The 72,089-nt window shown below is 37.1% G+C and overlaps 2 protein-coding genes across 2 annotated transcripts; one reads left to right on the forward strand and one right to left on the reverse strand.

Moving 5' to 3' along the window:
* The first annotated feature begins 6,844 nt into the window (after positions 1 to 6,844).
* LOC145765338 (uncharacterized) lies at positions 6,845 to 7,321 on the forward strand. Its single transcript, XM_082577145.1, has one exon. The coding sequence runs from the start codon at positions 6,845 to 6,847 to the stop codon at positions 7,319 to 7,321; it is 477 nt and encodes a 158-aa protein (XP_082433271.1).
* Positions 7,322 to 33,549: 26,228 nt separating this feature from the next.
* On the reverse strand, positions 33,550 to 58,615 carry LOC145765348 (uncharacterized). Its single transcript, XM_082577156.1, has 17 exons — positions 58,546 to 58,615; positions 57,844 to 58,122; positions 57,325 to 57,663; positions 56,346 to 56,630; positions 54,618 to 54,908; positions 53,816 to 54,109; positions 49,974 to 50,279; positions 45,097 to 45,260; positions 44,629 to 44,733; positions 43,920 to 44,091; positions 42,868 to 42,979; positions 42,056 to 42,200; positions 40,737 to 40,851; positions 38,308 to 38,418; positions 37,723 to 37,805; positions 35,908 to 36,088; positions 33,550 to 35,296 (listed from the first exon to the last, which is right to left on the reverse strand). Exons 1-16 carry the CDS (start codon positions 58,613 to 58,615, stop codon positions 35,951 to 35,953), a joined length of 3,009 nt encoding a protein of 1,002 aa, XP_082433282.1. The 3' UTR covers positions 33,550 to 35,296; positions 35,908 to 35,950.
* Positions 58,616 to 72,089: the final 13,474 nt, after the last annotated feature.

The following is a 72,089-nucleotide window of genomic DNA, read 5'->3' on the forward strand; positions in this document are numbered from 1 at the left end:
CCTATTTAAAAAAGAATACATTAGGTTAAAGTCACTCTACTATTTCACAAAGAATGCAGTATTGTAGTGGTGTTTATGACTTTAAATTCACAGATACACACTAGTTATACACAAAGATAAAAGGCTGTGGCTATAGTTACACTATGTAGTGTAATATATCCTCAATAGCGTTGCCACATAAGGAATTCTGCTCTAATTTGAGGAAAAGTTTATAGCTGTTGAAAACAAAAACTTGTAGGCTATTTTGGGAAAAAATTTTAGTCATGGGCAAAGATCAAAACCCTAACCTTATTCCTAACTCTAACCCTTACCTTACCCCTTCCTAACTTTCATCCTAACTCTGGCAACACCTGATTGTAACCATGGCAAAAGTGGGTAAAAATAGCCACTTTGAAGATAAAAATAGCAACACTATCCGCATGGCTGACATTCATATGTAGCATTGCATATGTGTGCATAGGCCTACAGCTTTACATTAACATACCGTACAATATCATTTCTGACCTTAAAATCAGCAGAGACTAGGAGACCAAACTTGGATGAATGCATTGCTATTGTTCATGACATTAAGAAATAGGCTACCAACTTTATTTCAGGATCAATAGGCAGCTTCTTATTTTTACTCCTTTAGTTTTCTTTGCTTGTTTAAGTGAAACTGCATTCACACACGATTCAGGATCACTTTCTCTTCGTTTCTACAGCAAGCGGTCAGTAGAAACCAAAGTTGAATATATTTCTATTTTCAAGTCCTATCAATGTAAATGCACCAACATCTATCACTACACTATGTATCGAGACCTTTACAAATACCCTGCATAACGACAAAATGGCTGTTTTGAGTCAATATTGACACTGTTCCTGAAATTCAAGAGTAAGATTGGATTGGCCTGGTTGGAGAAGACTGCTAAAAAATAAATAGTGAAAACAAACGAAAAGGAAAACTTCAACGAAACAAATATTTGTTAAAAAACTAAGCATATTTTTGAAAATCAACTCCTTTCTGCAGTGCTGGAAAAAGTAAGTTGCATTGCAATTAGGACACTTCCGATTCTGTCTATAGTTGAAAGAAACTGTATATACGTCAACAGAAGTAAAGATCCATGATTTTTGCTCAAAAAATCACACTTTCACTAATCTTTTTTTCGATTTTTGTTAGACTGTTATGACATTTGGCCCTGCTAGAAGGACAAAATTATTTTCCAACACTGCTTTCACGAAACTTACTTGCATTCCAATATAGCAAAATCATTCAACAAGTCCTAAAAACTCAAAAATACTGTAACTGTCTCAGGCTATATTAGAAAAGTTCCATGATTTCAGTACATGTAATTAGTATCATATCTAACACAAAAAACACTTGAGCATTTTTGTACTGAAAAAGTAACAGTAACGACTTCTTGCTAAGCAATTCTAACAATATTTCAATACTTTTTACTATTTTCTGAACTCTTAAAATATCACACTAAACAAGATTATAGGCTACCTATACAACTAAAATTGTACCAGTTCAACATGATTACACATTAACTATCACTGCTTGCTTGTGTCATAAATTGACAAGATGTCAGAAAAATGCATAGAATACCTTCTGTGTAATGACTGTAACCTAACCTGATCAATCAATTGCTTATTAAAACATACCGTACACACCTAAATATTCACATTAAAACATCCAGACTAACACTGAAATTAAAACACTGACACTGAACTTAAAACATTGAAATATTCATTGGGAGATCCGGGAGAGTTGAGCCAATTTTTGCTCTTGAGCCCATATTTCCGATTGTATGGTTGCTTGTCCAAATGTTGTGTGCTTATGTTGAAGTAGAACCAATTGGCTTCCAATCACTCTGATTAAATGTTGGTCAATATCAAACGTTTTTCAGAATTTAACTTTAAAAAAGTTTTGCCAAATGGCTCAACTCTCCTGCACCTACAGGAGAGTTGAGCATAGGGTTAAGGAGAGTTGAACCGGATAAGGAGAGTTGATCCATGTAATGTAGAAGTTCAAAGTTAGAGTAGCAATGTTCTGCAAAAGCCTTATAAACCTTGTGAGTCATAATTTGAGCTTTCGACAAACAATCAGTGCAGTTAAGAATGACTTTTTCTGTTAAACAGTAAGCTATCTGTAAGCCTAAAGTACTGTATATTTATGCACCACAGAATTTTATGAGTGCAGACTTTTTTAAAAGAAAACATCAAGCTTGTATGCAGTATGCCATAAAATAGCCTACACCCGGATTTCTACTCGTAGTAGCTCTGAAGAAGATCTCCAGCGTGCTGCTGAAGCAAATGAACGTGGCACCTTGATTCGATCAGCTGCAAACGAATTTGGGGTCAACAACAGGTCCAATTTAGAGCGATATATTAAGAAACGCAAAGAAAAACGTCATGACAATTTTGGATACAAGAAATGTAAAACAGCTAATATGATATTTACAATGGAAATCGAGCTAGTCAATCACGTGAAAGACTTGGCCTCTACCTATTATGGCTGGTCAAAAGACAAATGTCGCATGCTTGCCTACGAATTTGCTGTGAGAAGTAACGTTGTTATTCCCGATAGCTGGAAAGAGGACAAGAAAGCAGAACAAAGCTTCTGGTTGGGATTCAAAGATCGCCAAAAGTTGTCGATACATAGCCTACTCCTGAAGCGACATGATTAGCAAGGGCAACATCATTTAATAGATACACTGTTGGTACCTTCTTCGATAAACTTGCGACTGAATGGATTGCTATCATTTCCAGCCACAAGACATATAGACTACGGTAGCCTACTGTATTTAGGAGAAACAAGTTTTACTCAATGTGTCCGCCATTTGCATCGATAACAAGTCGGAGACGTTTCGAAAAGGACCTGCAAAAGTCACAAATAAATCTTTGAGGTATTTAGGTCCATTCTTTTTTTAGATTAGCCTTCAGCACTTCCAAACTTTGATGGTGTTTAGTCGAAACCTTGTTCTCCAGGTAAGACCAGATGCCAAAGTCCAGGAGGTTCAGGTCTGGGGATGAAGGAGGCCATTCTTCCTTGGAAATGAAGAACGGCACATTATAGCTGAAAGCCAGTTTTGCGTTCTCTTTGCTCCATGTGAAGGGACAGAATCTTGTTGGAATGACCAGTTAAGTTTTTTTTGAAGTGTTTCTTTTCCCAAGGCAACAATGAACCCTCAAGTATATCATTTCAGTAGTTTTCTTGGTTCAATTTCACTCCTTGGTCCACGAAAATCAATGGACTCCTTCCTGCTGATTCGTTGGCTGCGGCCCACACCATCACTGCTTTTGCCGCCCCTTGTCTCCGAGTGACTACCTGGAGTTCCATGTAACCATTTCTTGACCAAACACAATCATTTTGACTGTTAAAATGATGCTAGACATCAAATTTCTTCTCATCGCTGAACACAAGGTTTGGCAGCGTGCCTCCTTCAATGCGTGAGAGCAGAATTCTGGCTCTGGAGAGACGTTTCTCAATAGTATTGACATTTAGCAACTGTTTCTTCATGTATTTAAATGGGCTCATCTTCAAATCCTTCTTGAGAACTGTGAAGATGGTTCCATAGGCCACGTTCGCCTTCTTTGCCAGTTTTTGAATTGAATCTCTTGTAACGTTAATTATTGATGACCATTGTAATAGATAAGCCGTTAGGTTAGCTATTCAATCACAGTATAACAAATAATTCAGCAAAGATAGCTTGGGCTCTTTTGTAGAACTCACCACAATGCCTGAAACATTTGCATGATTGGCTAGACTGTTTTAACAAATAGGTTGAAGCAAAGGTCCAGTTGCTTTGATATTTTTGCTTCAATTATTAACTGTTGCAAGCAAGTAGGAGTAGTAGTAGATGCATGGTAGAGGGAGTAAATGTAAGAACCCTACCCTTCGGTAGGAACCGGTAAGGACCCTCGCTTGGTAAGAACCTTCGCCCTCGGTAAGAACCCTAGATAAGGTTGTTTGGTCTGAACGGATGTTATGATGTAAGAACGGATGTTATGACGTAATGATATGTAAGAACCACCGGTAAGAACGCTAGATCGAATGTTATGAACTTATGACGTAATGATGTAAGAACGCTAGATCGAATGTTATGACGTAATGATGTAAGAACCGCCGGTAAGAACGCTAGAACGAATGTTATGACGTAATGACATGTAAGAACTGCCGGTAAGAACGGCTAGATCGAATGTTATGACGTAATGATATGTAAGAACTGCCGGTAAGAACGGCTAGATCGAATGTTATGGCGTAATGATATGTAAGAACTCTATGAACAAACTTGGCATCGAACCCTCCGACCTAGGACGGGTTCAGTACGAACGAGTGATGCTAAAGGGTAATGTGTTAAATCTAAGTACGAGCCTTGACTAGTAACCACAAGCTTATCTAATATATAACTTGGTTTACTTATAAAAAGCAACAAATAAATATTTTTTCATTTGTGGTCTGTAAAGAGTGATTTTTTTAAAGCAATTTTCCACAGTTCAGTGTTCGATTCCCATGTCCGATGTTTTTTTTAATCAATTTTACTAATGATAATGTGCACTGTGTTCGATTCCCATGCCTGATGTTGCCTTTTTAATCAATTTCACTAATGATAATGTGGTCTATGTTTGATTCCCCGGTCTGATGTTGTTTTTTAAAGCAATAGAAATGTAAATTTTCATACATTAGATGTCTCGTTGGTCAGTTTGTATGCATAACTTACATAATCACAGTGGTTGCAATGACTACAAGATATAGAAAAGACTTTAAAACATAACCAGCATATTTTTAGTAATTCACAAATAATTCACAAAACAACTTTTTAACCTGAAATTAAAGTTAACAAAGTCATTCTTGATTTAAAATCATTTGTTTAAATTCTATAACTGTAGACACACAGCTGGGGACCACTGCAATAACCTAACTTCTGCCAAGCAAATGACCTAACACTTCGCACCTAACACCTAGTATACTAGTCAATGGGAAAGACATTTTGAAGTCATATCATTGTGGGTTCATTGATGTTGTTTAAATTTTATAACTGTAAAGGATGTAAAGTTCATAGATCGGTTAATATGCGGGGGTTTATTTATTAATGTGCGGGGTAATATGCGGGGCTAATTTTATAAAAAGTTTTGTTAACTTTTTGTCGGTTTGGGGGTGGCCATGCTTTTCGTAAAGGTGTTTGCTTGTAAGAATAGAGTTTTCACCATTGATTATGATAGGTAGGTCTATTGGCTCGATTCCAGATCTTTCTAAATACTGGGTTTTGTTCTTGCTGAATGTGTTATTTCGGTAAATCAATAAGGTTTCACTGTTTTTTGGCTTGTATAGGTTAGTTAATTTCGATATACTTTGATTCTTTTAATCAGTGGCTTGCTTTTTGTTTATTGTAAGGTAAATGGTCAAAGGGTACTTAGTTGCTTTTTAGGGGGGGGACTTAGAACGCTTTTTGGCGAAAAACGGTTCTCTAATGGGCTAAAAATATGGACCGAGATATAAAAACTCCAACAAGCCCAAATTTATGCCTCTGGAAGATCGTTTACCCCCTTGAACATACCCCTTGAAGATGACCACTTTGAGATTTTGGATATTTTCTTGCAGTGTTGCCATATAAAACAATACGATCAAGTCTTAACACATTTTATCTAGCAAAACTTGTTCCTTTGTATTTTTAAGCAGTTTTTGATAATTTACCAGTATGTAGAAAGATATTTTAGTTGTTTAGTGACACACTTTATTGAATTTAAGTTAAAAAATAGTATTTTTTTTTGTGAATGGCAACATGTGTTTTGTTTTGGAGACTATGTAATAAAAGCGTGTGCCTTTTGATTGTTTGTACACGTTAGTATGAGTGATAGTGCAAAGCAACTAGGCTACTTTATATTGGAAGATTGCCTGATCAATGAGTATAAAGCCTTTCCAATTGAGAAGAGAGTACTGATTTAGATACAATTCAAAGGTGTAGTAGGCCATATTAGGCTAATGCCTGACAGTTCTTAGCCTACAATCTTGTAGAAGACTGGGCTATAGCTTGTGGCGAAACCAACCTAGCCATTGGTGACTATCAGTACTATAGTTGCAATAAAATGATTATTTTGGTTCAGTTTCAAATCTACATAGTTTTATTATGGTGTAGAGAGGGATGGAGCAGGGGCCACAGCCCCTTAACCTTATTTGGATTTTTTGATTTATTTTGAGGATAAGTTTTAATCTGCTCTTTGAAACAACTTTTGTTTGGCCAACACCTTGATGGTGTGTTGTAATATTGCAGTCGAGTATACCATAACCAAAACAGACCCAGAGCAAGCATTGATTTTTATTGTTTTTCAGATGTACTGTACTATAAACCTATATCATATTGAAGATACAGAAATCTGAAAGTGTACTATTATACCCTTTGGGCAGTTAGCAGTCTATTTACACCTAATAATGTCTGCTTTTGAAACTCGGTCCGAAGCAAAAAAGAAATTAGGTGATGTTGTTTACACTGAAGCAGCTGGCTTTCCAGCAGGAACCCTTCCTGTAGAAAAGGCAGTCCTTGAAAATATGTTGTACTTGTTACAGCCTAAGAGAGCAGGTGCAAATGAGAGAAGTAAATTGGATGCTGCTGGTATGATAGCAATGATGTTGCAAAAACATTGGTTTTTCTGCAATTTGTATACAGTTTCCACTATTGCAATTAAAAATCGTGTTGTTAAGATTTATGATGAATTTATGTATCTTTTGAGATTAAGAAAATCTCGTCAAAACAATCGGCATCAGAAACGAGTGAATGACTTCAATGACAGGTCCAGTGGTGTTTTTGATATATTTTGTGAAAATAACGTACAAAGAAAAAAACTTGAAGCTCTCCATGGAGTAACGATGACCAGTATGGAATGGGACTTTCTGAAAGATCAACGCTCAGAACGAAAAATGTATTGTGAGGATTACATTGACAAACAGTGGTGTAATACAATGGAAAGGCGAAAGCAAGATCTTCATGCTCTTGAACGATTGAGGTGCTCCGAAAAAAGAATCACGGAAGAATATAATGAAGGTTTAACTGAATTAAATGAGATGCTTTCAGACTCTGAACAATCTAGTGCTGTTGAGGTCACTTCAGACGACATTCCAACTGATGATGAAGAGCCTAAGCCAAAGAGGAGGAAAGTAGCTATTAATCATGTGGTTGATGACACTATGGCAAAGCAATACCAGCGTGTTCGACTTACTTTGCGAAATGTTCGCAGTAAATTTTATGAAACCTTGGACAAACTAAAAAGTGTTTATTATATGTCTCAGCTCCAAGCAGAGGCAGCTATCGTGGAAACAGCAAACAAGATGTTTGGAAGAACTTGAAAGTTTCATGGTAGTGACCCGGATCAACTCAATTTGGACACTTTGCCGGACAGACATATTATAAGGAAAACCGGCAAAAGCATCGAAACAATGGCTCTTGATTCCATTGTTCAAGAAATTATGTTTTCTGAGAATAATGCAGCCATTACATATGCTAATGACGGATCAAAAAAACAAGGAGCTGGTTCTTTCATTGTACAGGAAATAATAATAAATGGAAAATACAGAGCACTGCCTACCTTGTCCATTGTTTCAGAAAGCAGAGCTAATTTGGCAGACTTGAAAATGAATACACTACGGATCCTCTCTGTGGCTAGTGATGTGGAGGCTAAAGATATATATAAAAAGATTGACTTTGCGTTGAGTGATCAAACTTCACATAGTTTTCAAGTGGACCACATGGTGGCTGAAAAGTTTCAAACAAAAAAACTACCAGATCATGTCTTCTGCAATGTTCATCCAAGTTTGATGTTCAATCGTGAAATAAGTAAGCACTGGGCAAGTTTGGAAAACGCAATTGGAAGAGAAAAAATTTATGCAAACTTTCTTGTTAATGCAACCTCATCAGCAAGAAGTGTCACCGAACAAGCTCTTAATTGCATAACAAGGCTAATTAATCATGATTTTGATCACAAACCATAGAATAAAGCCAGAGACTTTGACCTTCACATTGCCTCAAGAAAAAATCTATCAGTAAGCCTCAAAGATGAAAGATTTAATCGTTTAACTTTGTCCTGCGCTATTGTATTGAATCATATGGAAGACGTAGCTGATTTTTTGCGTAAATTTTGTCATGTTTCAAATCAGTTAGCATGCATTGTTAGGTCTTTCCTTGACATCGAATTTTTAGAGGTTATGTTTTGTATTGGAGCTCTTCTGGGTTTACATCTGGTTGAACCTTTTTTGTCACTCACTCTGTCCCAAACTACCACATACTCTAAACTAACACCTGCATTCCATCAACTTTATGAGGATCTGAACAACACAAATCCTGAAAAGCTATTCGATCTTGATAACCCTGCATTCCAATTCGTGTCATCCGATCATTTTCATGCCACAAAGTACAGCCCAGAAATATGTGCAAGCATTGCAGAAATGACATCCACATACAAAGCACAACTTAAAAGCATGTTACAAGTTCTTCTTCCAGCTATCGCTGAAGCATTCCAGAGGCAAAAAGGAAACATTTTTGGATTCAAAGATCATAACCCAAAGGCAAATATATCCTTAGCCCACATGGATGAGGAAAAACTGGAAAAAGTGCCTATCCACAACATTGACTCTGAGAGAAGTGTTGGCTTCATTAACTATGAACTATCTCGCAGAGGGGCCAGAGAACTACCAGCAGCCTCTTCATCACAAGTAAAAAATAAATCCCAAGATCTAATTGAAAGTATGCCTTCTGGATCTTTCAAAAGTTATACCAAAAAAACCATCCTTATTCCCGAATTGCAGCTAGAGTGGAGAAAACTTCAAGATAACTTGCGGAAAACGATATCAGAAAACAAAATGTCCGCTAATATTGCACTAGACCAAAGACGACACAAAGATCTTGCAGCTCTCAAATCCTTAGGTGGACCGTTTACTTCACCAACGGAACTCGAAATTTACGCAAATTCAATTCAAGCAGAAAGAACCAAGACAGACAGATTGTACAGGGAAATAGCCTACGTTACGCCAGGGACACATCGTTATCCATTCCCAAAACTAGCGATATTTTTAAGCTGAAAAAAGGACACAAGAAGCTTCCACTTCACACATACATAACAAACTTGAAACTATACCTTGAAAATATTGTATCAAAGACTGATGTGACAATGGAAGACTTCAGTGAAGCAATCACAACAATTGTGACTGAATCAAACAAGTACTGTTTACGTACCACAAACAGTAAAAATTTTAAAAAATTCCAAAACTTTCAACCCCTATGTTCAAGGGGGTAAACGTTATTTTTAAGCGTTAAAAGTAAGATGGTTGGTGTTTTTACATGTTTCTCCATATTTTCAGGGGGTTAGAGCAGAACTTTTGGTCTAAGTCCCCCCCCTCGGAGGGGGCCTAATCGAAATACGAAACTAACATAAAAAACAATATTTTATGCAAAATCGTTGAAATCAACTTTAACGCGTGAATTTAGACATTTTGTCGGGCTCCCCTTGAACTCACCCGGCCACGGTGCAATGCACCGGTTGTCCCCCCTCTTGTGGGCCCTGATCGTAAGTAATAGCGGTCAGCGATAAGGAAATTTGTGACAAAATCATAAAACTTGAGAAAAACAAAAAATAATTAAGCTAATCATGAAAAAATGAGACATTAAAAAATAAGACGTTGACTTAAAAGATTGCAAAAAACTTTCCCGTGTTTATATTGTTCGATCCTCGCCACACTTTTTGCATAATATTATTCTTTTATCCTGATCTATTTTATACTGATGCAACTGTTCCTAGATTCAAGGCTTGTGGATGTTGCTAATTGCCAATTTAACTATTTTGTTACCGTGCGTGAAGCAAATCGAAAAGATTGTTAAAAAGTGCACTGTGAATAACATCGTCATAGTCCACTTCAAAAAGAAATCGTGGAATAAATACTTACAGATTATGCAGATACAATTAGAACACATTTTATCGGTAATGCAGCCACAATGGAGGAACGAAGAAAAGAAACAGCCTTTCAGTGTCCGGTTTTAACATCTTAGATCGGTTGTCCAAAATTTCAATGATATTTCGTGCAAGTAGTTTCATAATTTCGTTGGAGCTGATCTTTCCTTACTGAAGAAAGGGCATGGTTACTGTTGTATATCTGAATTGTGAAAGAACTACAGCTTATCGATACTATGTACAATCGAGCAACAGTTTACAATTAGCAACCACTAAGCGAGAACTACAGTACTAAACTGATCATAGCGCATACGATAACAAGACGGTAACAGTGGGTCTTTGTTACGTCACACACGAATACCACAACCCCCCTTTTTCTACAAGGAAGTTGTGAGCAACAGTTTGTTTCTCAACGTCCGGAGCTTTATGTACAAACATAGTCATTCAACTTTGACGGTCCTTTGGCACGTCGCCTGCTCCGTCGTGGAGGTATCGATCGCACATTAACATTGTCATTGAAATGAACTTTCCGATTGGGCGAAGGTATCTCATCCTCTCCTTCGGTTGTCCTGTGAGTCGCGGTGGCATCATCTATCTCTGGTCGCAGAAATCGTCGATTACGCCAGTAGATTCGACCACTGGGTAGTTTGATGTTGTAATCACGGTTTTTACCTATGCCAACAACTTGACCGATACGATCCCATTTATGTGAAACTGGGTTTTGTATCCGTACACTTTGACCGATAAGGGGATTGAGAACTTTAGAATGTTTGTTGTAATTTTGTTCTGCATATTTCTTTATGCTTGCTGCAGCTTTATCCCAATTTTCAAATTTATTTTTCCACGCTTCACTAAACGACTGGATCCGGGCCGGTACGATCGATCGTATGGGAGATCCATATAAAATTTCAGCGGGTGATAAACCATGAGCTTTCGGAGTATTTAGCCATTCTAGAAAGCCTTCACAAAATTCTTCGCTGTCAATGCTGCCTCTTTCAGACGTTTTAGCAAGGAGGTTCTTCATAGCCTTAACAGCGGCTTCAGCGTGTCCGTTCGACTGAGGATAATGAGGTGTGCTGCGCACAGAGGTAGCACCCCATCTTTTTAGAAACTGTCGAAATCTACTGGAAGTGAACTGAGGTCCTCCGTCTGTTCTTACGCGGACTGGTACACCTGTATCTACAAAGTATTTCCTGATAACACTGATCACCTGTTGAGAAGTTGGATCGTGGTTAAACTCTGTGATCTTTATCCATCCAGACAAACGATCAACATACACGAGATAACACTTTCCCGCGTAACTGAAAAGATCCATAGATACTTCTTCAAAGGGGCGAGTTGGAGGAGGATCAAACTTCATTTGCTCTTGCTGTTGGCTGGATGAGTGCTCTTGACACTTGCTTACTTTTACACTTGAAACTTGCTTTGCAGTATGCAAACTTAGAGGTTTAGGATAGTCTGGTGGCAAAATACTAAGTTGCTTGCAAACATACCATGCGAGTAGAAAATCTTCAACTTCGTTACACACATAGATGGTTTCATTTGAAGACATTTCTCCATACTCTATTTCGCAGTACAAAGTACCAATGCATGTAAGTGACTGTCCATTCGCGGTCATTAAAGGATCGTTAGTTGGTGGATTTAACATGCTAAGATCGTATCCTAACTGTTTAAGCTTGCCTGTTCCTATAAGGGTGGCTTCAGCACCGGTATCCGGCGTGGCTTGACTGGAACCAATAACACTTCTAGATTTTGCTGATCGCAATGTAACTAAAATTTTCGGAGCTGGTAGGCTATCCTTGTGCAATGAATTAATAGCACTTCGTTTAACTTGACCTGTGTGTTTCTTGTTAGTTACGCGACTGACAGAATTTGACGTTTTAGAGTGGCATACAGAAGCAAAATGTCCATTTTTGCGACATTTTAGACATACTTTGTCTTTAGCAGGACACTGGGTTTGTCCTCTGGGTGGGCAGTTCGGTTTTCCACATCTTCTGCATGATTTCACATCTCTCTCTCTAGATTTATATGGACGTCGCGGAAGTTTATTTCGGTTAATAAACCTGCTCCGCGTCCTTTCCATGGCAGCTTCGTCTGATTTTGCAGCTTCTTCTGATCTACAAACATCAGTTACTTTCTGAAGAGTTGGAAGCGGCGTGATAGCTAACAATTTCTGTCGAAGTTCCTTGTTTGAAATTCCAGACATAACTTTTGTAACTAAGCGGCGATCTAAGCAATTCACACAAAGATCGGCTTCTCTAGCTAACGTTTTAATAGCAATAAGAAACGAATCAAAAGATTCCCCTTCGAGCTGTCTTCTTTCTTCGAAAGCTACACAATCCAAGGCTATGTTGCGTTGGCTTCGAATGTAACCCTTTACTTTATCGAGAACTTCTTCCGGTTGAAGCTCGGTGTCATCAGGTATGAGTAAGACATGTTCGAGAGCTTCTCGCATTTCTATAGAGAAAAAACTTCTCATTAACGCTAATCGGCTGTTCCGAGATAGCTGTGCTGCTTGCGAGACTGTGACGTAATCGTTGTACGACTTCCGCCATCTTGAAAATTCGCCTAACGAGACTCCTACATTAAGTACAGGCGGCTTCTGCGCATCTGCTTTTGAGGGTCTATGATTCCCGACCTCACTGTGCCTAGTTGGTGGGCAATCTTCTGCAGGCGTTTGCGGCTGAATCATTTGGGCAATTAGATTTTGCATTTGTTGCTGACTTTCAGCTGTCTGCACTTCAGCGCGATGTTGCATTTCTAATTGCGATTTTAAAAATTGTTGAAGCCATGCTGGGGTGGCTGAGCTTGCGGCCACTTCATCAGCTTCGGTGACTGTGGGTTGCGCTGCAGTTAATTCAGATAATTTCTTCTTAGCTGCTTGAAGTTCAGCTTCTAAGTCTTTGCGCGACTTTGGCATGATTAGAAATACTAGGTAGCCTAGGCTAACCCAAAATTTTGCTAAACTCAGCTGACAGTAAATCTAGGCTATAAGCAAATTTAATGTCCTTCTAGCTTTCTCTTGACTCGGCTTTAAAATGCCGGCGACGCCATGTTGTATATCTGAATTGTGAAAGAACTACAGCTTATCGATACTATGTACAATCGAGCAACAGTTTACAATTAGCAACCACTAAGCGAGAGCAGGGTTGCCAGATTGCCAAAACAAAAAAGGCCAAATGCATCCCCAAAAAAGGCCAAATTATAGAAAAAAAGGCCAAACCTGAGGTTTTGTTCTCTTTGTTGAAGTCAGTGGTGTTTTTGCACTTACTTTCAACAACAAATTAGATAATATTTACCCAGTTTCTATTGTTCTACATGTTATCTGTTAAAGAAGAATCGCTTAGTAAAATTCCTGAAAAAATGCAATCCATAAAATACAAACAGATAGGTATGGAAAAAATTACAATACAACTGAAATATGCATACAATATTAGGCTAAGCATCATCCTGTAGACTAAAAAGCCATTAACGTCCACCAGTGAGACCCAGGTGACTAGTGAGAAGGAGTTAATATTGGCATATCACTTAATGCAATATGAAATAGTATATATATACAATATTTATACCCAACACAATTACATGTAGGCTACATTAAACACCCAACACTGCAAAATCAGAGAAATCAATTGCATTTATGTCCAACATCCTTCCACAATGAACACTCCTTATTTTAGGAATGCTAGCGCCTCTGCCATTTCGTTACAGCTAGTTTCACCATAAACAATATCAGATGTGAAACGCTTTATCATTATGGCACTGGCATCAAAGTTTGTGCAACATTTTCCATTCAGCAGCATGTCCGTTTGTATTCGCAAAATCGTTTCCAAAAGCTCAGTCTGCATTTTGTTTCGAGTTTTTTTTTTTCACCGCAGTAAGTAATGAAAAAATCCTCTCTACTACTGCATTACTGACAGGGATGCAGAGACATGTTAAAGCATAGCTAGCAAGGTCTTTGAAATGGGCATGATGTAAAACGCTACACCAAAACTTTTCACTGTTGCTAGGGATAACCAAAAGAACTATGAAAACCAAAAGAATAAAAGGCCAAACAAATGCCAATCGGGAAACTAAAAAAGGCCAAAAAAAGGCCAAGCGGCCAAACAAAAATTGTCCAGCCAAACACTTTTCAAAAAGGCCAAATTTCTGACATTTGGCCGCAAAAAGGCCAATGTGGCAACCCTGAGCGAGAGCTACAGTACTAAACTGATCATAGCGCATACGATAACAAGACGGTAACAGTGGGTCTTTGTTACGTCACACACGAATACCACAGTTACCTGGAGATGTTGTTTGATTTTGTCACATTTAGTAGGTTTTTGCGATCGTTGCTGTCTGACTGAAATTTTCTAAAAATCAGATTTTTTAAAAATTTTCTGACCCGTAAAAATATGAAGGCTTTTTGTTGGAAGCAGTAAAAAATGAGAAAAAGAAAGCAAGTGAAAAATAGTCTGACCGAAATAGTCTGGGTCAAATTGTTTTCGTTTTTCCAACCCTTGTGATGTTGAAACTTAGTGTAACCTGAAAAAAGAGCAAAAACCTACGATTATTAAATTTTTTATTCAGACAATCGCCAAAGTAAGAAAAATATGGAAAATCCTTCCATAATGTAACAAATCAGGCCGTATAAGAGAGCTGCAAAATATTCATTGGCCAAATCTGCAAAATAAATTTGTCTTGTTTTTTTGCTGTAACTTTTGCTGCTTATGCCTATAATAATCTAAAGAGATGTAGGCCATAAGATTTTTCAAACGTAAACTTGCATTTTACTAGCTGGTAAAAGTTGTCTTGTTTTTAGGCGATGAAAATATGGTTTGCTTACAGTTACACTAATTCAACTCTCCAAGAAATATGGCCAGTTGTAGACAGCCACACTTTTGACCAATCACGTGTAAAAAAATTCCACGTTGCAAGTTTGTAGCTTTTCCCTATCATCTAGAGCAGTGGTTCCCAACCTTTTTGTTGTCACGGACCCTTTTAGACAAATTATTAATTCTGCGACCCCTACCTAAATTTTGCCTGAAACTCAATTAACATAGCCTACTATTGACTATTGCAAAGAAATTTAGTTTCACACGAGTCAGTTCAATCACAGTAACTTACTATTGTCATTGCCTATTGTAATAATTATGCTACTCAACTACTGTACGGTGTCATATCATATTGCATTGCCGCTGTGACTCCTGCGGCAAATATCAGGTCAACCAGTTGCTCAAATAAGAAAATGAATGGATTGTTCAAGAAATATCAGCAGTATTTGAATATTAAGGTGACCCAAATTGCCATGCCGAAATTTTTTCAACGTAAGCGAATTTAATGAGATGGTTGTTGTTGCCTTTCCTGAACTAAACGACTGAGCTGCGGTTGAGTTTTTGACAATGCAACACGCATGTCATCTTCATTCTTCAACGTCCACTGTCCAGGCGATTTCGATGTTGTTTTTATTGTAACAAGAGCTGAGAATCCTGCCTCGCAAAGGATAAGTGGTTATGAATGGTAACAAAACAATGGGTAGATTTGAAGTTGTGAGCACCAAAATTTTTCCACAGTTTTTGAATGAAACTCAATGCGTAATAACTCTTTTGATCTCAAATCAATTAGGTCATCTTTACTGAGATCGTCGCTAATGTTGTTCAAGTCAAAAAGAAAAGGATTTCGAATCCATGTTTCAACTTCGTTCGGCAGGTGTTCTAAATTAAAATAACGTTGAAATGAGATTTGCAGGGTTTCAAGTGTGCGCAAAATTTTTCTCTCATAGAGATCAAAAGAATACATTCTCTTTGAGTTTCATCCATCAAGATAAGATCTTCTAACATTGGAAAGTTAGCGTAATTACCTGCTTCCAATCTGCGTTTCCAAACCGGCAACTTGGCTAAAAACGCTTTCAGTTTTTCGGCTGCATCAAGTATTGTCACATCTGGTCCTTGAATGCCACGATTAATATTGTTAATATGACCGAAAATATCGGCTAAGTAGGCCATGCCGTATAGAAAACTTTTACTCTAGAAGAATTTTGAGAGGGGACTTCCTTTTGCTTTCAAAAAAGTTGATACCTTATTTTTTAGGTGTTGCAGTCGTTTTAAAACTTCTCTAGATAACCAACGTAGGCTACCTCAGAATGATACAAAAGTACTCTGTAACTTTTTTTTTATCTGACCATATTTCTTGACAGAGCGCTTTAAAAGTACGGTGGTTTACAGCTCTGCTTTTGATGAAACTAACGACTTTCACGCAATTTGTCAAAATTTCTTTGAGACTTGCTAGTAAAGTTTTTGCTGCTAAGGCGTACCTGTGCAAGAAGCAATGGGTAACAACCACGCGAGGAGCTTCGTTTTTTACTAAAGCAGAAAATCCGGATTTGTTCCCGAGCATAGCTGGTGCTCCATCCGTGCATATAGAACAAACTTTTTTTTTCCAAAATTCATCAAGGTAATCACGGACCCCCAAATGTTTTCTCAGGGACCCCCAAGGGGTCCGCGAACCCCAGGTTGGGAACCACTGATCTAGAGAGTGGTGAATAATAACATATAATATAACTTAAGCTGGTTTGTGGCATCGAATCGCACTTTACAGGAAATTACAATCTCAATTAATGCAGAATATTTTGACTAATTTTTAAATATCAGTAAAAACGTTTTTCGCTATTACCTTCCAAACCATTGACACTAGACAAAAACTAGCACCAAATTCGGCATCAGCAACCCCAAAAACATATAGAAACACTGAATAAAATAGATAAACAAAAAAACAAAATGATTCTAATTTTACTCGCCTGCTTTTGTCTGTGAGAAAATTCTGTCATAATTTTTTTTAAATGCCTGCCAGTTGAATTGGTGTGATTTATGTGTGTCCCGGCCAAAAACAACACATTGTGCAACAACAGGCGTAGATCATGCAAAAACGTATCTCGGCCGAATTTAGTCCGCGGGCCAGATTTGGATAACCTTGGTCTACACTTTATTAGAGATTAGCTTGCTGGTGGCCTTGCCAATGCACGGCGCCATCTTGATAACTTTATAGTAAACACATTACCAAATACACGGTTACGGAAGCCCACTGCTGGCGCACTGTCAAATAATTGCAGACTTTCATCGTAATGTTATTTACTTTTGCCTGATATTTTAGACTGAGATTAAATCAGGTTGAATTTTGATTGAAACTAATGATTGAACGCCGTGCCGACTGATTAACTTGAAGCAGTGCGCGTCATAAATCTGAAGCAACACAAGAGATTTACTGTCATCATCATCACGTGCCGTCTCCGATCCGGAGGTTGGCTGTCACTTTCTTCCACAAGTCACGTTCTTCCTCTACTCTTTTTGTTTCTCCGATGCTTGACAAATCAGCCCACTGTATCACGTCATCTCCCCATGTTCGTCTCCTTCTTCTTTACTGTAGCAACTTAAAATTTCACTACAATACAATAATGAAAGACCTACGAGAGTGGCATTTGTTTGGATCCCATGTGAAATTTGCCTTGCGTGCAGCTCAAAAGGCAAAAACTTGTAGTTAGCATAAAGTTCTCAATTTATAGTAGCCTGATACTAGTATAGCACTCACAAACCAATGAAAGGCCAATATAAACATGTTACCAGTCAATTTGTCATTCACTAGAAATGTTCCAGTCCCAAACAAGGAAATAACGCAATAAAAGGTTGTCTTAACTTCACAAAAACAAACGTCAAAATAACTCCTGATTGGCATGTTAGGAAGTAAATAGATTGTATATTCCAGTTCTAATGTTTAGCTGACATTGTCATTGATTTCCATTGTCTTCGATCATGACGTTTCAAAGAAGTAAAGATGTATTCTTTGTTTTGTTGAGTATTCCAACATTAGATATCTGATTAATCATGTGTCGCTTATTTTTTATTCTTCGTTGTTACGAAACTGAAACAAAACGATGACAATGTGAAGTCTCGTCATCACGCGTTTTGAATGACGTCATTGCTTTGGTCATCATTGAAGAACGAATGCGTTTAATTCTAGTTCATTATATTACATAATTATTATGAAAGTTGAAATGTAACTTTTGCTCAGTAACTTTATGAAACCAAATTACGATATTTGAGTAAAAGAATTTCAGTTGAATGTTATTTAAAATCCTGAAAATGTGAAAAGTTAATTGTGCAGTTTGTTTTTGTATTGCAGAGGAATTGCCTTACTGCGATTGGTTGAATTGCCAACGGAATGATGATCAACCAAACCCACTACTACAAGGCCGATGTGGTCTTCGTTGCGGACCAATACTCCCGGATGCATGCGATAAAAAGGCAAACTGCGATGACAAAAGTGATGAAATGTTTTGTCCTCTTCTGAAGCATTGTGACAAAAACGATCCTTCATCACAAGTCTATCATGATCATTGTGAGGGAGACAGGTGAATAGAATAGTAATTGAATTGTTGTGTAAACAAGTTGAGGTTTCATAATTATAAACAAACAATAGCATTTATTGCGTCACATGCACTGTATTGTAGGTGAGGTCAAAGTTGCCAGTTCCGCGGTTTTCCCGGGGGCTTAGGCTAGTTTTGTTTCGGAGTTGCAGGAAATATTTACAGTATCAGCCGAGGGTTGTGTTTTTTTGGACTACTTTTGATTTTGTTGCGGTTTTTGGGCTAATGTTTCATATTGCATATGTTTTCATGGTTTTTCATTGAAAGTGGTGTCGTAAAATTGCGTTATTAGGCTACTGCGTTACTTACTATTATTGCTACTGTGTTTTTCTTACTGTGCTTGTGGCTGGCTGATTTCTGCATGACTGCTTACTCGATGGGTCTGCTACTCATATTGTAGTGCAGTGGCCCAAGAGGCGTTGCAGGCTGTGTAGTATGAGCGCAACTTTTATTATCGTTCTATTTTATGTTCCATAGTGTTAAGTTTGCAACCAGCTTATTGAAGCCTAACAAACGTTGACTGAAACTAAATGCGTTTTATTATAAATTAATAAGCTGCTTACTGATGGATTGCAAGTGCTTGAGACTGCTGACTTTCGATGTAGACGTGAATGCCTTAAATAGAACCAAGAAATGGAAGAAAAACATTTCAAAATTATTTACGTCGGATCGTGGTAAATGCTACGACCGAAGATAAGCTTGATATTCTGGTCAGTTTGATTGATGCATCGGTGTATTCCTATATCAGTGAATGCGATACTTTTGATGAGGCAGTTGCGCGTTTAGAAAGTGCATATGTGAAGCCCGTAAATGAAGTATTCGCTAGACACCAGCTCTACACTTGCCATTAAACCTCTGTTGAATCGTTAGAAGATTTTTTACAACGATTAAAATCGTTAAGCGGCAATTGCAATTTCATGGATTCTACCTCCGTGCAAATCAAAAAGAGGCAATCAGGGATGCCTTTATCGCTGGTCTTCAATCGCCGTATTTGATAAAGCGAGAAGGCTTGAAGAAGCTCACAAGAGTGCTGATTGCTATAATTTGATAAGCAGCAGCATGACTCCTGAAAATTCGACCGCTCCTTGTGACAGTCAGGATGTCGCGTCACCTCAGACTGAATGTGCTACCGTGAATCAAGCAACTTGTACGTGTTGCAGAGGAGCTCTACACAAACGAACTGACTGCCCGGCAAAGCAATCCACATGCTACAAATGTGGACGAATGGGGCATTATGCTAGGAAATGCCGATCTACACAGCGAACAAGCCAGCGGATCAAAGCTGATGTGTTTGATTCTGACAAAATGAAACCAAACTTTGAGCTATCTACGTTATCGACATCAGTTAGAAGTGGAGAAAATGTAAATTTGTATGTTCTCGGGAATGGTTCATTAGCCAGTTATCTCCTCAATACTGGAGCTAAGCTCAACCAGATGGACAGCAAATTTTGTCGTAAGGCAAAAATTGACATTGCCAGTTCCAGCACCAACATTAAAATTGATTTAGCTGAGGTGCTACTGTAGAAACTTAAGGCTGCTGTGCTGCATCGGTGGAGCTGCAAGGCCACAAACACTCCGATGTTGATTTTTCGGTTATGGATGATTTGTTATGAGATGTAATCTTGGGACGAGAATTCTTACCACAACATGAAACCGTGAGTATTAATTTTGGAGGTTCAAAGTTACTTTCGCAACTCGGTGTCTCAAAGCCACTTTGAGGTGTTGAAACAGTAGGTTTTGCCATATTTGACAGTGATGACTCTTGTTCACAGATTCTTGAAGTACTCGCGCAATATTATAGCATAAGTTTCACCTTAGAAGAAGCCACTCAAACTATTCCTTTTTTCTATGTAGAAATTAAGATAAATGGTAATGGATTTGATACTTGGGTCTGACGCAAACCTATTAATACTAGTCTTTTTCTCAACTTCAGTCCTATATGTGCTTTAAGTCTGCTTTAATCAAATCTGCCTTATTTTGTGAGCTCTACTGTATACTTTTGTTTAAACGATGACTATTTCAACATTGAAATTAATAAATCACGTTCATACTTTGGTGCCAATCATTATCCCATTTGTTTTTTAAGAAAGTTCTTAGAGATTTTTTGAATTTGGATTCCACTACATCTCTGGTTGAGGAATCTGATTTCAAGAACTTTCTAATAATCCCGTTTATTGGTAAGGACTCCAAACGTTTTGCCACAAATGTGTCCAGATCTGTTGGTACTACGACAGTTTATCGAACGACTATTGATCGAACGACAGTTTATCGAAACGACAGTTTATCGAAACGACTGTTCACCGAACGACAATTTATCGAACGGCAGTTAATCGAAAACCTAATCCCTAACCTAAAACCTAACCCTAACCCTAAAACATAACCCTAACCCTAAAACCTAACCCTAACCCCTAACCACTAACCCCTAACCACTAACCACTAACCACTAACCACTAACCACTAACCACTAACCACTAACCACTAACCACTAACCACTAACCACTAACCACTAACGACTAACGACTAACGACTAACGACAAACCACTAACCACTAACCACTAACCACTAACCACTAACCACTAACCACTAACCACTAACCACTAACCACTAACCACTAACCACTAACCACTAACCACTAACCACCAACCACTAACCCTAACCCTAACCCCTAAACTCTAACCCTAACCATAACCCTAACTCTAACCTCTAACTCCTAACCCTAACCCTAACCCTAACCCTAACCCTAACCCCTAACCCTTAACCTTTAACCCTTAACCTCTAATCCCTAACCCCTAACCCTTAACCCCTAACTCCTAACTCTAACCCCTAGACTCTAGCCCCTAGCCCCTAACCACTAACCCCTAACCCCTGAGTATTCCATTGCATATGTGCTTCGTCGTTCGATAAACTGTCTTTCGATAAACTGTCGTTCGATATTTCGATTAACTGTCGTTCGATAAATTGTCTTTCGATAAATTGTCGCGTCACGAGATTTATTAATTCAAAATATAACTTCAAGATTTTTCTGTCTACAAAAATTTAAAGCCGGTTACTATTTTCAATTGAAATTTAAAACTCCTTTCCGCTTATGTTCAAACGTCGTGTATAAGTTCACTTGCTCGCATGATACGAGTTCATGATTGGTAGCCTATGTCCACGTGAAATTTGATCACGAAATAGGAGAGCATGCACCTGAATTTAAGTAATTTTAGCAAAAATAATGCTATTAAAGATCATATTCGAAACAGCTAATCGTGCTCAAATAATAAACCTTCGTTGAAGTTTTCCAGATTGTTCGAATTGTTTGTCGGAGTTGGACACCAAGATCCACGAGGCACTATCAAATTATACAATCTACGCTAGCTTAACAAGCAATTATTTGCCGGCGGAGCCTCCGATCTTTTACCATCGTCAATAAATTTGTCACGTGTTTGTGGTTTGGGTTTTGTGCTTTGTTTGTGCAATTGTCTCGCGTGTGCTTCTGTCCATCTTGCGTTAGGCAAATATGTTTGTACATTTCCCTTCTGAACAATTTATTTATTGTCTTTCAAATACTCGATCCGTTGTGCCGTGTGTCTAGTTTGTTATTTCATGTGAGCAAAATAAGTGGTTTGTTTTACTGTTTATATCAGACCATATTTTTGTTATACTGTATGTTTCTCAAGCTCTTCTTATCTATACAATGTAATATTTTTTAGGCTTGATAAGGGCTATATGTGTAACCGAAAACGTTTGCTTTAGTTTACTTTTTCTTTGTTATAATGTTAAATGTTGTGTTGTTGCTCAGTTATGTCAATTTCTTCGTCTGTATGAGCTCATGGGTAACAGGATTACAGGTTTGTACTCAGATTATCCCTACCACCACTATGCTTGGGATGCTGCTGTTATATTAACAGCTGTCTACGAGCGGACTGCACAACACTCTGGGTTCGCTACAATCCAAAACAAATATGATTAAAAAACATATCATGACGTTTTAATGGCATTGTATTTTATGTTGAATGAGGTTTCATATAAACAACTTTGCTTCGACCAGAAAATATTCGTCTTGAAGTTGAAACTCTTGTTGGAACCTCAGGGGAACTCCTGCAAATTTTACCTAGTCCCATTTACAAATTGTTGCGTTATTTGTCACAAAGAGTCTTTTGTATGATTTACTCACTATAGTCTAGTCATCTAGTGGAATAACAGTTTTTCAAGAACCACAAAAATAATAATCGCTTTTTTATGGTAAAAGCTCTGTCGGCTTTGCACTTATTTGGTGTTTTTGATCGCAATGTGTTTGTGCAGATAAGTGTATTCTGCTTTCCATAGAAAGAGATCTTAACAATACCTTGGGTAGGCTGAATTAGATGTTTTGCAACACTTGAGGAACAACCTGCGACGTTGTTTGTAACTCACAAACGATAAACAATGTTTGGCTGCATTCAGCAGTTGTTTTTAAACTAACTCTTTATTTCAAACATTAAAATATTTTCCCTTCGAAAGTTATTTTTGTACTACTTAAATTTTCTTTCTGGCTACGTCACTGCTTTCAACTCTGTACCATCGGATTATATAACTTATATAAATTAAGAAAAAATTAAATTCAAAAGATACTTTCCACTTGCTACCTTATGTTTACAGATGCAATTTTGTGAAGGATTGCGACAATATCGCCGATGAGTTGAATTGTTCATCTCTGACACATTTTTACTGCGACAACAACAAAACATTTCTTCCAACGCATAAAGTGCTTGATGGACTTTTTGATTGTGACGATTACACGGACGAATGCCTTGTCATAAGCTCAAGTATTTCATCCCAAACCGAACTTATTGGAAACATATATTTTCGAGTTGCTTTGTGGATCATAATGATATTAGCGGTGGTGGGAAACTTGACTGTAATCATCAAAACATCTGTGGACATTAGTGAAGCCAATCGAAACACAAACGCTTCTTCAAGTACAGGTGGACTCTGTTTCAATGTCATGCTCCTAAACTTAGCAGTGTCAGATTTCCTGATGGGTTTCTATCTTTTATTTATTGCCTCAAAGTTAGTTGAATTTTCCGGAAGGTATTGTGAGCAGAAACGAAATTGGTTGCTCAGCAATCAATGTGTGTTCGCTGGTGTCCTTGCTGTAGTTTCAAGTCAGATGTCGGTTTGCATGTTGATCGTGATGTCATCCTATCGATTGTATATAGTTTGGAAACCTTTCAAAGCAAATTCCATGAGCTGGAGGCGTCTCAGTTCCATAATCGCATGCTTCTGGGTCTTGTCCATATTTCTTGCTGTCATTCCAACTTTCCCGTCAATCTCCAACAACTTGGCAACTGAAATTGTCATAGATCAACCTTACATACCACAGTCCGTCAGTGCAAAGCAACTAAAGAATTTGATTGAAACTGCAAACAAGCTTCCTGGTGAAAGACAAACTATTCTAGAAGTCACTTCTCTGTCCATTTCAAGCTTTTGCAGTATATTCAACAAGTCTTCTGTTATTCCTTATTATTGTGAAGAGTCTTCACAAACCACATTTGGATCATTTGGTTATTACAGCACAGATGGAATTTGCTTGCCAAGGTAAGCGGCAAACTTTAAACAGCCTTCCTGACCAGCAGAAGATGTTGGAAACAAAAACAACCAACTTGATTGAGGGCGTAACTACCGCTTGTGCTGCCGGTACAAGGCATCGGGGTCCTAGCGCAAGGGGTCCGCATCGCTACATTCTATTGTAATATATTCATGCTAAAACTAAAGTGAATTTGTTGTTTAGTTTAAACTTGTTATTTTGTTACCAATCTACTACACGCAGGCTGAAGTCTTTTTCGTCCAGGATTTTTCTTTATTAGCCTACTTTAGGTTTTTGTCGTAGGTTACTTGGGCCCACTTTAGCCACTTACTGCTTCTGTTTGCCTCGGCTCATTTTGTTCTCATGCAACTTATATGTTGATACCAAATCAGACAGCAGGTTCATTATTTGTAATCATTATTTTGTGACGAAATAGTTACAATTCTTCAGATAATTTCAATTGACAACCAGATACGTGTGAGTAAAGAGCTCGTTTCGATTGTAAGGGTCACGTGATAAAGTTTTGAGAGGATTTTGTAGTTTTTCTCCGACATCTTCTCTTTGGAAACTAACTGTTGCAATTTATACCTAATTTCGTCTAACTATACCTTTTGATTATACTTCCGATATGTTTTTGTAAGCATGCATCTTTATTTTTATATTTATCAGATATTACGGTGATTCAAACGAACCGGCATTCATCTATTCGTTTGGGATCTTAATGATGAATTTTGCAGCATTCTTCTACATGTTCATTGTTTATATGATACTTTACTATTCTGCAAGTTACCAAAAGAAACAAGGTAACGTGCTTATGCTGGCAATATAATATGAAGGTATTGCTTATTTACTGTCGCAACGAACCTGCTGTTGTTATTCACGACTGTCTTTTTTTCCATTGGATCATATTTAAGATAGACAAACAAATCAAGGTAACTTTTGCCTGTTTAGCATGTTTTAATATAAAGAGATATGATAAAATTAGAAACATTAACTCAAACGTTTTTTTCCCCATCAAGAATTATTTAAATCTGCAACATTCTATTTGAATAAGACCTTCTGATGATCCGTTAAAGGTGAAACAGGCTGTTAAGGATTCAGATAGTAACAACTGTATTTGATTTAATTCGCTCTGCTTTGCTTTTTTGCTTAGCATTGAGCACTTTTTGTAATATTAATAGTTTTTATTGTTTTTAAATCTGCAATATATATAAAATGAAAATTATAAGATAAATTTGACTTTGCACTATAACCGTAACGATATTCCGGACTGAAAGTTACCGACTGAACAAGTGATACAAGAATGATTGCAAATAAATTATCCCACGAGAAACAGATCACATGAGGTGTAAACCACAGGCATTTGACAAACAAACGATGAGCCACAGACGAGTAACTGCCGGTTGAGAGATGTGTTTGATGTTAGGCTTCCATGATCTTTATAGTCTGAAATTCAGATCTGCCTCGAGAGATGATTTTAACTTGGTCGGTCGAGACATTGTCAGTGCACGTTACACAAGAGGCGATGTGCCCTTTAATTGCACTTTTGGTTGTTAAGTATGAGTTTAAGTGCTCCCCGACCCTTGTCAAACGTAAAAATCCGTCTCTCAACCAGCAGTTATTCGCCTGTGGCTCATCGTTCCTTTTTTGTGTGTTCTAATTGTTTGTCACATGCCTGTACTTTACACCTCATGTGATTTGTTTCCCGCCGTATAATTTACTTGCAATCATTCTTGTATCACTTGTTCAGTTTGAGCTTTTCAGTCCGGAGTGTCGTTACAGTTATCAGTGTCGTTTGATTTGATGTATATTGCAGATGTAAGTAGTTTCTGATGAGGACACAATTACCTGTCAAAAACGTTGGAGTTCATTTTTTTTAAATTATGTTATATCTCTTTATAATTAATCATGTTAAACCCGCTAGAGTTATCTTGTTTTGTTTGTCTATAGTCCAACAAAGCAAACTCTCAACCAAAGGTTTATCATTTTAAGATGGAAGACAATATTAACGAGATAACGACTTGTTTGCTCTGCTTCTTTTAAGAAGGTGTACAATTGGTACCGATTTTAAAGTTGTTGGTATGATCCGATTTGTAATCGAACCCTAGTCCACTAGTATTATTTTTGATCATAATTTAGTTATTTAACATTATTTTAATTCCACGAGCAATCTTCCTACCAAAGACTGCGTTTTATGTTCCTGTTTTTCTTGGCTTTGCTTACTGGTTGTTTAATTTACGTAAATATAAACACAGTAATATAGGGGAAGGTGGGGCAAAACAGACATGCTAACTTCAAAGTGCTCTACAGTATTTGAGCAAATAAATTAGATATCATGAATCTATTGCGTTTTTTGAATTAACATGTTATTCAACAACAACCGCCCAGAGTATAAAACTTAATGTCTTCATCTTTTTTTAGTTTATTTGCAAAAAATGATTTTTATTCTGGGTGTCCGTTTTGCCCCGGACATGGGGCAAAACGAACATAGTATATGACTGCTTTGCCTGGAAGTTTATTTTGTTAATTAATTATTTGTCACGATCAAGCGATTTTTTGTTAACCGTACCTGATACTGGCGTAGACCCTATGGTCTCGCCCTCTGCTAATTCAGCAATTTCACATTGAAGCAGTGACGCTAGAAACCTGAGATTTCTTGACTTTTACTTTTTTTTCTTGCCCCAACTTTTAATCGCGATTATGTTGGTATCGGATAATTGTGAAGTTCACAATAAACCTTTTGTCACAGCCAGTTATGAAATGCAAGAAATTTTCTGATATTCAATAGCTTGATTGACGGTTTACTATTAGCGTGCGGTTTCATTTTGTGTTTGTCAGTCATAACGTGACTGCGCTAAAATTTCATTTTGTACCCAAGCGTTAAAACCCGCCATTTTTACATTGATTCAACGTCGATTTGCTGTCTGGGTAGGTAGTAGCGATACGAGTCATTCTTTGCTGGCAGACATCCATTAGGAAGGTAATTTGTTATTGGCGCAAATTGCTTTGTAGAGCAAAAAGTGCATGGAATACTGTTTGCACAGAAACGGAAAAACAAAATTGATGAAATTATGTGTTCAATGCAAAAAGACTTTCAAAATAAAATGTGAATTGAGAAATTTGACCAAGAAATGGCGAAAATAGGTCAAAAACCGAGTCTATCACCTTTTCTACCTAAAATACACTATCACGAATATATTTTGCGAAATAAATTGATTGAAGTGATAGATAAGGCTTTTAACCAAAGGCATACTTTTTCCCGTTGTTATTTGATATAAGCCGACCGAGTAATTAGCAATAAGAGAGACGTAGACCTGATGGTCTCGGCCAGTAACTCTTGCCCCCAAAAGGAATCAGTAACAGATACGGTTAAGTTATTCGAATAAATATTAATAAATAAAAACAGTGAGATTTGGTGACCAATAAAGTTATTCTAAAGAAAGCTTTCGCCGTCATAAAGCGTTCTTCTTCAGTAGTCTTATTCAAATAGAATGAAACTAACTGTTTGTCAGACAGTGTTCGACAAAATTAATGCATCTTTGCTGTTTTAGGTCTTTAAAACAAACTAGCTATCTGTTTGAAAACAATTTTCAAGCCAAACAAACTACTATTTCTTTTAGGCTGTGTTGCAAGTAATATCCATATGTCCGTTTTGCCCCAATCATTCATTGTCCGTTTTGCCCCAAACAAGCTAGATAAAAAAAAGTTTATAATTATAAGCAAAACTAAAACATGTAGAAAGCTCATGTTTTGGAGGATAGTGATCCATTGTCCACCAATGTTCAAAATTAAAAGAGAAGCAGAATTTTTTTTAAAACGTCTAAATATCATCACATTTTAGTAGACAAGTTTTTATAACAAAGTACTGAGAAAGCTATTTCGACCTCTTGGCCGCCGAGTGTGGTACGGAAGTTTCAAATGTTTTTAAGTGGAATATTCATTCAAGGAGTTTTAGAAGATAGAGAAAAAAATTGTTGTTTGTGTTCATAGTTTTTTTCAAAAAAGCAAATGTCCGTTTTTCCCCGCATGTCCGTTTTGCCCCGCCTTCCCCTAACCTCCACTTATTGTTATTATTATAGCTACAGCTAGACAAGGCAATGTCAACACCGTCAGTCAAGCACAAACCAAAAGAAGCAAAGACTTATCCGGAACAATCATGCGCATTATGATCACCGACTTCTTGTGTTGGATTCCTATTTGCATCATGTCCTTCCTGTCGTTTGGTGGATTTGAAATACCAGGCATGGCTTACCCGATAACTGCCATCTTTCTCATCCCGATCAACAGCGCAGTGAATCCGTGGATATACTCGTCATTTCTAGCAAGAAAGATAAAGGAGATTCCGTCATCGATACGCATCCAAATGCAGCAAAGACAAAGTTGATGAGCAACAAATCACATGGACATTGAACATGTTGATCACCTCCAGTCAAAATTTAAAGTGTTCTTCATGGATATTGAAAAAACAAGCATGAGCAACTTTTTCTTACGCGATACTGATGTTTTGCATGCAGATGCAAATATATCTTTGGGATTATTTATGGTTTATGTGATCAACAAATCACATGAACATGTTGATCATCGATTTTTAAAACTAAAGATTTTGTTCACACTTATTGACAAATGATGCTTGATAACACTGGTCTACAAAAAAAAAGAAATTTCTGCGGTTTGGACTTTGACAACTGATTTCAAGTAGTTTTATGGTGCTGAATCCGAATCTGAACTCAGATTTTTACTATCACATCAAATTTTTGAGATATGGTAACAAAAATATTTTATTTTTGCCAAAAGTGAAAGATTTGGCGTTGCATTTACTACCAACATATGCAGTGCTATAGCGAAAGGTTAGTGTTAGACAGGCCAAAACAGCTAAAATAAGGTTACTGAACAAGCATCGCCATAAGCCTGCTTAAATCTTTGTGGTTTCATGCAAAACATTGACGGGGGAGGGGGTCAGTTATACTTTTAGCCTCCCTTTTAGCTTGTTATTACTGCACGGTTAATAATGTTGCTTAAAAAACAAATTGGTATCAAAATTGTAGTTTGTGAGTGTATTACAGGTACTTAGACCTATGCACCACATGACCTGAATTTCTGGATATAGCACAAGGTGTATGCGTGATAAACGCAACGTCAATACTTTTGACAAAAGTAACAATTTTTTGTTATCATATCTCACAAACCTGACGTGATAGGCAAAATCTGAGGTCAGATTCGGATTCAGCACCCCACAATTACTCTAAATCAGTTTTCAAAGTTCATGCCGCAAAAATCGTGTAGACCAGTGTAATTGATAACTAATATTTTATGACGTAATATTGATGCTTTGTACGCATGTTTATAAATTGCTTCGAGATGGCTTGTTCTATATTAGTTTTCTTTACATTGTTCTAATATAATTATATACATCGAAAATTGACAACTTATTTAATTCAAAGTGCCAGTTTACTAATGACGTCAAATCAATACAGAGTTTCAGTGCAAAATATCTTGTTCTGCGTACGATAAGCTATTAGTTTATGGCAACTGATTAGAACAGAAATCAGGAAACAGCTTCACTTGGTTTGTTATTTATCGTCAAAACATTTATTGAAGTGAAGTAAATAAGTGAAGCATTGTTTCTACTTTCTACTCTTCCTTATTGTATTTTCAACGGAGTGGATTTCATAGCCAAAAACGCAACACATTCAATGACAGATTGGGTAAGCTTTATTTTAAAATGTCGTTGTGTGGTATCAGCTTGTGATAAATCTATTTGTAAGGACTCTTGCCCATGGGAGCTCACATTTCATGAACCTGCCATAATGAAGATCGCATTCCTAAAGCAGAATTGAAGTTTCTCCTCTCCCAACGTTATCGTGGAGTAGAAGCACCGTTATACCAAATTGGGCCTTTTGACAACGCTTCAAAAGAGAGTTTACAAAACGATGAGTTCTAACATATCTTTTCAAATTTTTTTGTCTAGTAATTTTCTATGAAATGTACCAAACTTTTGCTCGATCATAGGCTTGTATAAGTATATTCTTTGATAACAGGGTCATGCAGCGACAGGTCCCATATTGTGTACTGGGGTTGGTCAGTTGTTGTCATTGACGTGGCTCTTCTAACAACATTTGTTGATTGGAGCCATATGAGAAAGAGAATATAGGGTTACTGCCAACTCTACAACCCCACTTCACCATTGCAGATGTAGTGCAACCAACTCTAGATAGTAGGTGGTTTGAGAATTTTTTCCTTTTCCTAAAGTATTGCGGGGAAGTAATTCAGATGTTCTGATTTCTATGTCTGTAAAGGATGGCTTGTGCTTTCATTAAAGTCGTGCAATGTCGACAAGATTTTTCTTGACTATCACTGATTTTTGCTGCCGTTTGTCCGAAAGAGTATTATATATTTGTTATGTTTGGCATATATTGTTTTTCGTTGTGACAGTCAGAAGTAAAAACAAACTGAACTGAATTACATGGATTATTTTATGTTATTTTAATTTATCATTCACACAAAAAACTTGTTTTTCAAGAGCCTCAAACAACAGCGAGTAGATGATTTCGTTGCAGCAAAGAAGTCACAAGTGATAGAGGAAGAGAACTGGAAAAAACAGCAGTTTTCTGCAGCAATTGAAGAAGAAAATGACTCTCCTTTCGAACCAGCTGCACCTGGTACATCTGTTACAATGCCCTGGTTACTCTGAAAAGTAGTGCAGATAGGGTTTACTGAGAGTTCGTGGCTAACTCTATGGTTTTTTCAAAGCTTTTAATTTCAGGTTAATATTACATCCACTTTAGCTGCTTGTGTAAACCATGCATTTAGTTTTAATAATTTTTAAACGTACTGTTTTGTTTAAAGATAAAGTGTTATGTCAATTGTAAATTTTAATTCTACTTTGTAAATTGCTTATTAACATAGGAACATAACCTACAAGTTATGTTCAATTTTCAGGACATCAAATGCGATTGCAACTTCCAACAGTTGCGAAGGAAGTGATGCGATGGGATATAAGTCAAAGAGAAGCTGCTGCGTTGGTAACAGCAGCACTTATTGACGTTGGCTTCATTCTCTTGGAAGTGCATGTTCTAACCATTCTGTCAAAAGTGTCGACTCCACTTTTGGTGCTGTTGTACTACAAGATTACTTCGAATGCAGCAGGCTTGGGGTCCATTGGACCCCGCTGTGCAAGATGCTATTATTTTTTTTATGCTACAAACCTTTCCTTGAGATCAATAATTATTATATTCTTCTAAAGATTAAGAAAAGCTGAGAAAAGTCATGGTATATCAATATCGCACCTGTTATAGCCTATGTTCTGAGAAATAGCAGAGGAAAATTTGGTCCAGAAAATTGTCGTATGTTCAAAGTGTCTACCGTTCAAAACACTCCATCTGCTACAACGACCTATTTAGACTAAAAATACGCCTTTGCATTTCAAACCTCATCATGTTTTTGTAGCAGTATTGCAGAATTTGTAGTTTACAGTAAAATAACAGGGGGGTTGAATCAGTGCCGGTCTTTGGGATGTGCAAACCGTGCGATCGCACAAGGCCCGCAAATTAGGGGGCCCGCAATTTACTCAGAAAATGCAGTAATTTTGTCATTTTCAAAGGAAAAATTCAACAAGTGAATTCAGCAAAGGAATTAGCAACAAGAAAACATAGAGACTCAACGAATTCAACCTATTTCGTCACCTGAACATTTCGTACCCTGAAGAGATCGAGAAAAAAAAACGACATAGCCGAAGTCGCTGATCGGAGTTGCCGCAAACATTTCAAAATTTCTCGATCTTTTTAGGGGACGAAATAGGTCAAAATTTAATTTTGTTACACGATTTCAGGGGACGAAATAGGTTGCATCCAGACTAAACATACTGTAGAGACATAGCTTTATTTCCGAAAAATGCCAAAGAAAGCATGATCTTATCCTTTTGCTATGCCACCGGACAGCAGGCCCGCAACCAGCAAATATTTTCGGGGGGGGCATTTAATTTTTATCAAAGAACAAACATTAAAATAATGCATTGTGACATTTTTATGTTAATGTCCACGCCCATTGATAGAGTGTGTGGCACTACCATGCTACGGTTCAGTGGTCATAACTTACGTCAATCACGTTTTTGTTTAGTACAGCATTAAAGGAAACTAGCCTTTGTAACCTTTTCTCATTTAGCTATGATTACCCAAGGAAGAAAATTACAATATCACAGTAATGTGTTCAGTCGGTTACAAATAAAATACAACATCTGTAGGCTACGAACTGCATTGGCACGAGTGGAGTCATAAATTAATCAATAACATATATTTACATCAACATAAACAAACAGATACATATGAATAAACTCAACACGGTAATTACAAATTACAATCCTGAAACGTTTTGTTGGGTCAACAAGTTTTTATGTTTGTAGGCCCAAAGAAGTTGACTTTGCAAATGCAAAATGACATTTTAATTTAGAGCATAATGTCTAACTTTCTACTTGATTTGGCAAGTTCGTTTAACACCAATTCCGCGCTTGGAATTTGAGTACGATGGATTTGCATGAGAGCTAGTCCAGAAAGCCTGTCCTGCCCCATAGTGCTTCTAAGGTAACTTTTCAAGCGTCGTAGACAGCTAAATGTTCTTTCTGCAGAAGCAATTGTGATTGGAAGTGTAGCCAAAATTATCAAGAGTTTGTAAATGTTTGGATAAAACTCTTTTTGGGATTCTATTGCTGACACCGCATCAAGCGCACTTGCTGGCCTTTCACTTTCAAGAATTCATTTAAAATCAGATTTACAAATGCTTAAGCCCAACTGAGTAGCTTATTCACCACGCTATCGCAGCTGCTTTTGATCTCGAATTATTTAGTTGTTTTTAAACGCTTTTTATGGTGATGATGGTTGCTGACATTATGTATACGCTAGCGAAACAGATAATGAGGATGCCAGCCTAATTTATCGAACAAAATTGTTAGCATAGCTTCCAACCAGCGTAGCCTACTTTCGGTTTCGATAGTCTACACTCTACAGTACGTGCACGGACGTTTTGCCGAAAGACATTTTGCCGAAAGACATTTTGCCGAAACTCATTTTGCCGACAGGACTAATTACCGAATTATATAATTTCGCCAATTTGTCTAATCGGCATTTAGTCCTTTCGGCAATTAGTCTTTCCGCAAAATGAGTTTCGAAAAAATGTCTATTCGGCAAAATGTCTTTCGGCGAAATGTCCTTTCGGCAAAATGTCCTTTCGACAAAATATCCGGGTACCCTACAGTATGGCTGTACGTGTACGACGTATAGTAGGGCCTACATTTCATACTGCATAAAACGCTTAAAAATTTTTCAAAAAATTTCGGGGGGGGCAAATGCCCTCAATGCCCCCCCCCTGGTTGCGGGCTTGCCGGACAGCACCATTTTACAGTAATATTCATACCTAAATTTTTGTTGAAAATGCTCTCAGAATGTCCCAAATTCAAAGTAATTTTTTAAAATTTTCTGAGGGAGGTCTCCCCAGACCCCCCGCCGCTGGTTGTGGTCTTTGGCGACCGCCGATCCTCCCCTTTCAAAGTACCTATAGCTACGCCACTGAATTAGATTATTGTCATTGGGGCCCGCAAAGCATATTCCGCACAGGGCCCGAAATACCCTAAGACCGGCACTGGTTGAACTTTATTTTAAAAACTGTCAAGAGTTAAATGAGCACAAAAAGGTTGAAAACCTACTTTATTGAGCGAAGATTGCACAGCATGTAATGTACCAGTTGCTCTCATAAGCATGCAAACATCTAACAAATGTTTGAAAAATTCAATGACTTCAAACTTTGAAAGATGTTCTTTTGACATCCAGAAGTCATTGTTTGTATTGTCAGAAAAGCGATCAGCATTGTGAGATACTGCAGTCACTTATGAATACAATATTAGGCTACATACGTCACAATAGCTACTGTATAAAGAACATAAAAATACATAGACTATACATACATATAGATCAGAACTGACGATGCACTAGCAAGTGCGACATATATTTTCTGTTACATCTACTGACAACTGATCCCTGTTACCTTAGCAATTGAGGTTTTAGCATACTATACATACAAGTATGCAAGTGTATAAGTTGCCGATAAACAAGCTTCAAAACGAGAAATTTATGTTTTGCTGTTGTAAGTTTTTATGATAACTTTCTCTTTTGTACATATTTTAATTTTAACAAATAATAATTGCGATTTCCTGTAAGCTACAATTATGACATTTACAAACAAACTTTCCAAAGGTTTTTGAGTTGCCAAATAAAATGTTTTCTGGTACTTATAAGAAATTATAAAGCTTTGGTAGAGAGTTTGGTTTGTTGAATCATGGACAGACAAAACAAAGTAACTTCAACGGTTACTTCACAAGTTAGAATTAAACGATCTGTCTTAGCCTGATGTTGCGAGTTTGCTGTGGCAATAGTAGGCTAAGTTGCACTAACTTTCGGAACACAGTTCCCTAGTCATGTGTTATGATGAATAGCACATTCATCATAGCACATGACTAGGGAACTGTGTTCCGAAAGCTAGTGCAACTTACTATTGCCACAGCAAACTCGCAGCATCAGGCTAAGACAGATCGTTTAAATCTACCTTGTGAAGTAAGCAACGATCATGCTGCTAAAAGCGAAACTTAATCAATTGCATAACTTCAACGGGTTTAACATATTTTATTACACAAAGAATAATGAAATAATTTCTATTTGAATAAAGACCTTCTGATGATACCCCTTTTAGGGAGAAACAGGCTGTGGAGGTTTTAGAAACTAACAACTATTTTTGATGTACATGTATTACACAAAAAAATATAACATAATTAAAAATAGAAAAAACGTTTTCGACGATTACTTGTGTCCTCATCAGGAATTACTTTAGATCGGCAATATACGCAAAATGAGAATTAGTATAAGATAAATCTGACTATGCACTGTAACGACACTCCGAACTGAAAACTACGAACTCAACAAGCGATACAAGAATGATTTCTAAATATGACGGGAAATAGATCACATGAGATGTAAAGTACAAGCATGTGACAAACAGTTAGAACACACGCAAATGGAACGATGAGCCACAGGAAAATAATTGCCTCTTGAGAACGGATTGCTACACTTGATTTTTAGGGCTTCCATGATCTTAGTTTGGAATTCAGATCTGCCTCAAGTAATAATTTTGAATTGGTTGATGGAGACATTGTCAGCGTAACGTGCACTTTTGTCTGTTTATAAGAAATTAATATTCTAAGTTCCTTAAAATGTAATCTAGTTATAATGACTAACATGTACAAAAACTCATTTTTTTAATAAAATTTGCAAATGCATTTGCTGAAGTGTCCAAGCAATAATTTGATGCTTCTGCGAATATTAATTTTGCAAACGAGGCAAACGTAACACGAAAGTGTACTCCAAAGATGTTTTCTTTTGGTCTTCATGAAAGAACTGCAAAACAGACAATAAATTTGTGAGAGATTTAGAAATATCTACACGTAGGCTAGGCTACACATTTGTGTACCTGCAACGAAAGCCGAAAAGTAATTTGTAGTATCAAACCGAAACAACTAAATAAACTGTTTTTACTCAATCTGGAAGAAATTTGGTCTTCTCTGCAGCAACATTTATACTACAGTATAGGCTAGTACTGTAGGTAACAAAAAAAAGTCAACAAAAGGCCTAAACTACACAAAGAAACTAGATTTGTTTGAAAACGTCATTGCGAAGTTGCTTGACAACTACAGTAAGATTGATTGGTATTTCAATACTTTTTGCAATCTAGACAACGAGATAGGTGACATACCGGTACGCAATGACAGAGTAATTAATTTATATGCTTCTGTTTTTGCTTTCTGATTCTTCGTGTGAATAGGCTACTGCAATTCCTAGATAGAGTAGAATGGTAGGCTACACATCCTTCTTAAAATAGTTAACAGGTCCTGCTGTTTGTGAAGGCTTTGCTTTCTGAACTCTGATTTTCCATTGAAATACTACAATAAGCGATTTGCTACCGTAATTTTTCAATATTTATGCTACACCCACAAAATATAAATACATACGTGGTAGTAGTGCTGAAAATGTAAGTTGAAACGACCTTTGTAGTTATTTTTTTGGTTGACATTCTGAATATCCACCCATTATTGGCACACATGTTCCAAGTGGTTGGCAATTCGTCTGCTCGCAATGTGGGGTGCCATTTCTGCACGCACATTTGGAGTCGCAATCAGGAGACCAGTATGTCTAAGAAAGCATACAAAGATCCTTTAAATCAGTGATTGTTAACCGCCGGTCTGCGGCAACTTTTGTGCCGGCCCGTCAAAAGTTGGCTTTATTTGTTTAGTTTGCTTGATGAGTCACTTTTCTCTTCGTTGTTTTGGCATTTTCGTTGTGTGTATCATGGCATAAATTAAAACGTTCAATAAAATTGTGATTAGCCTACATTTCATCATCATAAAGGTTAGAGAATTATTTTTATCACCTGAATGTTTATAAAAGATAATTGCTCCAAGCAAGTTAGGCTATACAGTGCAATCAAAAGCAAATAATGTGAATCTGGCTTCTCAGTTGGATGCTAGCAACCCAATTTGAAATGATTCAAGTTTTATGTGGGAAAACTAAAGTATTGCTAGAAACCAATTGCAAAACTGTAACAAAATTGAGTTCTAAACTTTATACGATTTTGTTTGAGAAAACACAATTTTCACCAAACTATCTCAATTGCATTTGTTCATAAATGCCAGTCAACTTGTCATAGTTCACTGATTTTTCTGTACAATGTGCTACATTCCAATAAATCTATTATCAAGCAGAACAAAGACGTCGTAACATGCTTACTTTTGACAACCTCTGACGCAAAATCAAGCAGCAGAGTTAAGCCCTCTTACTCCCACTTCAATATCACGCTGATTAATTTTTAATTGGTTTTGTAGAAAATTTTGGGAGTAGGGTGTCAAAAACCTCTTATAACTAAAAGATTACACAACACAAAATGTCATTTTATCACTAAAACAAGAATAAATAATTTTTAGGAAAATTCATAAAATTTTAGTTAATTTAAGCTTGTAGTTTTTGTGTAATCGATCAAAGTTTTAGATATGGACGGAACCCGTCCACTCCTTAGTCCGAATAGGGTTAAAGCAGGCTGTAATGCAAAAACTTTAAATCGCAAATTGTAAAAATCCTGACGTGATAGAAAAAAAGTGACTTCATATTCGTAATCAGCTCTAGAAACTTATCTCAAAAGTGATATTTTTACCATAAAAATAAAAATCATGTCGACCAGTGTAGGTTGTTAATTTGTGTGTAAGTTTTTTTTTCGGTCAGCTCTTGAAATCTTAATTTAGCGAATATATTTCATCGTCGTGTGCTTGACCGATTGATTTCAAAGTACGGTAATTTTATATTTTTTGTAGCCCTGCTGGTGTAGTTCGTACAAGGGAATATGTTTTATTGACTGTTTTTCTTAAAAACTCTTTAACGGCGGTTAGCGCGCTACTTCGTGAACGAAGAAGCTCCAAGATCAAGAGACGCTGGTTAGATTCTCAGAGTGTGCACTTGAGCAACGTATTTTAAGGACTGCTACCATTCATGCGTCAAAAAAGCGGCATCTAATGGATGGAAAATATTTCCTGGCAACAACACTTTAACAATCGCAAAACTTTACTTTGTCAATCTTGGTAACTGGCCTTGCGACAAAAGCTTCTACAAGTATACGAAACTACCAGGAATATACTATCAATGTTTTGTCAGTCAGAGAATAAAGATTCAAAAACAGAACTAAAACTGCATGAATGAGGCTGATCTTTTGTTGCTTGAAGTCATTTTACAGTTTATGGATGAATAGCAACGCAATCCGTAAACGTGACTTCACTTACCCCACTTGTTAGACATCTACAATCCGAAGGTGGTATGCACTGACCGGTTGTATCTAAAGCCAATCCAGAATCACACGCACAACCTAATCAAGTAAAATGTCGTAACACAGTCATTTTCTTAAAAAAATTCAATCGCTTCACTGTGGGACGGATTATTTCATTCTAATTTTGGACCTAATTCAAACGACTTCCACTGGAGTGCGCACCGGGAATATGAATATTGAACAACTTACTTGAAAGATATAGGCTACGGGGATCCCACACAGCATAAGCTTCGTGTCTCAAAAAACGATTGCGATAAACCTCTGGAGGAATGTGTTTGGCCTATATTGTTGCACGGGACGGGGTTGTTTGAAACAAAAGTATTTTCAAAATTCATTGCAATGTGAACTTTCCATTGAACATGTTTTTAGTGGTTTTTGACACAAATATCGACAAACAATATTTTAAACAACTTATAAGTTTCAACTCCTTTTAGACATTCGTTGCTTCAACGTTTGCAGACGTTGAATCAATAAACGGAAAGTTACATTTTCTTTGAGAGAGTCTAAGCACCAGTGTGACCATAGAAAAAAGTCTACTTACCAGCTGTGCAGTTTGTTGTTTCACAAAAATCAACAGTGTAGTAATTCCAATTGAAACAATTTAGAGGAGTGTCACAACGACAAGTGGAATAGGTTTTTCCGGAGCCACAATCTAGAAACAAAATAGCCTACGTCAGGATTTATGACACAATCAACACTATACGGGTAAACGGTTTCATTTCAAGGAAAAGTCGAAATTTGATAGCTGCTATGTTGCATGCAGAGCTGTAAAGTGGAATCAAAACACGCCCTAATACCTTGCGGACTCTAAAACTTTTTGTCGACTCTGTCGGGACAATATCAGTTGTGGTCCTGGACTTTGTCCCTCTTGTGTGTTATCTATGATGCTCAACATGATTCCATAGACCCACCTTACCAACGTGTAACATCTAGCATTTCTAGCACAGTATACACTGTCGAATAATCATCCCTTATGCTAGTTATAATACAAAGAAAATATGCTGAAATACCGCAATGATATCTAATCAAGCAAGACTTACAAGTGTTGTACTGAATAAGTAAATATCTATGTGTTTGTTTGCTGTCTGTCATATTTAGGAATCAAAAATTACAAAATGGAAAGTTTCAGTATTATACCGACAATAGAGACAGTCAAAACCAGGACCATGTTAACCACCTCCTGTACCCTCCCCTTGGCCAAGGGCACGGTTGATTAGGGGCCCACTCATTTTAGTATACCTAAGTTAATGTTTTTTGAAATAAAAAATAAATAAAAAAATAAAAAATAAAAATAAAATACTACAGAAGCTCAATAATTAATCAATAGCTAGTTAAATCAAGCAAGGCCGTATTTACTGCTTTCCAAAATCCCGACTGGGGGCCTACCTTTAACTAGGGGCTCACTCATATATAGTTTGTGCTGCGTTTTTCTGCTTGTAGTTTTACAATCTTTTTTTTCCACTTTTGTAAAAAAAATTCGTTCGCTTCCCTCGCTCAACCACACTTCTTTCATTTAGGCGATATTGGGCAAACACCAAGGGAGTGAGAAGTTTTTGTGTCTAAAAAAACTAACAAAGTGATGCAATACTTTGAAGTAAACACTGCTCACTCAAATAGCCTAGTTAATTAATAATAAATAAATTTCAATGTGAATCGAGATAGGTTGTGAAGTAAAAATGTTAACTTATTCGTGACCTCAGGTAAAAGTTTCGAAATTCTGGTCTGCTGAAAGATTATAACACACTAAGCTATACAAACTTTCAAGAAATAAATTATTCAAATCCTGTTGTAGTTGTGAATAAAAAAGTTTGGAAATGGCAAGCTAACTTAAATTTTCAACAAAACTTCTACCCCAATCCAATTTTTATTTAATGAATTTGGTTACATACAAGCATGCATATTGATAAAAAAAGGTATTTTTTTCTAAAAATGCCTAAAAAGTGACCAAAACAGGATTATACTTGTCAAAAATTGCTGTGGGACACTTACCCCACACACACTTTTCGTTTAATTTATTTGGACATTAAGTTTTGCATTGCATTGTTCATTTGTGTTACAAATTTTACTTTCTTCACAATGTAGATTTTAACGAAAATTTTACTTTATTAAAACTCTGGTCCTTTCCCGAATTTTTTTATAGATCCCTTTTGCATTGTCGACATAGCCTATCAACTAATTTTTTCTATAAAATCTTAAAAGTTGTTTACTCTTTGCTAAAATGATGAATGTAATTTTTTCCCACATTGAAAGACTATGCCGCCCTAAACGCTTTCTAGACCTATTTTTAAGAGCAATCAATAAACATAGAGGCCCACTAATAGATTTCGTAGGGGAGAGTCGAGATGTTGCCCTGTTCAAGACTATTCGTATTTCCTGTGGTTTGTGTCAGCCTATGTGACCATGTTACCATACCAGCAGATTGTAAATTAAAGCGATTTATTTTCAATTAATCATCACTCAAAACGTAGCTGTTTTATCGAAGGCCTAATAAAATTATTGAGATTTATAGCCAAAGTGGCCACCTGCTACTTTAAAAATAGCGCACTCTCGCTACCTCTGCAATGTGCTACCACGCAACACTTCTGCTATTGGCTACCCGGTGATTAGAAGTAGCTTAATAGTAACAGATAATAATAGACTATTTACATGCTTGAAAGATTAAAAAATGAACTTCAACACGATTGTTAAAGCTTAGCAACGCATTACTTAATGTTAACCGCCTGAAAGTGATAATCCTAGCACCTCTTCAGTTTTATATAAAAAAAATATCTGAACTGATGGTAATTTTTCTATCAACAGGAAATTAGCGGACAGTTAAGTTACGACAGAAACAAATGTAGCGGGTATTCGGCAATCGTATTGAAATAGAAGAGTCGCTATACTTCAGTCACTAGCGTGAAAAACATAGCGTCGCTCCAGTTATTGCTACAAAAAAGCAGCAGCGCTACAAAGTTACGCACTGTCGCTCACCTATATCTGCAGTGCAGTTGAAGCCATTTCTAACGCAAGCTCCTATGTAAGCCTCTATGGCATGCATTGTTGGTGTCACTTCATCCTGCAGTGCACATGCATCGTACACGCAGTTCTGTAAAATGATGGTCATCAGAAACATACTTTAAATTGAAATAACCAAAATAACCCCACTAGCCTACCAAAAAGCCCAATAGCCTACAGTAAAATTGAACAATATATCAAAAAACACACAACGGAAGCAAGAAAATGACACAATCAATGAATCGACGGAAATGGATTACTCATATGTTGTCATACGTAAACAGTGGGTTTAAATCAGGGGTTCCCAACCTTTTTTACCCCCTTTGAAAATTTTGAAAAATCAATGGCCCCCCAATTTTTTCAACCTTTTGAAAAAATTGAGAAACTTTATTTTAATTAAATAACTTGTTTATACAGTAACCGGTAAAGACCATTTCATGAAGATTTGGGCTAAATGTGTTAGTATTTTTATTAAAGTTTAGTTTATTTCTTTTGTTATAAAGTGTTGGAGTGGAATTAGAGATGATAAATTTACAAATATTATTATTTTTCAAATTTTTCCATGGCCCCTTTAAAAAAGGCTCATAGTCCACTAGGGGGCCATGGCCCCCACGTTGGGAACTCCTGATTTAGATAAAGGGCTTACAATAAAATGTGTTTCTAATTGTTAAAAGTAATTATTCCATTTTTGAAAAGTTCACACTTTTTCTTAATACATCTTAGGTTGTATAGGCTACTGGTGCATTTAAGTTAATCACCATGCTTCAACGGTTTGCTTAAAGCATTCTTATTTTACAAATATGATGCCATAAGTAACGCCATGTTACAGTTACGTAGTCTCCGCTCATTAAATTCACTGTGAATATGCCCATCAGATTATCAAGCCTAATGTAATTTAGTCCAGTCAGAAATTCCTCCATCTATTGTCTAACTACAGTATATCTAAACGTCTGACTATATCTGTAATTGTTGTGTGCAGTAGTAGGCCTACACGTACAGTATTAAGCGTAATAATAGATTACTGTAGATTTAATCTTTCAGGTAAGCAATAATATAGCTGGTCAATTGGCCAAAGTCAGTTAAGAATGAAAGGCGAATTCATCCAGAGGTTTTTTCGGCCTATCCAACGGCAACTTACAGTAATCATCTCACCCATTTTGTCTGGTTTTATGGATTTAATAAGCTGGGATTAACCGTATTTAATATAACCGTATTTATAATAAGAAAATAAAATCAGAAGTATATCTATCATTGAAATATAAAATCCAACTAATACGTTTTTAAAATATCCATACTTCTATGAATGGATCAATGGAGACACTTCTTGAGCAGCTTTGCGGGCAAGCACGACTGTTCTGCAAAGTTGTTCGACATAAACCTCTATACCTTAGTTCTTCATCGTTTGTGCATTGTCGTACGTCACCTGGGTTGCTTGAGCAGCTGCAGAAAACAGTAGGCTACGGTATTTACAGTGGTGATGTATTTCACAGCCCAAGACTTTTTCTGATGCAAGAAATGCTTCAACTGTTTAGAGATAGAAGTAGATTAAGGGCGCTGAATCCAAACATAGAATTGATTTGTGTCGAACTGCCTTTACTTTTTGAGATATTAATGTTTTCCTGATAACCGGTTACCTTACATAGGCATTTTAAGGAGTTTAATAAATCACATAAAGTGATACCTTAATTAATTGATTGATAAACTTGATTAATAAATTAATAACCTTGTGATAAGGGACCAAAAACTATTCAAAAAGGATAAACCTCATTTAATTTTCTTGTGTGATAAATCACACAGTTCTCAGTAGCAAAGCTACTGTTAGTGAGATGGCTGAAAAGATTTAGTATCTTGGTCATGTTATTTTCCAAATTTTCATTTCTTATAATGCAACACCCTAACAGAAACATTTGCTCAAAAAGGTAGTAGCCTACTTACATATAATGAAGTTTTTGTTTGCGTGGCACCATCTAGGCCTCATAAATGCAACGGCAATAGAGGATTTTAAATGAAACACAATGTAGGCGCAGTTGCGAAAATTATAAGCAACCTACATATGTGCTTGAGCAGTTCATCAAGTTAAAACAAACAGCCTACTAACGCAACCCACCCAGCATCAGTCTTATGACTTTCTCCGAATACGTCAACATCGGTTGTTGTTTCGGCTGTCCCACTGATAATAAAGTCATCATTCGGATTTTCGTTGTAATTTCCACAAAGCCCTAAAAATTGAGATTACAGTAAAAATAAGTTGCCTTATAATTGTTCTAATGCACAAAATGGGTTTTGTTACTTTGAAACCATCACGAGCCATGCATCTAAAAAACCTAGCAATAAAAAATTCAAGATGAAATGTGAATAAATAACACTCGACAATAGATGAGATTTGTTGATTACAGTCAGCCTATCGTGCTAAATAATAGCAAGAAGCTGGTCTGTAACCTTGATTAGATTTTATTCTAATTGAAGTTTTGGTTTATAGCCTACAGAGTTTTCGCATTCGAAATAAGTTTAATTTTCTCATTTTGAATCATTTAATTTTGAAGTATTTATCTTTTTAAAATTTGAGCTCAGTGATTTCTCATTGATTTTAACTTAATTTGTGATACATAAAATGTAAGTTGTTTCAGTTTCTCGTCTTCACCAACAATAGCAGCCTAAGCTATGTCTGTTGGAGTTGATCTGAAATGAATAATATATTTTTTTTTCCTTAAAAGTTTCGATTAAGCTTTTTTTCGACATAAATGACAGAGCTGAAAGTCGTGATAACAAACAAAAGTGTGAGCTGTTCGTAGCATTAAAAGCAACAAAAACCAAACAATGGGATAAGCAGAAAATTCACATCACGATGAAAGTTTGAAATTTTATCATTTTGCTGAAGCTGCTTTCAAAGGAAATTGTGATGAAACAATTTTACTAGCCCCCCCCCCCCTTTTCCCGAGAATTAAAACCGGTAGTCCTTAAGATAGCTTAGTTATTATATTTTATGAAAAATACTAACGTACACGAATGAGCAGTCCGATTTGCAAAGCTAGTTCATTTCTATTGATATTTGTAATGACGTCTTGAAGAACAAAGCGACTTACTTAATACAAGTAAATACTTAACATTTGTAGTAACAGGCTTAGGCTTATTACCGAAGAGTGAAGATGTGTCTAGTACCTTCGACATGTTCTTTGTAGTTGTCTGGAACTCCAATTTCCACTCTGTGACTATGATCGTAAATAATTTCTAGCCCAAACTTTGTAACCAAATGAGCTCTATTTCTAAGTTTTCTGATTTCAAACCCATTAAAGCCATCAGTGTAAGGCAGAGTTATCATCATCGTGTTCACCTGGTTTTATACGTTACTGTTTATAACTTATACTCTATAAAGCCTTAAAACATTAAATTGTGTGGAAAAATCTTAACACATAGCATATTTACTACTAGCATCTTTTCTAAATATATCTCACCAGAAGACATAGTTAAAGATCAGAAATTCCTCTCATATACAATAGGCTGCTGTACATAGACCCACAATAAATGGCATTAATACCATTAAAAAGAGTGCTCAGTGCCAAGCGCAATGCTATATGAGCAAAGCTAATCCAACTCAGCAAAATTATTGTCATTAAGAAACCTTAACGGCGTGTTTCTCAAGTTAAGTAGGATCTTCAAAGTGTTAAAAAATATGAAGAAGAAAAGGCGATGACAGTGAGAAGAGTAAAACAAAAACATAAATTATCTTGGCTCTGCTTCAATCAAAACCACTGAACAGATGCAAAGACTGCCACCAATGGACCTCCTACAAACCGCTACTTTTGTCCGTGTCAGGATAAGACGACCATAATTATGTAATTGCCGCTTTATGTTAGAAAACATAACATACTAATATAATAGGCCCCTTTCGTAGTTCAACAACTTCGTTGTTTATTTTAAAGATAACTTTCTTCACGAAGGAAACAGTTGGTCTTATTCTGTTTTCGTGTTCAACCTGAAATAAAACATCAAAATAAAAACAACTTCAATGCATTTGTAATAATTTTGGTGCAACTTGAATCGAAGCAATTACGTAAACTAACTTAGGCTGCCTAACTTGACATCAGAGCTGTGGTGTAACCTATGTTAATTTTGTTTATTTGTGAAAGTGCACAGAAAAGTAACAGTTGTTTTCACGTGAGATAAAATTGTTTTGCCACTCAACTAAAGGGTGATGTTCAAACACACAAGCTTCTTTATCCCTTGATTATGCTTGAATATTAACTTTTTTAAAAGAGACGTAATGACAATTTTAACCAACAAATTATAATTTGAATGCAATTTATACTACTGTACTTCATCATAAGTATGATCATGCCTCGACGGTGAAAGGGTGAAGATGCCACAGTTCAGCTTCTTCCGTTGTTCGCACGTAAGTATATGTGCAAGTTCCTTGAAAGTCAAATCTCTTCCCATCCAGGCCTTTGAAATGAGGATCACTATTTGCAGTGCACCATGACAGATCCCCGATTGGCTTTTCTTCTATATGGACAAAAAACTTATACGTACTTTAGCTTACTGTGTTTAGTATGAACACAAGCAATAAGTATTTACAACAGTTTTAAATCATGACAAAGTAGTCTAAGTAACAACCACACCTGCTTGCTACATGTCTCCATGCATTTTACAAACTATTGAACAAGTAGCCTAAATGACGTTATCTCAACAATCCCAAGACACTTCTATTGATTGATCGAGCAAATTTATTTTAAGAAAAGTAAATTTTTATGATAATAGATTTAAAAAGATTTTGTTATCAACACATGTTTAGTAAACCTACTGTAATCTTAACGTTTGGATTGAGATGTGTTCTTGTGTATAGGGGAGATTGGGGTTAGTTGGAAAATCATCATTTTTGCAACTCTTGATAACTTTTACAGTTTATGAAAACACATAATCCATGTTAGTTTCAATTTGTTGAGTCAAGGTATGCCTGTTTGACTGCAAATTTTGTATCTTTTTACTTTCAAAGTAAAATTTTTGGAGCTTTGCGACACATTTTATGCGTCCATGTTGATAAAGATAGCCAGACGTTGTTTGGTGAATATTTTAGGGAAATTGTTTGTCACGTGCTAATAGGGCATGCTGGAAAATGGTTTGATGGTATAGTATGATATGAGTATGCTGCCGTGGTATGATAATAGCCAGTGGCGTAGCGTGACTCATTTGATTGAGGGGGGCACTCTAGAAGCACAATATTTAACGTGAGATAAAAATTTAGCCGTGGGTAATTTTTGTTCTATATGACAATCTAAATTTTACCCATTATTTCATAAACGCATTTGTAATAAGCTCTGGCCATTTTCCTTTTTTTTAATTTAATTTATTTGCAATAATTGGCCTACTGGACGATATGGAATTTTTAAGTAGGACTGGGGTTAGTTGGAAAGCGGGGTTAGTTGAAAAATCAGCATTTTTGCAACTCCCGAAAACTTTTTAAAATATTTACTGCCACCATGTGATGTAGTTTGTCAAAACACACAATCCATGTTAGTTTCGATTTGCTGAGTCCATGTATGCCTGCTTGAGCGAACATTTTTTTATTTTTTTAGCTATGAAGTAAAATTTTTGGCTCTTTGGGAAACATCTTATGCGTCCATGGCGTTAAAGATAGACACACGTTTTTTGGTGTGTGTTAGCTGTAGTTGTTCCACAATACTGAGAAATAAATAAATTTTGGTCAAATGAACCATGCTTGAATATTTTAGGAAAATTGTTAGTCATGTCTTGATGGGGCTAGTTGGAAAATTGTAGATGGGGTTAGTTGGAAAATGTTTTGAATACTTTTGAATTTTTAAATTGTGCTTTTGAAAGTAGTATAAGCTCTAATTTACTTGTTTTTAGCACATTGTAAGGTTTTAGTTTGAACTTTGAATATCTTGGAAAGTACAAAGGACATAGAGTAAATAAATTAAAAAAATTATTTTTTTTCAATGGCGCCCTTGAAAAAGGCTCATGGCCTACTAGAGTCCATGGCCTCCAGGATGAGAAACCCTGGTTTAAAGTAATTGATTGTTGAATTTATTGCTTTTTTACTTGAAAGAAAGTAATTTATTTGCTTACAACGACATGTAAATGTTAACCTCATGACGTTTTCCAACTAACCCCATGATGTTTTCCAACTAACCCCAGACATGGGGTTAGTTGGAAAATCAATTGTATGTTTGTTTATTTTAAATTTCCATTAAAAGCTGAATTGACTCAATACTTATTTTTGGTTGTAAGATACAGGACACCATAGGTGATAATTTAAGCCGCTTCAAGTTGTCAGGTTATGCACCAGTTGTTTTAAATTTCACTTTAAAAGAAAAACTTTCCAACTAACCCCAGTCTCCCCATAATAAGGTACGCACAACACGAAAAAGACTCATAACAAACAAAAATGAAGACTTTTGCAAAATCCGACCAGGGTCTCTTGCTTTTCTTGATTTTGCCAAACTGGTGAAGACGAATTATGTTAAAATTAGGCCACAGTTCTCGCAGTACAATATCATCACGAAGATGGAGTACTGAAAGTGACTGAACATTGCACTTGCTAGTAGGCTTATGTATGCGATAAACCTTAGAAAAAAACATTTTAAATCAGTGGCGCGTGCTTTACAGAAATTTCCGATGGTGGCAAGGTCGAAAATAAATTGCATTAAGAAACGTTAAATAGAACTATGGTAACCACCTTTTACTCTGCGGCAGAAGCAAACCTGAGATTATGAAATTTATAAAAAAAAAAGTAGGTTTGCAGGGGTAGTTCGGGGCAAAACAAGTCGTCGGGTAAAACCGGTCAGTTTGATTTTAATCAAGCATAACTTTTTTTTTGGAAATAATACACTCAAAAAATGCTTTAGAGCACTTAGTGGTTCTTTTGTGATGCGACAACAGCAACTGCTGTGCAGTTTTTGCTTGCTGTCTCGGTCTAGGCTGCGAAACGTAAGTTGGTGTAAAATTTTACCTTCATATTTTGGACGAACCTGTTTTTATGGTTTCGACTAAACAGAGCATTACACTATGAAAATTGTTAATTAAACCAAGACTTTCTAGTTTAGACAAAATTACAATTATTGTACTTTGTCTCAAAACTACTCATTTTGTAGTTCTTCCTTGAAAATTAGTTTTATTGGGTATTTATTTTTGTTCAGTCATGGTTATTTTGGTTGGGGCAACACAAGTCAGTCACGAAGTGCTGTGCCAAATTTTTGCCTTAATTGGTGAAAATGCTAAATTCTTTAACCAAAGAATTTAGCATTTGGTTCATAGGGTATTATTTGCCTATTAAATCAAAAATTAGCTTATCCTAGTGTGAGCGAAGCATTTAGTTTTGGTGGGGGGGGGGGGGGGTATGCCAAGGGGGCACAATTTTTTTGATTTTTGGCCATGTTTGAGGCCCTATCACTGCTAAACCAAATTAGGTAACAACCCAATTTTTTTACAGGTGATAGTACTTCTGCCAAATATTGAAAAAACAACATCGTTTACATTGTCACTCTAAAAGGTCAAAGGTCATAGACATCCAAATTTGGCCGTTTCCAGCTCTCGGCTAAGATTTTCCAAAATTTAAAACCTTGCTAAGACCTCATTTTTGATTGATTTTGGCTAAAATTTGATAGAAATGTTGTTTATAAGATTCTCGATGAACTGAGAAAATATTAGTACAAAATATTAAAGGGTTTGGGAGTTTATTTAATGTGAAACGTGGGTCGAAATGAAAAAAAAGCAAAAAGTGGGGTCCTTTTAATATCTTGGTTGCCCATGACCCCAGTGAAAATTTGCACTGAAATTAATTTTGTCCACTTATTCACTAAGATATGGTAAGTTTACCATGCAAAATTTATCAATGGTTTTTAATGTTTTTTTATAGAAAGTGTGCGTCAAAGTTTAGACAAAAACGCAAAAAATCCCAAATGAAAGATTTAAAATAAATGTAACAATATTGAACTATAGGCTACTAGAAAACATTTGAAGTGTATTTTTGATTGTGTTTCTATCAATTGTTCACAAAGCAATTGTTCTAACATTTGACAACTGTAATGTACCATGTGTACCTCATTGTCAGTGAACAAAATGGCAAATTTTGTCATAATCTTCCTTGCTCAGTTTGTTTTATCGTCAAGAAGAACCATGGTTACTCGGCACAGCAATTGAACAGATAATGTCATAAAATAGAATTCAGCATGTTTGCTGATGTCTGTTCTGAACAAATGTGCTGCAGTAGTGCACTTTCGAACCAACCTTATAAAATACTTTTTTTTTTAAATAATAAAATAAACTACTGCAATGTCAAAATGATTGGGGGAGCACGTGCCCTTCCTGTGCCCCTTAGACGCTACGCTACTGATAATAGTCTAAGTAGTATGTGCTCTAATTACAGTACTTGTTGTTAGCAGACATACTATCATGCAAGATTTTAGTTGAATAACTTAGAAAGTGAAAAATATACGTAGGCTATCACAAAGTTTAAACAATGAGTTTATTAAAAACATCAATTTCCGGTAAATAGGTGTAGAATTTATTGTATTTTGATTTCAAAACAAGTAAACATATTTGCTTAGAATCACATATAAATGGTTGGTGGTTCAAACGAGAGTAAGCTAACTAGTTAATAAGTGTGCAGTAAGCTGACGTTTTTCACCTAACCGCATGCATGGGTTTATCAGGAAAACCAATTGTATGTTGTTTTTTTTTAATTTTTATTAAAAGCTAAATTGACGCAATACTTATTTTTGGTTGTATGATAGAGGACATGTAACATGTACCAAAACCCTACAGACACAACAGGTGATAATTTAAGCCGCTTCAAGTTGTCAGGTTACGCATCAATTGTTTCAAATTCTATTTTGAAAAAACAAACTTTCCAACTAACCCCAGTCTCTTCAAGTTAGAAAGAGGCTTGCAGCTTAGGCTACATTTTTTTGTTTAAGTTATAATGTATATTTAGAGCAAATTATAATAAATGCAGGCCCAATTTCGACAAAGTTTGCCTGACCAGTCACCGATGGCTTGCTGCATTTGTTAGCAATCTTCCTGACTCAGAATCTCAGATGGTCAGTTATTCTCCGAAACAAAATTTAATAGTGGGGCTATGGAGGGTAGAGGTTTAAGCTCATTTGGTTTATTAAACATCGTGCATGTGCCCAAAATTACTACAGTGAAGATTTGTATGCCGTTCAAACATTTTCAAATAAAGTTGAAAAGTTAATATACCTTCCGGGCAACAGAATCGGACTTTGTAATCCAAGCATCTTTGTCCATCATTGACACACTTAAATCCTCCAAGAAGACTGACGTCTACATCTTGTCCGGCACTTGTATATACAGAATTATTAGAGATTATCCGAACATCGATTAGGATCGGAAATTCACACACTGTTGGATCTTTCATTCGTATGGCACTCAAAAGTTCGCAGTCACAGTTGTCGCCTTTAGTGACTGGAAAAGGTTGGTCCACGCTGAAAAATTCCGTCCATTTGCCTTTCCACTCTATACATTTGTCACAAACTGGTGGAGGGACTGAAACAAAATATGTTATTTCACGTTGAGTTGTTTTAATTGATAACAAACACATCCGCCTTGTTAGCTCAGTGGTCACACGCCCGAGTCAAGATCAAGCTGCGCTGGTTCAGTTCTCGGGGTGTGCGCTTGAGCAACGCATTCAAGACTGCTTTCTTTTCAGCGGCACCTAATGGATGGAATAATTCTCCATCAACAACACTTCAACAATCGGAAAACTTCGCTCTGTCAATCTCGGTAACCGGCCCTGCATCAACGGCCTCTACAAGTATGCGAAACTACCAGGAATAACCTATCAAGGCTTTGTCAGCCCAAGGATAAAGATTCAAAACCAACCAACTAACCATAAGTTAATCTGCAAAAAGATCTTCAAATAGAATTTTAAAATAAACCACATAAGGACAAGGCAGCTAGGTAGCTCACAATGTTTTTTTTTGATGAGATTAACATGTGTGCTATGGATAATATTTTGGCAATGAAAACAAAATGAATTGAACAGTGACCTGATCCTGTATCTATAAAAAGCTGTATGTAGGCATCATAGTTTTGTCGAGGTGACCATTGTAAGGCTGAATACTGTAGACAATACAAAATGTTAGGTCTAAAATGATTAAGATTAATTAGGTAAGCTAAAGGTCGTGGTCCTAAAATTTTTTCTTGCTTTCATATCTTTTGGGAAGCTTTCAAACTTAGCTCTAAAACAGTGGTTCCCAACCTGGGGTCCATGAGACCCCTTGGGGGTCAGTGAGAAAGCATTTGGGGGTCCGTGATTACCTTGATGAATTTTAGAAAAAACGAAAAGCGATCTTTTTACTTTCATTTCTCTCTTTAAATGCAAATGTGTCAAGCTCAAGTCCGCGAGAATAAACTGCAACAACAGCTCTCTCATTAAATTTTTTCTTACTTTGAAAAAGTTTCGGCATGGCACTTTGGGTCACCTTAATATTCAAATACCGGTACTGCTGACATTTCTTGAACAATTCATTCATTTTCTTATTTGAGCAACTGTTTAACCTAATATTTGCCGCAGGAGTCATAGCGGCAATGCAATATGACACAGTACAGCAGTTGAGTAGCATAATTATTACAATGGTCAATACAGTAGTATGTTAATTGAGTTTCAGGCAAAATTTAGGTAGGGGTCCGCAGAATTAATAATTTGTCTAAAGGGGTCGTGACAACAAAAAGGTTGGGAACCACTGCTCTAAAAGGTTTAATTGAAAGTTGGGTTTTGATATAAAACTTTAGTTGAGTTTTAGACCAAAGATTTTTGTTTTTGATTCAGCAGCGTTGGTTCGATTTCAAAGAAGTTTTTAAGCAGTTGCTGTGTTTAACATGAATGAAGCTTCTTTTAGGTAGAACATCCAAACTTAAAGCAGGGGTGTGCAACTCTCAATATTGCTGAATCAAATGCATTAATAAGTGGCCGTCGGGGCTCGGTTTGAGCAACCCCGCTTTGCAGCTTCATTTTTACTGCATGATTGTATAGCCTAGGCTATATTGAACTTTTGGGCGAAAACAAGAGCCAGTGTCTTCAGAGATCGTGTATCTCAAGGTACAGGGATGGTCCTAGCCTATATGACAAGATCGTGAATTCAAAATTTTGAAGAAAATTTTATTCTTTTTGACTAAATAATGCAATACAGGGTTATGGCATGGTAAACTGAGACAACATGTTAAACTACATTTCATATGTTTCTACGAGTTTAAAACAAATGTAGACTTACAGACCCAAACACAATATGAAACATATAAATGAATACAAGAAAATTTATTGGAACACTAACGTTTAATCATCTACTAACTATATATAAAATTGCAATATGAAACAATTTAGTCAGTGTCAGACCAAAGTGAAACAATAGATTCCTTCTGATGAAAAGGATGTAAGTGAAGCAGGAAGGCAGGTAGGTGCTCAACCATTGGGTAATTGCATGTCATTAAGGCAACCGGATTTACTTGTGAGTAAGATCCGTTACATCCGTAATGATATTTTTCATGTTTTGATTGAAACAATAGCAATAAGATATCAACATTCAGAGGTATCGCTGTGCGATACTAACACTCAGGTATCGGCTGCTTGACTGGTTCAACAAACACCGATCGAAAACACGAACCTGTGTCTTGATTAAACACATATATGTCCGCTCCGAAAGCTCAGTTGGTTAGTGCGTAACTTCGTGAATGAAGAAGCTTCTAGATCAGGCGGAGTAGATTCGACTCTCGGGGTGTGCGCTTGAGCAATACATTTTAAGGACTGCTGTATAATTCCCCGGCAACAACACTTCAACAATCGGAAAACTTCACTCTGTAAATCTTGATATCCGGCCCTACGTCAAAAGTCTCTACAAGTATGCGAAACTACTAGGAATAACCCATCAAGGTTTTGTCAGTCCGAGGATAAAGATTCAAAACCAAACCAACCAACCAAACTAAATTACACGGTTGATGGTTGATACGAAGATTGCATTTCCATTTTTGATGTTGTATCCAGATTTACACCCAGTGGTTGAAAATTTAATTGAAGTAGACTAGACGACAAGAAAGCTAATCTTCGTGTCTGTTTTAAGGCATGCCTTTACTGGCCGTTATGCCATTCTAGCGGCACAGTTAGTAGTAATCCTCCCGTACATAGCTAATGTGTCCTACCTAAGACACAGCCGCTCTTTTGCACCAAGGCTCTCATTACTTGGCTGTTTAACTGAACTTTCTTTTTATATAGTCTACTAGTAGCTATTGAAATACATGGGCAGAAGTTTGGAGCGTTAAAATAGTATTCGATTGCATTTCTTCAAAACACACGTTTTATTTTTTTTTATTTTAAGCTTCTTCTTCTTCTATCGAGTCTTCTAAAGTTTGTTGATTTTAAGCTGATGCAGTGCAATCAGATTATCATGTATAAGTGTTCTTCGATGAACAAAATCTGATGTTAAACTAAGCCATATTCTGTTAAGAATGAGGTTTTTCTAGATTCTGTTTCGTTCGCAAGTCAAATCGATATTTTTACAGTATCATCCAATATGTCACTTGTATTGCTTCGGCATAGCCTAGGCCTTCTTCTTCTTCTTGACATAATATATAAAGTAGCAATTCGGGCAACATCTCCCCATTGCTGCAACCAGTGCAGTGTTTTTATATCCAGGGTCATTGAGATCCACATGCTCTGCAGGTCCAAGCAGTGAACAATGTGCGGTTATGAAGTGCCGTTGAGGTTCGCCACAAGCACAGGCTGGTGAGTCACACAAACTCCAGGAAAATATGTTGTGTTTAAAGCGACCAACACCAGCACGAAGGCGATTTAAAGTCACCTTTTCTCGACAGGTCTGAACCAGGTGGTACTTTAGTGTCTGGTGTTACTTGAAACTGGTCGGAACGTGAAATGTTTTTCCAACAGTCTTTCCATAACTGTAAGCTGACTCCATAGGCCTTATGTGAAATGGCAACTTATGCATAGCTTATAATTTAAAAAAATACGTTATTTTATAATTACTCAAAATCTAATAGTAACAATTCTGCATAGTCTCAAATGTCATTACCTGAAGGACAGCAATAACGAACTTCGTAATCGCAGCATATCTCTCCTTCTCTTTGCTCATTATTCAGGCAACTAAACCCGTCAACCAAGTTTATGTGGACTTCCTGGTTGACACTCAAATAGTGCGCTCCATTTAAAAGTCTCACATCAATCGCGCTTGGGTTTAGGCACACCTCATCTATCTTTTTAGACACAGTTGTTAGGTCTTCAACATCTCCATTGTTTAGGCCAGTGGTTGGGGTATCGATGCTATAGTATTTGGTCCAATCATTGTCATCGCATGTGTTAGGTGGTACTGAAAAGAACACGTGTTTTTAGGATAATGCAAAGAGCAAGAGCTTTATTTTCCAAGAATTAGTGCTTACTTACAGTAGGCCTACGCCCTACATTCTTGAACGGAAAAAAATCATCAAAAACAATCGATCAGCAAAAATTGTGTTATTAATTTGATTTTTATACACTTTTAATCTTTCATTTGTTGAAGTTCATAAGATTGTCCTACCATTATAAAGTATAACTTATATTAGTTCGAAAAAAATGTTTTTATGGCAAGTCTTTTTCATTCACAAACCCCTTTATGCTACAAAAGCAAGCATTGCTTCATAAACGAACGAGTAAATACGTAATTAGCTATCTCGGAGTATAAAGTTTGCTAAAAGTTTTACTTCAGCACTGAGACAATACTTTACTCTGCGACGGCGTCATATTTCACTCCAAGATCAGTGACTTAATTAGAAAGAAAATTCTGGCGGCTATTTCTTCCCCAAGCCCCCCCCATGACTCGTATTTGTCCCAAGACTCACCTTTCGGGCAACAAAACCTGACTTCAAAGTCCATGCACTTCTGATTCAGTTGTTTGCTGTTGACACAGTAGAATCCTTTTATTAGATCGATGGTTACCACTTGTCCTGGAACTGGATGATGTACATTGGTTCCAACGATTCTGGCATCAATTGCCGTGGGTCGTTCGCATATATCGCCTTCATTTTCCATTTGAAGATGTTCAAGAGTTTCATAGTCTCCAAAACCGCTAGGGTTGTCGCGATCATAAAAACGTGTCCACCTTCCATCACACTTTGGAATGACTGGAGGATCTGAAACCAAAACAAACTTTAAGGCACTGATAGACTGTCCGTCACGTAGGCTATGTAAACCAGCTCATTGGACGCGGGGTTTCGCCTTCGCTCTAGTACCGGTCGGCTTTAGATCTATTCCAGGTCGGGTCATACCGAAGACTTTAAAAACGGTACCGCGGTTGTGTTCTTTCTTGCATAACTCAATGAGATTAAGTCGGGTAATAATGTGCTGACATCGCAACTTAAATCTGATAAAAAATTAAAGATAAGCCCTGTCGCTAAAATACTTTGCAGTTGCAGAGCGACAAAAAATAAAAACCAGTTCTTTACGTCAAGGTATGGATCATGGGGTTCTATTGGAATTTTGATATGTTTAAAGATGTTTTTGTTTACACGAGGCAGGGATTCATAGTATAGGGATCGCCAACTCGGCTGAAAATCCGACAATCGGAGTGTAAAAGTGTTGCCAGATATTTTTTATATTTTTAGAACAAATTATTATTTTTGCATTTTTAAAGAGTAGTGGTCGCCCAAAGCTTGTCCGTTCAAAACTAACCTGAAGTTTAAAGTTGCACAAGATTGAGTTAAAGTAGTTTGTAGTTGTGTAACTTTGCAATAAGAATGTTCTAAATTTATGTACCAAACTTAAATAAAACTTGCAGGTAGCCTTGCAGGTAGCCTACATAGAGACCTATGTTTTCAGCTTTGGTCATACAAGCTGTACATTTTGATAAAAAACAAAAAACATTATTGTTCCTAAAAATGCCCAAAAAGTGACTAAAGCAAGATTGCATTTGTAAAAAATTTCGGGGGGCAAGACCTCATATCTCCTTTATGACTTTCCTTTTTCATACAATAAGTTTCACATAGTCCATTCATTTTATAAACTTTAAAATTCTGATCCTTTCATAACTTTTTTCTATATACAGTAGATCAGCGGCTGCATTGTCGGCTTAGCTTGTAAAGTTTGCTTTTTTTTGTATAAAATCAGAGTAGCCTAGTTTACTTTTTGCTAAAATGATAAATGCAATTTTTTTCCCTACACTGAAAGAGTTTGTGGCCCTAACTTAATATTTTCTTGTCTTATTTTTTTAACGACCATTACTAAATATAGGGGGCCATTAGTGGATTTCTGGGGGGGGGGGGCAAGATAGTGCTCATACGGCTCTGCCTACATATTTCACATAAAAACAACTATAAGCTCTGTCATTAGAAAAGAAGCAAATTAAGCCAATTTGGCAAACATAACAGAAACGCGTCTTTGCAGTAGACCTATGGCATAATTGCGGTTTGAAGAATTAATTTTATGAACCAGCGTAGGCTATAAGGTCTCACAGCTTAATTGTCATCTTAATACAATCAGTGCTCTAGTAAGCAGCATGCATGGTTTTGAGGTTAAAAGTACGGCACGAAACTGGTTTCTTCATAGAATATCTAGGGCAGGCTATAACTTACCTGGTTGACAGCAAAAGCGAACCTCGTAATCCCCACAAAGATGTCCATATCGACTGCAACACTTAAACCCGAAGGTTGGACTTGCTTTTATATAAATCGCTGTGTGATCATATCTCTCGCCACTTGAGGCTAACCGAACATCTATTGCAGTGGGTTTGTCGCATTTTAGGTCACCAGGATAGTCCTGTCTCAAAAGGGACAAAGTCTCGTCGTCACAAAGCCTGCTGGGTTTATCACGATTCAACCAAGGGGACCACCCATTGGGTCCGCATGGAGGTACTTCCCCTAAAAAGCAAAATAAATGATCAATCGAGCTAACATTGACCCGTGGGTGAGTTGGATGATAGTTTTTAAAACATGGTATCCACATAACAAACAAATCTGCAAATTTTATGTTTAAAATATTCCGTTGAGCGGATATTTCGGAAATGAAATATTATGAATGCGATGTTTATCGTCAGTGCACTAGTACGTAGCAGACCGATTCTTTTGCCGTTGTCCTTCAGTACCACCACTTCGACCACATGTGGTACATTGAGTGGCTCAGCGGAAAGTGACATAGTGCGTCACTCCGCCGGCCTGTGTTCAAAACTCGATGCTGTAACAGGAAGCCTCACTGAACTCTTAAAATGAGTAACTTAATAATTAAAATAAGAGTTAACTTTTAACTCTTACTTTGAAAACACAGTTGATTTTTTATTTAAAAAATTGAAAAATAAATGCTGAACAACACATTGAAACACCATTGAAATCAAAAAAAAAAAAAAAAAAAAAACAATACACAGTCCTATTGATCTATTTTGTGTTAATCCAAAATCGTGCACTTATTCCATTCCGTTTTTGCACCTTGTACTAAAGTAAAAAGGGGAATGAGCTTTAAAGAGAAGTTAAGTTTCAATGCACACAATTTACTGAAAGTATTAAATTTTTCAATCAATTGTCTTAAGCATCTTTCTATTGTTTTAAAAATGTTACTTACGTTTTGGGCAACAGAATCTCACTTCATAGTCATCACACTTTTGTAGTGTAACGAGAGGTTTGATTACTGGAAGTTGAGGAGCAAAAATCTTATGAGTTGGATTCCAGCATACAAATCCAATAACCCTATTTCCTCTTTTCTTTATTTGACCAAGCGGAGTTGACACGGATTGGAAATGCATACCATCCGAGGCCCGTCTAGCATCGATTGCCGACGGGTTTTCACACACTTGAGGATGTTCTCTTCGAATAGACCTAAGTGTTTCAAAATCGCCTTTTCCATCCGGCTTGTCAACGTTGTAATAGTATGGGCTCCATTCCCCGCCGATGCAACGCGGCTCTAAAAAAGATTGTGTGCAACATCCAAATGCCGCTCACATAATAATGCTTTCACATATTTAGCTTACTTTTTGTAAAATTGCGACTTATTACGAAAATACAAAATCGATATGATTTGATTGGAAGTTAGAACAATTTTCAGAATAATAACTAATTGTTTCAACTTAGCACAATCACTTACTCCTAGAACAACAGAAGCGAACTTCGTAGTCCAAGCAAGTTTGTCTTTCATCATTTAGGCACCTCAGACCTATAGTTGTGCTCAGGTCAACGTCTTGGCCGGTTAATAAAGCATTAGTGTGTTTACTCTTCACTCTTCCTTCAACTTTTAAAGGTTCGTTGCAGAGTTCTTCTCGTTTTAATTCCAAGTGGTCTTTGAGAGTCTCAAAATCTCCTTTTCCGGTCGGCTGGTCGCGGTCAAGCCAAGCTGACCACTCACACTTCAAAGAAATGTCAGCAGCTGAAAAATACATTATTGGGTAAGTAAAGAAATCTACATTGTTTTCTGACATTTTTTCTCTATGTTTTTTAGTTAGTTAGTTACCTTGTATCTGTTGTGAATTTGTATCAATAAGATGTTTTCGTTTGTAATGAGTGGTATGACTGTAGAGTACTTTTGCACTGAAGCAGTACTGAAGCCTAGCTTACTTCCATAGTTCACTTTTTCCTGTTGCTGAGCTATCAGTGTCTTAGTTGTGGTGGAGGTTTTCTGATCTAGGAAATCTACGCCTTAATTGATATGGTCAGGTATGATCAATACTAGCTAGTTGCATTGCCAAACAATTGCTTTCAGGAAAGCTTAATTATGGGTGGTGGCCGGAAAAGTAATGCTTTAAAGCTTAGCTGAGGCTTTCCGAAGGACTTCCTGCCAACGTTGACTCACCATCTGCTGTCACATAACGGGAACAACTCTTCAACAAGAACTCCCTTTCAACCATCCTCTTCGTGTCCATCCTATAACAGAAGCTACACAAACCAAACAGATAGCCGCAGAATCATCAATTTCAAATAAATTTGTGTAACAGTTGAACTTAAATCCTTTTACGTGAGAATTGAAGCGAGAGAGAACATATCATTTCCCTTTGTTGGTGCATTACAGCAGGCCATTTGAGAATGGATTTCGGGTGGTATTAAAAATTTAGATTAAGTCGACTAGAAGGCAAGAAAACTGATTATTCTGCCCACCTTCGGCATGCCGTTAAATGAATTGCCACAAATACATTAGCTCGTACCGCAGGGTTGTCATGAATTGGCTATACGGCCGGTTAATCACTGTTGTTGTTATTGTTGAAGAGTTGTAACTTGTAACAACTGTTTGCAGCAGTTGTTTTAGTGAACATTATTGCTTTTTAAGTCAACGCTTCTCAAAAACAAGTTATAGTGTTGTTCATGGAATGGAGTATTGGAGCTCGTTCATTAATTATCGAAAAACATTCTTCGTCACGATAAATTTATTTTAAAACTATATTATGTGACAAAATTGTAAATAGCTTTCATGCTAATTTGACATAAACCTTCTGTCATCTTTTACCTCTATTAGCATGTCATCTAGATAGGTTAATTTAACGTATTTAAAGAATCAGCTACATAGCCTACCTACGAGGCTACGACACACGTGCCAAAATAGCCTACCACTAAGATCGGTTTTCATGTATTTTAGCGGGCGAAACTAGCATGAAAGCTTCTTTTTAATTGTACAAATTGGACATTTTTTCAAATTTAAAGTCATATGACTACGTGTTCTTGTAGTTCCGCTACTGTTATAAACAGTCTCTAAATACCTTTAAATAGCTATAATTCAATTCATTTTTTAAAGTAGTTTTGAGAAAAGTTATCTTCTTGTTAATATGCGCGGTAGCCTATTTTGTTATTTCATGAAATAAGTTGTAAAAGATTTATTAGTTGAAGCAAAGATGCTTACCTGTTAAACTTCTGCTTATAAGAGACACCAACAAAAATTCGAGCAACATTGTTGACAATATTTCAGTCTATCAACAAAAAATATGACTTTTTGTTATCGACTGAACAATTGCAAAAGTATAAATGTAAAAAATCAGTGCTTTTAACAAAGTGCTCCCCATCCTTTTTTCACTTTCGGCACACTTAAAAATCTTAAAATTCAGTGACACACATACAGGGATATTAGAACACCGGGATTGCTGACTTAGCAAATTTCGATAAAGCGATGGACACTAGAAGGGTCAGCGCTATTACCGCCCGAAAATGAAAAAGGCGACTGTCAATTACGCTGTTGAGAAGTCGCCTTTTCTAGATATCTGTTGTATTTCTGTTTGATTAACTTAGATACACCACACTTTAATAGATTACACACAGACCACTTTATTGTACTTTCTCTCAGCTAATCTATCTCATGGTTCCAGTCTCGCAACAGTCGCACGTATTACAAAACGATAGTGAAATATAACAATGGTTTCTATGACGAAACACTGCAATATCCCTGCTGGAAGCAAGTCTCGTGACTGTATGACAGAAAAAGAAATCCAGTCGTTGCTTTGCAGCTGTGTAAAGTAGAGAATCTAACGATGTAGGATAGTGTGATAGTTTCAGCGTTTTAGTACCAGTACACTGGCAGTTAAGATTCAATTGGCTAGTTATATAGAACATGGTCAGTTAAGTTTAGTATTGTTACAGACTTCGAAGAATATCGGTAGTTGGCGTTACTTTAAATGTACATTTTGTACTTTACACGATTGCTGGACTACTGTCAGTATGTTGATACATTTTAGTACGGCATCGGTTCTGGTAGGTCACAGTTTGAATTGAATAAACAAGAGGCAAGCTTGGAGTCAACATTTTAAACTGTAAAAACAACTGCATTTAGGAATGCTAAAAGTTTCTATAATCTGTCACAGTGTAAGTTGATTTTAAGTTAATTAAGTTATCTGCAAATTTATTCCGTTCATCGCTCATTTTTAAAATCTTGTCGCGATGGTGAACACGTGCTGTGTACCGGGATGTAGCAGTAGCTACAAGTCGAGCAAAGAAGAAGACAAGCCCGCTTTATTTAAATTCCCTGCAGATCCTGATATTCGAAGAAAATGGGTTGCAGCTATTCCACGCAAAAACTGGACTTTAAGTAAAAATCATAGAGTTTGCGATAAGCATTTTCATGCTAATGACTTTCAAACAGTTTCCTTTGATAAAAAGAAAAGACGAAAAGTAAAACGAGAAACCACCGAATTAGTTCGAAAACGGCTAAAACCTACTGTAATTCCAAAAGTGTTTCCAGGACTTCCTAAATATTTATCATCAGCTCAAACTATCAAACGATCGTCTGCGTCCACTGCAGCCGGAAGAGCCGAGAAACAAAACGCAAAAATAGATAAGAAAATATGGAGTTTTTAGCAGTCGATGAAATCAAAGACTTTTTTGCACTTAAGAATGAACTTCAAAAAGTAACACTCAATGTTTAAAAGTTGCCCACACCTTGAAGAAAGTTTCGCTAAATCCCAGCAATGTGTCACGAACATCTCCGCAACATGCTTTGTGTAAGTCGCTTCTAAAACAGTTTTAATTTGCAATAGAATACCTAACTTACAGCATTCAATTCCGTTTAACTATTTGTTTTCCGTAGAGAAGATGGTGCATGTGTTTCATGAAACAGTAAAGCATATGCTAATTTTCTATTGATTAGCCTAACTCTTATTGGTTACAACTACAAGTAACATGTAAGAAGTACCTGTATGCATTTGTATACGATGACACCTGCTGCTGATCGCAGAACTAGAATTTGTGCAACTTTTACTGACTGTAAATTTTATGTTTAGTCTTGTTTTAATTTAAAAATTATTACTTTTCAGGTGTATTCAGTGAGCCAACAATCACTGCCTTGGAGTATTATGCAAAAGACAATCCAGACTTTTTGGGGACTGCTCGATTTTTAAAATTTGTAATAGAGATTTGGAAAATAATGTCCTTGAAAACGCCGAGCAAATGTGAGTTTGAAAGTGACCGTACGGTTTTAGTTTTTGCTAGTACATATATCTTACGCTTGCAAAGTTCAATCTGCTAGCAGTAGAAATGGTTGATTACCGTAGTTAAAACGTCCACCTCATGTATGGAATGCCCAAAGTTCAATTCTCAGACTAAAAGCTCTGGCATGACAGAAAACGTATCTGTGTTATGATTTTACATTATGTTGTGTGTCTGTTTCTTTGACCTCTGCAGTTATTGTTTCATGTAACGACCTGCACAATGTTAAGCACTACCGCTTCCACTAAATTTAGCTTAATTTTGAAGAATAATTTCCAAATGATAAAGTTTAACTGTAAAGTATTAATTTATTGCAAACTCAAAGCCTCAATCATTTGTCTCTTTGTCCTCTTTTGACTTGTCTGTTTACGTGGAAAATATCAGGAGTGGTTGATTTTTGTTAATACTTAGGCTATTATAAGTTGAGTTTCAAGACTTTTATATTTATATATTGTGTAAACAATATTATGTTGCTGTTTTTTGTATGCAGGCTACAGAAAAAGGGATGCCGCTGCGAGCCTCTTCAACTGACGCAAAGCGAGTCGGACAGCAGGTTCACTTTTCTGAACACGGCTGCCAATATTTTGATATCTTGGAAGCAATCAGGCAAAGCAGGACTAACTAAAGAAACTTTCTTAGCATGCATTCAAAGTATTCAAGCAATGGTGTCTCTGGCTGAGCATTTAATATTCCACCACGACTTTCTCTACGTTCTCCCTGGAAAGTTTTGCTCCGATCCGATTGAGGGAAGATTTGGGTGGTACCGCCAAGTTAATGGTGGCAATTTTTTCATGTCCATAAATCAACTTTTTCAAGCTGAGAAAAAAATCCGTTGCTTAAGCCTAATCGAAAAAGAGTCCATTTTCAAGAAATCTAACCTTGCTCTTCAAAGTGAAAATACACCGTTAGGCTACATGAGGACTATGTTGAAATTACGGAAGACAATTGGCTTTTGAAATTTTTTAAAACTGCAACCATAGACGAAATTTCCGAAACAGATTCTTCCATCACATACTACGTGAGTGGATACATTGCCAGAAGTGTATCACGGACAAGGAAATGCACCCCGTGCAAAGATATGTTAGTTCAAGAAAACACTGATCCATCCATAACCGACGAATGCTTAAAAAGTAATCCAAATGAACTACTTGCGATGGCAAATCGTGGCGGATTAATTATTTATCGGTACCAACAGAATACTGTTTTACTCTCTGTAGCTTTGCGAACCAGCTGTATGCCGCAGCAATAGCAGATGAGCTCATTCGAAAAAAGCTGCTTGCTACCAGCAATCAGCGAGGTTCATTTGTTGCAGCTGCTGCCAAATTTGCGAAGGACTCAGAGTCTTACAATGTTTTATTTTCGCAAACATGTACTTCAGGCCATAACAATTTCGATTTAATTTTAAGAGTCTCATTTAATTGCTTTGCGAAAAATGAACTGACACGGTTGAATCGTGTGGAAATTGAACCACCAGCAAAAATGTCTCGTACTATTCGCAAACTGAACTCCAAAAGTGCTAAATAAACTAAATGAAAATTACCCCATTTTGTGTTTCAATTCAACGCTGTTTATCTATTTGCTGTTTAAATTAATATTCTTTTATATTTATGCACTTTTGCATTAATATTCATTTCTCTGATGTTTAAATTGCTGATTTTAATGTTGTACCCTATACTGCTTTATTAATTTTGTTTTATCTGGTGTGAGACTTGAACCAGTGCCATGCAATCATGATCTTGAAAAGCAAGCGTTAAACCAGCCAGTCACTAAATGTATGTTGAGGAACATTTATTCTTCCTTAAATGCACTGCAGCATAGTCTATGATGCAGTAACCCTCCTATTGTCCACTTCAAAATAGAGTCAGCAATCCCGTTCTAGATATCCCTGCACACATAGACTAAAAATATCACCTAAACAACTTCTTTTATTCACTAAAACATGCATCAACCTAATACTTGTCTTGTTTAACATAAAAACATTTGTTAGCCTACTGTTAAGTATTAGGTTCTTGTGCCACACGCCCGAATGCATTAACCTACGGTCAGAGATGGGCAGTAGGTAGCACGCTACTTTTGTGGCGCCGCTACTTTTTGGTAGCGGCCCTACATTTTTGTTGCTGTAACTGCTGCAGTAGCGACTATTACATTTTTTTTTTCAATGTAGCGGAGAGGTGTTACATTTCTTTCAGTCACACTCCCGCTACTTTCCAATATAAAGTGAAAAAAGTGACTCGTTTTTGGAGATTTTTCATGGACACAATGCATGAAAAAATCAAAGCAAAAATCCTTCGACTATTGCCGGAAATATCAAGTCACGTTGATATCGACAAAAGTGACACCAACACCAATCACAACTCCGAGGATAACTTTTTAGTGTGTCGGTGCCATCGCCTGAAACGTTGGTACGAAAGAAAAGTCAATTATGGAGATCTTTTGTTTAGTTCAAGCAAGTCCTTGAGCTTTCTTATAGTGCCTATTTAAAAGTCTATATGTGTTCAAGAAAAGTCGGTTTACAGTTTCAATAATCTGGTCAGTGCTGCCATTTTTAAATTTAAAAAGTTTTCTAAGCTGGTCATAATACATAAGTCAACTTTCGTATATACTTATATTGACGTATGATAAAAATGATTCAACTTTGCTCAAAATTCTGTTTTATGAATTAAAAAAAAAGTTGTTTACCTTCTTTGGCCTAATTTTAGATTTTTTAAAAGTTTAGAATGGCGGTGCTAAAAAACTGGACTCTATAGCAGAATTTGGTCATGCAAAGATGTTTATTGCAGCAAATCCGAAAAGTATTAATTGCTTAAGGTTTGAGTATAAACAAATATATTCATTGTGAAAACATCTCTTTTTTGTATAGCTATTGTAATTTTGTTTGGAGCGGTTTACCTCTGAACGAATTGGATACCAGTAGCAGACAACAGTAGCCTACTAAGATTGTCAGATAAGTAAATGGTGCAATAAACATTGATATAAACCTTCCAGTATAAACCAGACAAAAATTTGGTAAAAAAGGATGCCGATTAAAGTTTTCTTTCAAACAAAAAGCACAAAACTAATTGCAAATTTGTGACAGAAGCACAAAACTAATTGCAAATTTTGTGACTTTTTCAGTACCGGTATCTGTAATTACCCTCGGACTTGGGTGTGACGTTGGGATTCTTCGCAAACTACAACAACGATTGATAGGCTTTATAGCAACAGTCACTAACCTATTGGAATTCTTAGGCCAGCGATCGAGTAGTAAAAAGCAACAGTTAGCAGCACTAACTATCTTTAAGTAGGTTGCTCATAGTTAAATTCGGTTTTGTTTGCAACATCATTAATCAAAAACTTCATTTTTTCAAGTTTTGAAAAAGTGATCTTGATCTTCAAGATAGCGTTGTTTTGGAGATCTGATCTTGATCTTCAAGATCACCAAAACAACGTGATCTTTGCCATCTCTAGCTGTATAGCAATCTAGCTGTGTTCTTCTGAAACAAGATTTTTTTTCTTTGTCTAATGATTGTGCGACTTTACAAAATGCTGCACTGCTTGTGTTCTCTGTGTTATATGACCGTGTTTCTTTCACAAATAAATCTAATGGATGTTAAATCATCACTTAAACACATTAGCTTTGCAACAAAGAAGAATTGGTTTTTGAGAAAAAGGACCCGTTCCAGCTAAACAGGATGGAAGCAATTGACACAGGAAAGAAAGCTTCCAACCATTAAACCATCACAAAAGGAATTACCTACTTTTGTATGATTTAACGCTTTTATGATTTTTACGTTGTTGTGGTAGCCTATGGTTTCTGTGACAGAGGTGGTTGTCTAGTTTAGCAGAATGATAAAGTAGCGGTTTTATTTATAGGCTAACATTATGTTAAAACATGGGAAATACATTAGTTACTACATATCACTCTTCATCGGTATACTATGTAATGAGAGTATCGAAAAACATAACACTTGCCTGTAGCGCTGTGCTATAAACTACTATTTGCAACTTCAGACCTTTTTCTACAACCGAATTATCGACCCTCGATTTAAGTGCTGCAAGCCAGTGACTCAAAATAGTTTAAATGTCTTGATGTGTTTCATTTATGCTTATGTTTAGAAAATAAATTTTGTGCACATTGTTTAAATCGCTTTTCTTGCATTTGTTTCGGTGGCTATTATTTTATCACACTAGCATGTCTTTAACAATGGAAAAAATCATGGCTTTTAATCAAAATAAAAGATTATTGTTTGCTAAAAGTTATATCATTCGCCAAAATAAACTTTACCGGGAGTATAACGATTATTACAATTATCAGGTTATCATTAATAGGCTACTGCTAATTATTATCGCAAGACTGTATTTTAAATACTCAATATACAATATAAAATATGTATTTCAGTCACAAAGACATGAGTAGCCTACAAGTACTTATGTAGTCTATAATGATGCAACAATGTTAAATGTAATTGTAGCAAAGCACGATGCTTCCGTGATGGATTCGTCATCGAAAGCAAGCAATCCATTGCGCCAATGCAGTTTTGTCAAACAATAAAATGCAGGTCGCAGACTACCTGGAAGTATTGGAGTTTCGGATTCAAATCATACCGAATCAGACCATTTTTAACTAATAACAAACACGGCACTTGTAGTCACACTGTGTAGGCTACTAAGCAGGTTATGTTTCTTTGACATTTTGCAAACAAATTTTTTTCTCTGTTGCTTGTCTGGAGTTTAAAATTGAAATATGCGTTGGCCTAATGATGAAGGAATATATTAATTAAGTCACGCGCAAATAGCTAGACTAGGCCGCTGCATGTTTCTTGGCATCGTAGGAAAATACTTTTTTAAATTTTGTTTTAATTTTTATTTTATAGGCTACCGGTACCGGAAAAAACTATTGTTAAGTTGGAAAGGGATGGGATGGAGTGGAAGGCACATTTTGGCATGGAAGAGCAAAATGTCAAGGATGGAAAAAAAAGGAAGATTTGGATGAATAGATGGAAGTCTTCCATCTATTCATCCTAATTCCATCATTAACTTTTTAACACGATATGAAAACATACAAAGTTTGTAGAGTAAGTTGAGTAAAACTTTCCATTTGATAAGGTTTCTTAAACTGAAATAATTCGACAAATAAAACCAGTGGTTCCCAAGTCCCAACCTTTTTAGGCACTGCACCTTTTACAAGAAAAAATATTTTGTGGCACCCCGTAGGAGACAAACAATCTTTTACTTCGAATGCAGTTACAGTAGCTAGGTTGTTGGAACAAACCTTAATCGTTTCATACAAAACACTTTAAAATGATATTTATAGCTTTTCTGCTGGACTATCAGCCCTACGCAGTAATGCAATGTGAAGAAAAGTAGGCAAGTTTGCTTGTTGCGCGTACCCTTGGAAAAGGCAATCAGTGATAACGCCTTCAGAAATCAACATCATATGATGATGGCGTATGAGCGATCTTTCCAGGCTAGATTGGAGAGCAGGAAATCTTCAGCCACTCAGCAGTCTCGTCGTCCAGGATTCTCAGACCATGCGCACCGTGTGGAGGCCGGTGGATTAGGCAGTGGTGGATGACATGGTCTGCGGTCTGTTCCGGGGCACCACACTCGCATTCTGATGAAGGAGCCAGGCCCCACTTGTGCATGTCCGAACGAAAGCGGCCGACACCAGTTCGCAGGCGGTTAAGCCTGACCCACGCAAGCCTTGCGAGGGACATCCCTGGTGTTCCACATGTGGTTCGTCCAGTGTGCCGCACTTAAACTAAGTTCTTCTGCGTTCTTAAGGAGTTGTTGTGCGGCAGGCACAAAGGGGCATCTTGATTTCAGCCGCTGCTTTATAGGTGGTGGTCGCTTGAATGTTGCATGGAGGAGATGGTCCGGGTCCAAAGCGCGGCGAGCGAGAGAAATCGTGGCTCCTTTACGGCGTAGCTCAGCGGGTTGGATGCCTGCTAGGATGGGTAGGCAGTCCGTTGGAGTGGGACGCAGGCATCCAGTCACAGTACGCAGTGCGTCCTTGATGGCGGTATCAATCTGGTGGGTGTGAGAGCTACGACACCAGACCGGCGCGCAGTACTCAGCGGTGGAATGAACAAGGGCTAGGGTAGCTGTACGAAGAGTTTTAGCACCAGCTCCCCAGCCGGAACCCGCCAATCGCCTCAAAAGTGCGACGCGTGTAGATAGTTTTTTGCGCAGTGACTTCAAGTGCCGGCGGTACGTGAGTGACCTGTCCAGGGTTATGCCGAGGTATGTAGGTTCGGCACAGTAGGGCAGGCGTTCCCCATCAATCTTGATGTTCATATAGTAATGCAGTAACATTTCAGTTTTATTTCTCGGCAGCCGATTTGTAGCAAGAATTGACAGCGATAGACACCGTGTTTCGCCCATGAGGCTAGGCTCGTCAGTATCGCACCACTAATTCTGCCACAATGATCGTTGATTGGAAAGTCTGAATGGCTTGCGTGGAAGCTACACCGTTATGGTTAGCGAATCGCAGCTGCTCGCTGTACTAGCGAGTGCTCAGCCTTGTGCTGATAGCCGGGAAGAACGCCCTTCTCTTCACATTTCAGTTTTAGTCTATTTGGAAATTGAATGCCGCTTTGAAACGACATTTTAAATAAAAAAGAAGAAGTGAAGTTTACTTATTTCGGAGTCAGTGTGAAACTAAATACCGTATGCTGCTCTTCTCTTAGCACACAAAATGGGAAAAAACATTTCATGCACATCATTCACCTGCTGAATTATAACCGACAATCAGCACAACTTGTACAGGCATTGAAATCACACAGCCACAACAACATAAGAGTGCTACACTAAGGAATTGTGACCACGAAATATCATTATAGGGTATGACAAAAATTGCCCTTTTCAATGATGTAGCAAAACAACCGTTGGCTACATGAAACTTTTTATCAGAAGCAATGACCCTAGATTTCTATCTGTATTTTTTGGAAATAATGTGCTTTTCTTGTGTTTTGATTTAGTCTATAGACTAGAGCCCGAGGATCTCATTGGTACCGGGCGTAAAATATCCTTTCAAAGTCCCTGCACCTCAGAATATTGTAAATGGCACCAGTGGCGGATTCAGAACGTAATTTAGTGGTGGACCTAAGAAATATCTTGGTGGGCCTTCACCAATAATGCCACGGCGGGCCAGGATACAAAAACTAAGTGTTACCAAATATCTCTTACAAATGCTGTGAAATAGTGATGCCACAGACAATTCAGTGCCACTTGGTTGTAACCTGTTTTAGTATTAAACATTAATATGTTGTTTTTCATGAATCTGATTTTGGGTGGGCCCACTGTCAATCTGGGTGGGCCTGTACCAATCAGGCCCATCCGGTAGATCCGCCCCTGAATGGCACCCAGGTTGGGAACTATAGGCTACTGCTCTAAACAGACACTCGATAGAAATCATCAGGAAAACAAAACACACAAAAGCAGGCGCCCCACGCTCCATTAACTCACAAAAACATGTTGACGATGCACCTGGAAGCATTAAAAAAGCAAACAGTTATCTGCGCCAGATGCCCCTGACCCTGAGATTGTGCTGAAAGCATCTACTCCAACGCACTCATCTTGCTGCGCTTCCTGCACAATAAGTGTTGAAGTACCAACACAAGATACAGATAGGCTATGGTTGGTTGATTTTGAATCTTTATCCTCGGACTGACAAAGCCTTGATACGTTATTCCTAGTAGTTTCGCATACTTGTAGACAGTGTTGAGCGCGATAACTCATTTTTCAGTTAAGCGATAACGATAATCGATAAACGAAAAATGCCTAAAGCGATAACGATAAACGATAAATCAAAAAAAAGTTAAGCGATAACGATAAACGATAAAATTATCGCCGATAATGTCCGATAACGATAATTTTTTTTCTTTATTAGCGCTGCCCCATCCCATGCAGCACGAACTGTTTTCATCAACATGACGAAAAATCGAACATAATATACTGTAAAGGGACAAATTTTTTTGTAAGTTGTGCATGAATAGAATCGTAACAGCGGCAGTAGGTATCGAATCTTCAACCTTTTGATCCAGAATCAAACCACTGAGGTAACCGCCGTGCTTATAATTATACCTTCACATACCAGTTGGATGCTTTTATTAATTGAGTTACACTGCCGCTTACGTGCAGTAAACAAAATAATTAAATCAAATGAAAATATAGGCTACCATAAAAAAATCCAAACTTTGTATTTTGCTTTCTACGGGGCTGTTTACAGCAAAGTCAGCAATAATTGAAAAAATTCCAAAAAACGCAAAATGCTTGAAAATTTATCAGTAATCTTAAGCGTTATTGGTAGTAAAAATGTGCATACTGTGAAATCCATCAAGCTTGTCAAATTAGTCGTGTTTGTTTAAAAACAATAACATATAATTATCGTAATTTACTGATAATTTCAGATAAATGTTTCTGTTTTCTTTGTGAACACCATCATTAAAGCAATGGCAGAACGCTGAGTTGTTGAAATAAGAATTACAATATAGGCACTGTATAATTAGTGGGAATAAAAATATTTGATTGAGCGTTGGCTATGTCGCATAGGTAAATCGTCGTCGTATCCAGGCTTACGCCCGGTGGTTGAAGATTTAGATTAAGTGGACGGGAAGGCAAGGAAGCCAATCTTCATGTCCACCTTCAAGCATGCCTTTAAGTGTCCTGCGAAAGACAGTGCCTGTTCTTTCGATTGCCGTTCCAGCGCTCTCACAACTCGGCTATGCAGCATAGGTAAATGAGAAAGGTTATAGGCCTACTGTATTTAGCATAATTTTACCACGCAACTGTATGCTCATGAGCGGTGTCGAACCGGCGCCCTTTCGATTGCCGTTCAAGCGCTCTCACCACTCGGCTATGCAGCATAGGTAAATGAGAAAGGTTATACTGTACTTACCATAATTTTACCACGCAACTCGATGCGCCTATTGTCATGCAAAAACTACTACAAGATGCAAAAAGTGTAATGTCGGTCTGCATATCAAATGCTTCAAGCAGTATCATATTCTGCAATGACTTGTTTCAGTGATGGTGGCGCGAAAGACCATGTTTCCGATGTAAAAGCGGCCTCGTATTGCGACACTTTCATAAACCACTTGCCAATTTCTTTCGCTTCGCTTCAAAGGAATCTGTACCGCCTGTGCGCTTACATTTTAATTGTAAAATTCACTCGCGATTGCCGATTGCAGCAAAACAACAAGAGACTTGTTGCATGCATTTTATTGCATTGCAATTTGCAACTCTAAAAATTATTGTGTGGTCAGGGCCGTCGCTGCAGGAGGCGTGCCCCTCCCATGACAACGTTTTAATTTTAGTTTCATGAACTAGGTGGCTAGTAAAAATATTACTTTTCATGGTCTTTCCACTTGTGTGTTGATCCGAAATAAAATTTATCGGCGATTAATTGTCGGCGATAATCAAATATTGCCTTTGGCGATAACGATAAACGATAACTGAAAAAATAATTAAGCGATAACGATAAGCGATAAAAATTTATCGCCGATAATTATCGCCGATAAATTATCGCCGATAATCCCCATCACTGCTTGTAGAGGCTTTTGATGCAGAGCCGGTTACCGAGATTGACAGAGTGAAATTTCCCACTGTTGAAGTCTTGTTGCCGGGGAATTATTCCATCCATTAGGTGCCGCTGAATGGAAAGCAGTCCTTAGAATGCATTGCTTAAGCGCACACCCCGAGAGTCAAACCAGCGCCGCTTGATCTTGAAGCTTCTTCGTTTACGAAGTCAATATGAGCTAACAAACTGAGCTATCGGTGCGGACAAGTCCATCTTCTAGTTCAGAGGCGTGCAACATACGGCCCGTCGGCCAGAGCATGGCTCGCGGTACCCACTTACGTGGCCCGCACATTCTTCATCAAGTAGCTCATTATTTTTAAATACTTTTTACTGTGGGGGTTTGACGCGGGCTCGGTCACCGAGATTGACAGAGTGAAGTTTCCGATTGTTAAAGTGTTGTTGCTGATGAAACTGAGCAATAGGCTATGAGCAACAATATTGATATCGTCCTTAATGAGAATACCATGCGCCTAATCACTGGATGTCTGCGTCTAACCTCCACAGAGGTTTATTGCCAGTGCAGCAGTGCTTTCAACATCGCCCCACCAAAACAACAAAGAGAAAATTCTGCCATACGGCTCGCATTAAAGACAGAGGTCAGTGATCGCTGCCTTTAATCCATACTGCTGACATCTTTTCCATACTGTAGTTGTTGACGCACAACAGCTCACACGTAAACGCCTGCCTTCCAGGCGTTCTTTTTCTCGACACGTTGTGGCGCTTCATGAAGATCACTTCGACCTTATGAAGTCAAAGAGAGACTACTGGGAAACTATCTCACGGCCTGATCAGCTACAAATAAAGTCACACCAGACACTAAAGTACCACCTGACCATAAAACTTGGCAAAAAAAGAATGCGTCACTTTGAATCGCC

The sequence above is a fragment of the Aplidium turbinatum genome, chromosome 1 (assembly GCF_918807975.1).
Source record: "Aplidium turbinatum chromosome 1, kaAplTurb1.1, whole genome shotgun sequence".
Lineage (NCBI taxonomy): Eukaryota > Metazoa > Chordata > Ascidiacea > Aplousobranchia > Polyclinidae > Aplidium > Aplidium turbinatum.

Bases quoted from the DNA above. Each gene is read 5' to 3' on its own strand.
- LOC145765338 (XM_082577145.1), top strand. From the start codon at position 6,845: ATGACCAGTATGGAATGGGACTTTCTGAAAGATCAACGCTCAGAACGA.
- LOC145765348 (XM_082577156.1), bottom strand. From the start codon at position 58,615: ATGGACACGAAGAGGATGGTTGAAAGGGAGTTCTTGTTGAAGAGTTGT. The intron at 50,280-53,815 runs GTAATGACATTT...ATTTTGTTTCAG, and splicing joins TCGTTATTGCTGTCCTTCAG to TCCCTCCACCAGTTTGTGAC. The intron at 45,261-49,973 runs GTATATTAACTT...TTGTCCATATAG, and splicing joins CCGATTCTGTTGCCCGGAAG to AAGAAAAGCCAATCGGGGAT.